General features: G+C 34.9%; 3 protein-coding genes across 3 annotated transcripts; 2 read left to right on the plus strand and 1 right to left on the minus strand.

The window, feature by feature from the left end:
- Window positions 1-21,683: 21,683 nt before the first annotated feature.
- Window positions 21,684-40,206, plus strand: LOC133329818 (E3 ubiquitin-protein ligase TRIP12). Its single transcript, XM_061538282.1, has 11 exons — window positions 21,684-22,373; window positions 23,442-25,133; window positions 28,795-31,050; window positions 32,042-32,179; window positions 33,045-36,931; window positions 37,003-37,342; window positions 37,417-38,216; window positions 38,296-38,952; window positions 39,017-39,205; window positions 39,278-39,479; window positions 39,749-40,206. The coding sequence occupies exons 1-11, from the start codon at window positions 21,746-21,748 to the stop codon at window positions 40,204-40,206; spliced, it is 11,247 nt and encodes a 3,748-aa protein (XP_061394266.1). The 5' UTR covers window positions 21,684-21,745.
- Window positions 40,207-49,701: 9,495 nt separating this feature from the next.
- Window positions 49,702-53,156, plus strand: LOC133329819 (coiled-coil domain-containing protein 39; the record flags this gene model as incomplete). The annotated part of the gene is made up of 9 exons (XM_061538283.1): window positions 49,702-49,938; window positions 50,013-50,160; window positions 50,222-50,793; window positions 50,857-51,186; window positions 51,247-51,348; window positions 51,526-52,324; window positions 52,384-52,549; window positions 52,610-52,974; window positions 53,044-53,156. Coding segments are annotated over 9 exons (2,832 nt in total), but the record flags the coding sequence as incomplete, so codon positions are not given.
- Window positions 53,157-53,265: 109 nt separating this feature from the next.
- On the minus strand, window positions 53,266-55,137 carry LOC133329807 (RNA polymerase II-associated factor 1 homolog). The gene is made up of 2 exons (XM_061538269.1): window positions 55,049-55,137; window positions 53,266-54,976 (listed from the first exon to the last, which is right to left on the minus strand). Exons 1-2 carry the CDS (start codon window positions 55,114-55,116, stop codon window positions 53,266-53,268), a joined length of 1,779 nt encoding a protein of 592 aa, XP_061394253.1. The 5' UTR covers window positions 55,117-55,137.
- Window positions 55,138-72,089: the final 16,952 nt, after the last annotated feature.

Below are 72,089 nucleotides of genomic sequence, written 5' to 3' on the forward strand. Positions count from 1 at the left end.
CATTTTGTTGGTTGGCTGGCTGTGGCACATGGATGGATTGGTGGGTTTGATACCTAACCACAGATGTAGTGGCGGCTTTGAGTCACCTTGTATAAAAATACACTCATTTTTCATTATATGGCTCAATCGAAAAATTGTATGAGTTTTATTATTGGAGAAATCTAGAGAAGAGAGAGAGAGATAGTAGTGTTCATTGTCCTCCAATATCAGTCGGCCAGTGAGAGTAAGAGGGTGCAGTTGCCTGCCATCCAGCCTGTTGTGTCTGTAACAAGTTTATTGTCGTTACGCCAGTCACCTTTATGTTGCAGTTTCGGTTTCTCTTTTTTTGTGTTCGGTGTTACTTTTGTTTTGGATTTTCTAAATGATTTATTTTGGTTTAATATGTGTTTTATGGTATTTCATTGCTAAGAAGAGGGCATTTAAATATGCTAAATAGATACAATGGATTTAATGTTTTTTATTTGTATGATTTAAACATTTCGATAAATTCTAGTAAAACATTCTATCCGGTTTAGGGTCAAAGCTCGTCATAATCATATACATATGTCTTCAATTCATTCTTGCTCATCGGCTAAAATGTCATTTATTATTTGAAGCATTTTGAATACAAAATTCTTGAGACTTTTTTTGCTTACATTTATCGTACATGTGTTTTCAACAACCTAACCCCCGACCCGGTATAATAAAATGAATGCTATTTTGCATATCATTTTTTATTTTTTTCATTTTTATTATGTTTTCATTTGTTTGGGGTTTTCTGTTTCATAATTTCTATGGCCTTTTGCCTCATCTTTTCAAGCAAAAGTGCAAATGTCTGATATTAACAATATTTTTGGCATTTCATTTAGATGCCAGCTAGCTGCACAAGATATAGATCGGAGGTATGAGTGTAGAAATGTAGTCGTGTTTTAACAGACATTGAATATGCTGGCTGACTGACTGGATGTTTGCCTTTGGCCATCTTTATACCAGTTCACTCCTAGAATATTTATGTGTATTCATATAAGTTTTTGTTCGTGTTGTTGTTGGATGGTTGTTGTTTCAATTTGGAATATATTTTTTAACTTTCCCTGTTTTTTCTTCTTTTTTGAATCTTTTTGTATTTTGTTGATATGTGTAACCAAATTGTGTGGGGATTTCAATTGAAAGATGACATTGTCTTATGTTTTAAATTAACTTCGCCTTAGGATTCGAAATTATAATTAAGATAGCGCAAATGAATTGATTAGTGTGGAGTGAATCCATATCCTTCAATGTATTTTCGTATGAGCTGAGTGAATTAAAGACTTTTTAACATATACAGCCTTTTTGAGTAAATTTTCTTATGATTTAAATTCTACTGAAGTTACAATTGAGCAGACAAATTAGATAGACGAGGATCTCAATCTACAGATCTAGCAATTGATGGCTCAATCAAACCACCCATATTTCATCTTTATCGGAACTTTGAGGCGTTCTTCGCCGAAAGAGTCTATGAACTTTGGCACAATGAACATAGGTGCAATGGCCGACTCTGTCTAACAAAATGATACACTCACTGTTGAACATGAGCAAAGATGAATAAGAGTAATGACTGGTCATTGCAATATCAGGTCCTTTAACAGTAAATGGGACCATGATGCTAATGATTACTGTAGACTCTGCGTTGACGAGGAGGATGGCTTCTTCAAGAACAATATCAAAACAAAAGGCTCAACCTTGTATCAGAAGATATATAAAGAGATAACTACTTATTATGTAAACCCTAGATCAAAAATCTTATCAAGTAATTTGGAAAATTAGATCAACACATCCATCCATTCATATATTATCAATATTCCTGTAGGAACAAACGATGCTAATAATGTAATTTTTTTTTAACATGATAGAATGTATTTTTTTTAAACATGATAGAATATATAACGTAATATTTTTTTATAAACATAAAATGGACTCATTTATTTATACCCCCAGATGGCCTATATACATATATATATATAGTGGAAGTGATGCAAATGTGGTATAGGTTGGTAATGTGGTATAGTCACTTTTTTTGTAAACTGAAAATTTTAGAATAACTGAAACATGTTCTATAGTTTGCTGTTCTCAAAAAAATAAGATAGCAATGACCTGTTTAATTTATTTAAATCACATTGAGAATCAGTACCAAAAATAAAATTTTTCATGAAATTGATTTTTTTTGGTTGAAGTTTAAAAATAATTTTTTGTTTTACGGATGTACTTTAATCGTTATTACTCAAGCATTAAAATAATCAGTATGAACTAAAAATCAAATAATATGCGCGATTGCACCACATAATCACCAATTTGGAAAAAAACTAGACATATAAACACAATAGGTAATATATGATTCTGCATGAAAAAAGGCCAGCACTAGACAAAATCTCATTACTATGTGAAACATTTGTACTCTACGAGAGTCTACCATGAATCACAAGGATGAAAAACAAAGGCTATGAGTTTTAACAACTTCTCCATACAAAAATTAAATATTGCCATGTGTAGACATTATTAAATAATAAAAATTAAAGTTGCACTCAACGTATCCGTTAAAAATCTTAACAGACATAAATCTCGAGCTAATTCGCATTCATTAAAAACAATAAATTATATAAGATATCAATTGGAAGTGAAAATTATACTATACCACATTAACATCATGTGGTATACCACATTACCTGCACTTTTTTTAAAATCAATTTTTATGGGATTTCAAATATTTTCTCAAATATCTCTTAAATTGTTAGAATAATATTATTTTCAAATTGATACATGGAAAGACAACACATGTAGCATGTTAAGTGTAAATTTTCAATTTAATCGGATAAAAAATAAAAATTTGGCAATCTAAAAACAAATGGGTATACCACATTTGCATCACCTCCTATATATATATATATAACACCGTCCTTACAGACAAAATTCAAATAAAGGTGTTTTCATGTTAAGAAACTGCTATCGAAGTTTTTGCCATGCCATTTTGCTTTGCAGATAAACCAAAAATGACAGACAATAGCCATAACCATAATTATGACTCCTGCTGATGTTTATCAATTCGACGCGACAACATTTAAATCTCAGTTCTGTTCCACTGTTCTGTTGTTTTCTCGCTGCAGTTTTGAACATTTTTGTTGTTTCATTTACTTTTATATTTTTCTTTAATTGGGTGTTGTTTGTTATTATCAACATGTTTCTTTGGGTATGCCATTTTAAAGACGAGGTGTAGGGAATTCAGCAAACAATTAAGAAGAAAAAGGACAAAAAAAAACTGTATGGCTCACCGAAATACACAAACATACAATGTGTGCGATGACTCCTCACTTGGAGGATGGTATCAATAATATGTTTTTTTTATTTTTCTTTGTTTTTTTTTTTATTTATTTTTTTGGTGTACGACCATTCAATGGCCCTTATGTTTGCGTTTTTTTTTCGATTTTTTGAGGTCTCGCTAGTTGTGTTGCATGTTTTACCGACAACTGACTGGTTTTTCAGTTTGTATTTTTTTGTTTATTTTCTGATTTGTTATGTTTATGTTTTTTGTTTCTTGTTGGTTTCATTTTTTCTTTGCTTACTTCTCTCTGCTTTGGCATGGTCTTTTATTATTTTCTTCATATTAACACAAGAGATTTTGGCCACACGATGACTACGATGACGACGATGACAACCAACAACCAGTTGTTGGAGTATTGACTTCGCCGAAAGGCTGGCAATGAGTTCGTTCATTCGTTACTGCCCGACTGTCCTTTGACTCTTCTCTCGGGGGTTTTTCTTGTTGTTGTTCGATTCCCATAAAACAACATATGGAGCGTTTCTTCAATATTGCCTCTGGTTTGTTTTTTTCCCAACCTCGGAACTAGTTTCACTTGTTATTCGTCTGCTGACTTCGTTCGTTCGTCTGTGCTATGACCATAGGAAAAAAAAATAACAAAAAGAAGAACCCTCAAAATTTGAGTTAATCTTCTTATGAGTTCATCCAGCAATATGTTTAAAGCTGTAAAAATATGAACAAAAAAGTTTTAGTTTAATTTATAATTTATAAATAACGAATCTATTCCCCTTGTTACACAATACATAAATTAAATTATGTATACAGTAAAATCTTGAATTAGCAATTTTTCCGGACTATCAAGAATTGTAGGAGAAATGACCGAGTTTATTTGTTTCAAAAATATTGTTAAGTGGTATTAAATTTGTTTGTGACTGTGGGCTTAAACCACTTTCAGAATAAACGACTCCTTTATACCTAGCTACCTTGGCGCAATACTGGACTGTCAACTACGATAGAACTGGAATGCTGAGGAACTGACGAAGAGTGGACAGATTGCACTCAATGCATGCAATAATTCCATTGGGAAAAGTGGGGGACTAAAACCATCGACTATAACACCGTGGTAAGCATTTCCACGACACAGGGGTCTACGGTCCGAAACGATCCGAGTCTTTCTGGGCCAACGTCTGTCACCTCAGCCCATTGTGTAAAAGCAATAGGGTTGCTACAACAACAACACCACCGTGGTAAGGCCCATCCTTTCCTACGGATCTCTTGTTTGGTGGCACTGCCTGTGTCATAAGTCGAAACTAGACAAGATACAAAGAGCCGCCTTGATTTTTATAACTGGAACCGCGAGGAGCACCCCACAAGCAGCTCTGAATGAAATTCTGAAGGCTTTTGGTTCTCAGCCCTAGTGCCCTACGACTGCATGAACAAAATCTTTGGCGAAATTGTGCTTATGTATCTTGAACGAACAGGGTATCGCAGCGGAATTGACAAAAAGTCTGGATGCAGAGTTTGTTGAACCAATGACTACCTTTGTGGATAGTCAGAGTTTGATAAAGCCATCAAACTCTGTAACATCAAGTCCGTCGTCGTCCTCGAGTGTAGATCAGTTTTGGAAACACTGACACTAACAGCTATCGGCTGTGTTGGGTACAAGGACACTGTGACATCAAGCAATGAAAAAGCAGACGAACTAGCTAGACGAAAATCTCAATCCATAGATCTAGCAATCGATGACTCAAGCAAACCATCCATATGTCACCTTCTCCGGAATTTTGAGACGTTCTTCGAATAAACTTTGGCACAACGAACATATGTGCAATGTGTCAAGATATATCTGCCGACTCTGTCAGCCAAGAGAACAAACTCACGGTTGAACCTGAGAAAAGCTGAAAATAGAGTAATGGCAGGAGTCATTACTGGTCATTGCAATATCAGCGCCTTTACCAGTAAATGGGACCATGATGTTTAATGATTACTGCAGACTCTCTGATGACGAGGAGGAGACGGAGACAAATGAGCATCACAGATTAGTGGGTGCTCACTTTCGACAGTGTCTAAACTTCTTTTCAACTATGGAACCGGCTTCAAGTGAAACATTAGCACTTAATATGTTTTCTGTCCAAAATGTTTACAGCCATCGACAATAATTGCTACCTACTTCCCTATTAGCTTCGTGTCTTCTCTATTCCCTTTCTCCCCTACAGATCTCTCCATATCTTTCATGGATGGACTGGACGGTCTCCGAGTGCTGCAGTAACAGTTAGTGACTGCACATCCCCAAACTTAATCAAACCTATCCCTAACTGACAACTAACCACTATAATTTTTGAATATTTACATAAAAGTGTGTACATATGCGTTTCTATGTATGTAAATAAGTTCCATTTGCAATACCAGCATAGCATATAGATAAATATATATGAATGTATATAACATTAATAACCCACATGAAATTTTAAAGATATGACAATCACAGAGTATCAAAAAATTAACTCAAAAAATAAATAAAATAATAACAATTAGAATTATTGTTGTTCGAAAGAGAGCGTTTTGGCATTCGCTTATTTCTTGGTTTCCCCTTACAGGGCGGTCAAACGTTGTAACAGTCATTGTAGTCATAGTTTTATCATTTCCATATCCCAGTCAGACGTCGTCATATGGCAATTTGATTATAACAATATCTTATGTGCGGGGTCGGTATATCTACCGCTGGTTGTCTGCTTGACTGCCTGGCCTGGCCCAGCTAATGCGTTCTACTCATATTCCGATGTACTACGTACACACGAACATATAAATAGTTTGTAAAACAGGAAAATAAATCCCCCCTCAACTGCATCTATGGGTACATACATACTTAGATATTGAAGCGTGTCTGTCGCTCTGTTAGTATGTACATTTATGGGAGAGTGTCTTTTTTGTTATTGTAATTGTTGTTGTTATTTTCAAAGCAAAATGAACAGCAAAACAGCTGAAAATGTAAATAGCAATTCATTTATAAACAACAAAACCAGTCCTCCACCACTAAATCAGCCATGTACGATCAGCTGATCGCCCCGGCCCCAAAAGCAACGAAAACCAAAACAACAACAGCAATAATAATAGTTGTGTTTTTCCGTTCCGCTGTTAATATTACCTATTTTTTGTAGTTACGTTTGTATGTATTTATGTCTAATTTTCTCTTTATCTCTTCTTTTTTATTTGCAGGTAAGCTACGACATGAAAGCACTCTTTGTTTTTTTGTAAATGTTTTTAAAAAGAAGCCACTCACAAAATAAAAGCGATAAAAGTGAAAAATTCACTTTGGCGTGTGTGGTATACGTTTGTTCGGATATCACGTTGTTGTTCATCATTGTGGTGGGCAAGTTTCTAGGCGAAGCGACGGAATATACAGTAAGTCCCAATAAATTTTTTTATTTGTTTAATAGTTTACAACAAACCCAATGAGGCAGGCTTCATCAGTATAAAGTCTAAAATGTTGGCTAGTTGTTCGTGGTGGCTAAAAACATTTTATATGTTAAGCCTGAAAGCGTTATTGGATTTGTTAGAAAGATCGACCTGCATGATCTCAGACGGCTTTGATTTTATTTCATCTGCGACTGAGCATGAACGTAAAACATTTTATTTTTTGATCCGCTTTTACCCACCAATAGAAATCCATTGTTCAAATTTGTCCTCCACCTGCAGATCGAAGTTCATTTGTTTATAGCTATGGTCGTTTCCTCAAGGCCACTAATCATTTATGATATTGAAATATAAACAATTGGTGTTTTATTTCTTTAGCACGAAGAGAGATTTTCGTGCGCATCATAAAATATAATTTTTGTTTACGGGTCCCTATTTTTCTAAGACTGACGGATGAGATTCGGCAGAATATTGATGTTCGTGAGCTTAGTAAGTAAAGGGTGAAACATATAAGAGGACTTCAGGCTTGGAATGTTAAGTTGGCATCTTTTATTGTAAAATAATAAAGGAGAACAGCGTTCAAAATAAAGTTTGTCTCTGATATTCCTTTATAATGTCAAAGCCAACTTAACAGGCTTGGCATATATGTGTTTCCTCCTTTATTTTAATATAATCGGCCACGGCAACTTCAAAAAATTGATTGTATGTACTTTATGTATAATCTCACTGTATTTTCATAGGGAAATAATACCTAGATTTTGTTGTTTAAAAAATAGCCACATTATACACACATTTAGAAGGGTTGACAGTCAGAACACGGGGGACATTAGCATGTTCTGTGTTGGAAGATATTAGTAGTCGTATTTACTATGTCTGTTTGGTGGTGTGCCCAAATAATAAGAACAACAACAAACCAAAATAAAAATGAGCGTAACACAGACGTTGACGCTCTGCAGGTTTTCACTCAAAAAGTTCATGTAATTGAGTGTTAATAGGCACACATTTAACTCACATGCTAAGAGGTATTTAAGGCTACATTGTCGTGTATATAAAAATAAAATCAAATACGTAATTACAAATATTTAATAGTTCTTTAGGCATTCCATAAATTCCTATGACGAACTATTAAGAAATAAATCTATTAGTTTTCGAATTTGTTTAGCTACTTATTTATTATTGTTCTTGAAATTCAAATTGGAATATGGTATAACATCGCAAATTCCTAGCCAGTTGGAACAACGTAGTAGCTATTCAAGAACATGAATAGTTGATTGCAAAGTAAGCCAATAGGGAAGTAAATACTGTGTTGCCAGTTTAGGGGATTTATACCCAAAATTATGGATTTTTGTTTGAAAATGGAGATTAGTTTTTATTATTGAAGATTTAAAAGAGAAGAAAAATAATTTGGAAAATTTAATTGTTGTTTTTGGTGATTAAAGAAAAGTCCTTATTTTTGATGGCGGGCATGACAACTCCTCTTTGGAACATCGGAATCCGGAAATTCCAAGGGCGTTAGAAAGAGTACATGTTTGGCTCTCGTATGAACTAGGATTATTGACTTCGCTCAAAAATTAACAAAATGGCGGACTTTTGAAAACATTTTTTTTGTTTTTAGAAATTTGCCTAATTTTGACCACAAACTAAGTTGAAAATAATGAAGTTCTTCACCGATTGGCTTTATCCACTCACCGATAGCTATACACTGTAGAGAAACGTGGCAAAATTTGGAACCGATTGGATTATTAACATCTATAGTTATATCTTAAGAGCATTTATAAATAAGGGAGATGTTTATATACAGAAAGTATATTTTTTTAAAAAATATGCCATTCGACATGCATAAAATTTTATGGAATTTATTTTTCAAACAATTTGAAATTGATTATTAATTTCTCAAAGGAGACTACCTTCTGTAACTATGCCATGATCGAAAGTAATTTAGATTAGGTTCTGGAACAGAGCTTTTTTTATATACATATGATTTTTTAAGGGTTTTGTGGATAACATTTCTTCATTTGGGGATTTTAGTTAAAAAAATATCTGGCAAGGCTGAGAAAATATAGTGTATATATTTTGAGTGAGTAAGATATTAGGTTGGGACGTGGCAAAAATATATGTTTTTTGAAAAGATCTATTCATTTTAAAAAGTGTGGCGTTTAAAGCGAAGGACCTGAATATGACGAAATGTTTAACGAGCAAGGGGATTTGACCAACAAATAAGCATGACATTTAGCGTGTCAAATATACGTATATTTTCTAAAAAAATTGCAAAATTTTAACTGTAAAGAAATTTTGGAAATTCATAGCTAGGCTAGTTTATGCGATAACTCTGTATGCATAGAATGGCATCTTCAAATTTAGAATCGATTGCAATTATTGTTCATACCTTAGCTCGATTCTGATTAATTGAAAAAAATTGTCGAAAGAAATAGGAATTCTAATATCCTTCCCCTTTCGTCATTGTTGGGAGAAAATATGTTGTTTGGTATTCCGACTTAAAAATATTCTGTAAGTTGAACTATATTTTAGAACAATGTTTTATTATTTTATCAAATAAATGGAAATACATTTTTCGTAAGCCCAAAGTTATTCCGCCCCTATTGGAAAAAACATTTATTTAATGTTTTCCACCCTCATGATGTTTTGTTTTTACAATTTAGGTTTTACTAAATATTTTCTTTAGTTCCAACATTATTATACAAGACGAAAACGAATTGAGTGAATCTAATTAAAAAAAAATCAAATTGGATTCAAAACCCATTAATTGTGTATAACGACGACCCACCCTAATTTAACATTTACCATGTTCCCTTTGCTCACAATGACCCTGATTGATTAAACATTGCGACATTGTATTGTTGTTTTTTAATACATATCTTAACAATTGGAAAATGTGTTATATCTTCTTAGCGATTTGAATTAAATTTAATAAATGTTAGTGTTCAATTTGACATTTTATTGTGGTTAGTAGTTATTTCCCTTCGTTTTATCACCTACACACTACACTCAATTCTATATAAATGATTACGCATACGCAACGAGCGTATTTTCGCCCCACAGGCATTTACACTCAATTTCTCACATGCCTCTTTGAGTTGTAAACAAAGCCAAAGCACGAGTTTTGTGCTCATCGGACAGTCGGATGGATTCGCGTTGGCAGTCTTGATTTGGCATTGCGTGTGGAAACGTCGAAAAGTGTTCGAGTGAACGGATAAACATTTAACTGAAGTAAAAAAACTTTATAAAGAGAATAAAATCATACAAAAATACTCAGTGAAAGAGCAAAAATAATACATAAAACAAAAGAGAGAAGAGCGTAGCAAACATGTGAAAATGAAAAAGGAAAAATGAGAACAACAAAATCAACCATACAATTAATAAAATAGTGTATTAAATACCAAATGTCGCCATAGAAATTAATCTAAAAAATATATATATAAATTAAATCAGAAAAAATATTTATAAATTGATTGTGAAAGAAGCAACAAAGTGAATTAACAAAATCAGATGATAAAACAAATGATCCCACAAAGCGAGAAAGGTGAAAATACAATCCAAGGTATATACACACAAAACTTTCACAAGGATATCTACTAATTTCCACAGAGTTATGTAAAAAAATCTAAGAGTAGGCAGGAATTGATATTTTGTTCGTTGTCTACTCTGCATTAAGGCGTTGACTTTTCCCCAAAACCTTTTTCTTTTTTTATAAATTCCTTCTAATTTTTATTTTGTTTATATAAAAAAAGTAAATTTTGTTGTGTCTTTAATTTGTTTCATATTTTAAGATTCTACTTAAATTTTTGTCATCGGTCTGTAGCCATTTTAAGCTTTCGACGGCTGTTGTTGACCCACACACACACTCATAAGAAGAACCTACGATTTTTTTTTATTTTAAGTACATACTGACTTCGAATGTGCCTGCCAGCCTGCTTGGTTGAGACTCGGGTATATATTCATGCGTATATATGTATATGTAATTTTTGTACTATTTTTTATACAATCTTTTGTAAATCATGATGATATAATCAAAAATATCGAGGTGTTGGCATATTTCGGGAAAATATTTAGCATTTTATTCAAAACAAGAAAAAAATAACAAATCACAACACAACAGAAGAAAAATAAATGGGTGAAAAAAAAATCATTAGTTTAAAAATATTCATTCTTCTGCTGCTGCTGGTGATGTTGGTTGGTCGCTGTTTTTTTTTCTTCCTCTTCTTCGTTTTCATGAGTTCGTCGTTCAGTCGGTTGTTTCTCCCCATTATTTGATTGGGGTTTTTGTGGATTCATTTCTTATTGTCGTTTTCCTCTGAGGTAGAGAAAATGTTGTTGGTTGATTTTTTTGTTTTGTTGCTGTTTCAAAGTTGGATGGCTGCTGCTTGCTTTTGCCTGTCTCATTTTGATGTAACGACGACGAGCAATTGCGGAGATGTGTGTGTATGGTTGGCGAGCTGCGTATATACAATAACAGAGATGAAAGAAAAGGAAAACAAGACCAACTACAACAAAACTTTTTTTCCGAAAAGGGTCAACGCAGCACAGTGAATATAAACAGAACTGTAGCCACCTCACACAGTGCTTATTTAAAGAAATAATTTAAATTGATGAACTCCATCTATTGCTGCATATCAGTTATCTGAAAATAGAAATTCACTCGAGAGGGAACAAGTTGTGTTTAGGTGCTAAGCTTGGATTTATCTGAAATTTATACCACATTTGTCTTTTTATAAATCGACGCCTCCGAACCATAGTACGCTAAGTCGACTTAGCATGTTTTAAAGTTTTTACGTTTTTAGATTCTACGGTTCTTAATTTAAATTCACTGAAATTTTGGTTATCATCGGCCAATCCAAACCAAAGTTATAAGTAAAAATGTACTTAGCATGGCACGTACGATTAAAGAAACTTCCATATTTTGAAAGCTTCTACTGAAAAACTCACTTTTCACACTTAGCATACTATGGTTCGGAGGCGTCGATATAAACAAATTGTTTAATAAACCTCAGATATATTTCATATGTTGAGCGTATCTTAAAATCGAGGGCTTAATTTGAGTTTAGGGGCTCATCTCCAATTTTTCTGAAATTTTTACCACAGGTTGGTCTTGTCTCCCTGACCTGGACCTCTGAAATTCCGAAATTTCTATGCTCATAACTCCATATCTCGGAAGGAACGGGAACCTTGAATGTCATATATTTTCGTTAGTCGAGCTCTACCTGTGGAAACACCTTATCCCAAACCGTTTTGAAGATACAGTCAAAAAACTGGGTTTTGGACCCCGATTTTTTTGAAAAATTCCCTAGAAGTCGAACTTTGGTCAATTAGTCCTTTGGTCCAATCTAGACTCAAATGATAGACTACACTTTGTCCATTCCAAAATGGTGCGATATGTGGCTATATCTGTGGTGGATCAAAAGATATGGCCCTTAGAACCCTATACAAATATAGAAATTCTGTCGCGAAGCCGGTAATGGTATCTGTATCTGGAAAGGTATTTTTATACGCTTTTAAATTATACCCATTTTACATTAACCGGATCCGGAAAGGTATTTTAAAACGCTTTAAAATTATGTCCATTTTATATTAAACGGATCCATAGAACCGGGTTCCGGTACCCGAACTTCTGGGTTAAATAACCGGGTACGTCCCCCAAGAAAAAAATATCACCATAATTAGGGTTAAAATGCCTACCTCTGGAAAAAATATCAGAAAAATCTGATCGTTTTTACTAAATTAGAGTTAAGTCCAATTTTTTTATAAACACAATCTATCTAATTTCAAACAAATATCGAAAATGTTTTAGAAAACGTGGGAGTAATAGAATTTAGTTAAATATAAATACATATTATTTACATATTTACCATCACCTACACCGACCGAGTAGTGTATAGAAAAAGCAATCACATTGACAAAATAGTACAACTACAGAGGCAAGGAATAAACTTATGCACTTAATAGAAATTCTCAATATCATTTATAGCCAATGTGGCAAATATGAAGAAGGAGACGAAATAGAGGAACACAGTATACCCCTCGATAGTGTACTACAGGCCCTGAACACCCATCTTTGCTGCGTTCAAGAATACTGCCTGGCTGACTGACTGTTTGCCCAGATACTTGACTTGCATAAAAGGTCGTCGTGCAAGTATATGACATATACGTTCCTTATTGTGTGTTTGTCGTTTGGTTCGACAGTCTGTTGATAGATTTGGAAATGGTTGATTTTGTATTACATATAAAAGTATTTTTTTTCTGGTGTGTGATTTAGTTGTTGATTTTTTTTTTTTTTTGGTATGCAGATCCTTTTAGTTTAGTCGTTAATTGCGCTACGATCGACCCTTCTCTCTTAAATATATCTCTTTATAAGTATAGCTTATGCTAAATTATTATCCATACATTTATTTTGCCTGCCTTAGCAGTATCAAATATTCACTTGCAAAAGCTGCTTTCACAACAACAAAACCTCCCCAAAAAATTTCACCACATTCTATTCTTTATAAAGAGCTTCCTGCTTTCATGTTTCTTTTCTCTGCCATTTCGAAGGCAAAGAACCATCATAGAAAGATATGCAAGTCGACAAATGGCGTAGGTAGGGGTCGTTCCTTATGTCTTTCATTCGCGCTGTGTTGACTAGCATGGATAGCTTTAATGTTGCTTCTCTACGTGTATTATGGAAATGGATAAGATGATGGTGGTGTCTGTATTGTAGTGTGAGGAGTATGTACCACACCACTACAACATCACCGAGGAGGAGGGTTCATAATTTATGTTTATATTTTGATGTTGTGCTGCACAACCCATTGGGTTTTTTGTTGGTCTGTGATTTCTTTAATTCAGTATTTCGTCGCGTAACTATGTTTTATTTTTTGTTTTTTGCAATGGTCTGAACTGAGTTGAGAATAGTTTTCGGTGGATATTTTTCCATTTCGTTCTTTTTCTTATTGTTTGAGGTAGTGATTTTATGTTGTCATTACTGCTGCGTGTGTTTTGTTGCTGTTGCTGCTGCCGTTGTTGTTTTTGTTGTTATGGTGGTGTGCCACATAAACGGCCTTGAACTCATTTTTTTATTATGGTTGCCAAGACAGTCAGCAGTTGTTAAAGCACAGCTAGCTGGTTAAAGTGGCCTGGCTGACTGACAGACTAACAAATCAACACCAGCGAACGTTTGTTCAGGTTTTCTCGGTTACTCAGTGAAATCGTATTCGCGTATAGCTGGAACTACTTATGTGTAAACGTGATTCGCAAAACTTGTCAAAACAATTACCACAGCTCCAGCATTCGCATATGTTGTATCTCTATATCTGTCTGTATCTCCATTGTGCACTGACATGTCTTTCTACTTATGTTTTAAACTGGCTTGGATAGTTTTGCTTATGGAAATACCACTGGCCGGCCTGCAAGTGGTGTTTGAAGCGGCAAACAGAAAATGCATTATGTATGTGGTGGGTAGAAGTCGTCACACCCTATTATTTCTTAATACTAGTTCTGTATGTCTATACCTATGGAATTGAAACATTTATACACTACAAATGTTTGTAGGAGAGATACTACTCTAGGAAAAACCACCACCTTTATTGAGCCATTGCAACCAATCCACCATGTAAAAAAATTAGAATTAGAAAATTTAAAAGTTTTCAGATCAATAAAGCTACAAGGAATAATGAAATAAAGGAGTTCATGCTGAATGAATGCTTATTCCGAAATATGTTTATTCCTTTAATGCGCTTTAGACTACACCTTACACAAAAGGCAAAGCAAGATGTTGAATAAATTAAAATAGGACTCCGACATTCCTTTGTAATTTGATATAATTAAATGTCAACTTAAAGAAGCTTGCCTAAAATTCTTTTATTTATGTATGTGCGCCTCCCCTATAATTTATTGAAATACATACAAATACCATATTAATATAGCATTGGAGTCATTTTTTTATTTTTCTCCTCTTCTCTTGAAATGAATTTTATTTCAACAAATTATCTGGCATAACCTAGTCTAGTAGATGTACAATCTACAAAATTGTGATAGCTTGGCAATTGCCATATCATACGTCCAACATTAAGTTGTAATTATTAGGACTGTCAAAGTTAAAGAAACATCAACAGCTGATTGACGCCAATAGGAAATTACGACGCTAATTGTTTGCCTAAATAATTGAGTAAGCAAAAAACTAGTGATTTGTTATTTTATTTTCTTTTTAACGGAAGAAACCTCAATTGTTCACTTTGATGTGTAAAAATAACCAAAACAACAACAACAAATGCATTTGTTCCTGACATAAATACCCATATTTTGTGTGCATGTGTTGTTCATTGTGTATGTGCGTGTGTGAGTGAATTATGAGAAAATATGCAATTGTTGTTATTGGACGCCACGTTTATTAATATTTTTCAAGGTGGTCACACAAATGAAATGAGAAACTAGGTATTATTATGGATATATTATGGATATTGTTGTTATAGTTGTTGTTGTTATTATTATTTACTCTGTTCCTAAGCACACACAACACCTACCAAGGTGCCAGCTAGAGTTAGCATTGTTCTGACTTGCGTTTTCATGATTTCACTCAACTGACATAATAATGCTGCTGCGACAGCACTTCAAACAATACAACAAAAACAACGAAAATATATATGGAAGCGCGGTCAAATAAAACAGCCAAGCTTTTTGTCAACTTTTTTCTGAATTTGTTGCTAACTCAGTTGCAGTTTTGTTTAAATATGTAGAGAACTGAGGAGGGTGTGTGTTGTATGCATGCAAATGTAAGGCTTAGCGTGATGTATGTATGTGTGTGTACGCCTGCAACAAATATTTCATTTCATGTATTTCATCCAATGCAATTCCTTACAGGGATGTACGAAGAAAAGTAGAAGTTTTTTATAACTAACAATGACATAATAAAACTTTTACTGTTTATTGTATATTTTGGAACTTTATATCATTTGCAATTTGTTGTTGTAGACTTTTAATGCGTTGTTATTGTTGATTTCTACCTTAAATAAATAACCAGAGTGTTCGATTTTTTCTTAATTCTTGAAATCCATCCACATCATGTTCATTCGAAAATCAAAAGCCCATGTTTATGTACATTTGTAGTTGGTATATAAATACATATCGTGTCTATATATATATACATATCTCCTACAATATGTGGCGAACGACAAACATTCGGTGCTACGTATCATCATACCAGCAATCATCTAAACAAGCAAGCAAGCAAACACCACATGCATACATACGTACATACATACGACAAACGACGACGACCACGACGAGTTGATATATACCTCTTACGAAGACTGTTGTTGTTGATTTGGTTTCATGTGCTGCTGCATATATCATTTATATTTCTCTATATAAATACATATATACACACATCAGCTGCGAATAAAGAAATCAAAGTAAAACATCATCAAAAAATACGAAAATAAACACAACACAACAAGGGGAAGTAAAATATAAACAAACAATTGGATATCAAACAGGCCAGGCAAACGACTAAAGAAGAAAACAGCTGATTTCAACTTGTTTTTATCTCTCTGTTGTGTTTTTGTTCTGTTTATATGCAGATATGAGTGAGTGTGTGTGTGTGTTTCAGAGAGGTGTAAACATGCTCACATATACTGGTTATTATTTTCAACGTATGATTTACTTTATTTTCCTCTCTTCTCCCACCATGCATTGTTTTGAGTGCAGTTACGTACGTTCTCACCCTTTAATATTACACATGTTTTGAGAGCTAAATACATACAAATATTTGAGTTTTGTTTGTTTCCACTCTTTTGGCTAATTTTTACTCAATGTGGGGTTCATGTGGAAATTCTGAGAGCGTTATTTTGGAGCTCTCTGATTGTATGGTTTTTGAGATCAGGGTTGGATTCGTTATAAGTATTATGCGCCTGTAGTAAGATTGGAAGTGGAAACACGATAAATACATATAAAAATACAAATTTTAATATTAAAATAAATGTTCAAAGTTTTCATATAAATAAGGTGCAGTTTAAATGTTTAACTTTGCCTTGAAACACAATTCTAAAATTTAATTTAATTTTTTAATATTCAAATCCTACTCATAATATACAATATACTCATAAATTTCACTTTCCATCCCTGGAACGGTTTGAGTAGAGTTTAAATGGTTTGAGTACATCTCACATATACCTACTCGTTAATATTATCTCACTCCTTCCTACAATCATCCTTTGAGAGTGGTTTAACATGAGTTACTTTATTATATATTACATTTTTTTATTTTCGTCATTTCCATTTCAAGTGTTAACGAAACAACATTTCAAAATTGCCTTTTATCCTTTAACAACAATTAAAGTAATACCTACCATAATACCAATAATAAATTGTGATAAAATTTGCGGGTTATTGTTTTTAATATAAAATTAAATGTGTGAATTTTATTATTCTTGGATTTTTATTACTCATCAAATTGATTTTTTTTGCATTTTTCACATTTGTCTGCAATTGCCTGTTAGTAGTGAACGTAATGTAACAACGCATCAAATCAGCTGTTTCAGTAAATAATCAGACATTGTGAGAAGAGCGAAAGAGAGTGTGAAAAGGGTATTATTGATAGTTAAATGGAGAGAATTGCAGTGATTGTTTACATTACACGCTGCTGGTATTTGACAAATAAAAGAAATTAATAAAAATTAAAGGATGTGACATTTATTAAAAAAAAAATAGTGTAATGATGCAGGAACTTATAAGCATATTAAATATGATTATTAAATATAATAATAAATGTAAAAAATACAGTTTTTGTGAGAAAAAAAAACGAAACAATTCATACCTTAGCCTTATTTCAATTTTTATTTTTGTTTTTGTGTACAACAATTGATTGGAAACAAACTCCTTTGATAACCCCAATTGATTCTAATGGTAAATTAATTTATAAATTGGTGTGCTCATTTTTCCATAATTGTACCCAAGTGGGGGTAATTTTTATTATCACTGCTGGAGTTGATTTTTTTTCGTATTCGTGTAAAAGTTTAAAAACGAGTTCAACAACATACGATGACTGCGATCTACTTTGCCCCTTGCCTCTTTCATTTACCACAATTCCAAAACATGGCGATGGTGGAGTATATAGTGACGTTGTTGTTGTTGTACATATAAAAACAACCACACAAACGGATATTGTTCCTGCATACATATCATATACATGTGCCACATACCTAAAGTCTGGTATATAATGTAAAACTGGCTGGCTGGCATACCATACAAAATGTCGATTATTTTATGTACTGATATAAACTTAATTTTACTGATATAATTTAATTTTCAAAAGATGATGGGTGGCAAATATCCCTGGTCTGTATGCAAACAAAGCCTAACAACGCTCGAGGGGGAAGGCAAATGAAAATTCAAATAATTTAGAAACTCAATAACGGAAGTGCGTATTTCTTTTTGCACGAAAAAGGAAATCATAAAAAAGATAGATATGTAGATACAAGGCAAATAAAAGAAAAGAGAAATAGGAATTTAAATAATACTACACAATTAGAAAAGTGTGAGTCCGGAGAATACAAACTATTTTTTTCCTTTCTATAGTTCCTCTCACATGTACACACACGCACCAAAGTAATCTACCCAAAACATAGAACATCAGGTACTTTCTTCATTTTGTACTTGCCCTTCCTTAGCCCACGAGGAATAGAACATCGCCGATTACAGACATGTATCATTTGCTATTGTCGGTTCTTTGCCATTCATTCTTTACGTGCTATTTAACTATTCATCTGTTTCCTTTTTTCCAATTTGCACGAAACAAAGGAATTTAAGTCATCAGGGATGAATGAACAATGACCGAACTGCACGACAGACGACGGCATATCATTGTACATACATACAAATAAGAATAAGGGCACCCTGCACAAAATGTATCTAAAAAGTACTTTAAACCTAGTCTGGCATATCTTCCAAAAAAAAAAAAAACAAAAAAACAAAAGGATCCGACCCGCACCCTGATGATTATTTGTAGACACACATACACACACAGAGACATGTTACAATAATTACCATACATTTAAAGTGCATTTGTTTTTGAAGTACTTATTGGGAAAATTCTTGAGTTCTATTCTTTAACATGTGAATCATGTGTTCTCTTGCAAGAACTACATATTAATGTCAATAACCGAACAAATGTCAATTTGAAATTGTCACATATACACTGCGTATCATAACTATAGACGCACCCTTAATTCAATTGGTATGTTAGTTGACAAATAAAATGGACCCATTAAGTTATTGTTCACAATAAAACGATCAAAAACACATATTATTCAACAAAAATAATTAATTTATTCTTTATGGTTTCGCCGAATTCTGCACTTTCAAAATTGGTGTTGCATAACTATAGACGCACTTTTACAAAATTAGAAAAAATTATTTTTTAAAACTTAAATAAAATAAAATAACTTTTATAAATAATGGGTAGGGCCTCCCTTATTTTGAATAAGTTCAAAAATTTTATCCATCACACTGTTGATCAAAATTATTCGCAAGTCTTCATCGATTGTCCGCCATTCATCGATAATCACTTCTTGGAGGTAAAATACACTTTGGTATTGGCGGTTTCCTGCATAGACACGACGAGGCAAGATTCCACACATGTTCTCGATCGGATTCTGGTCGGAAATTTTAATATTTTTCGATTTTAACCATACTTGAGTATGGCCACTTTTATGAACTGGTGCATTGTCCTGCTAAAAAACGAGTGCTTGATTGTTGCTGCTTTCCCAAAATGGCAATAATTTGTCTTCCAAGACTTGAACGTACCCCATTGAATTCATCCGACAACATGGAAATGTCAAATAATGGCTATAAAATGCTCCCAAGGCCATTAAGGAACCGCCACCGAAATATTGTATTAAGAAATAACGATATTTCGGTAACCGCCACCTTGGGAGCATTTTATAGCCACGGAATGCTTTATTTGACATTTCCATGTTGTCGGATGAATTCAATGGATGTCTTGGAAGACCAATTATTGCCATTTTGGGAAAGCAGCAACAATCAAGGACTCGTTTTTTAGCAGGACAACGCACCAGTTCATAAAAGTGACCATACTCAAGTATGGTTAAAATCGAAAAATATTAAAATTTCCGACCAGTATCCGATCGAGAACATGTGTGGAATCTTGCCTCGTCGTGTCTATGCAAAAAACCGCCAATACCAAACATTATTTTATTTCCAAGAAGTGATTATCGATGAATGGCGGTCAATCGATGAAGACTTGCGAATAATTTTGATCAACAGTGTGATGGATAAAATTTTTGAACTTATTCAAAATAAGGGAGGCCCTACCCATTATTTATAAAAGTTATTTTATTTTATTAAAGTTTTAAAAAATATTTTTTTCTAATTTTGTAAAAGTGCGTCTATAGTTATGCAACACCAGCAATTTTGAAAGTGCAGAATTCGGCGAAACCATAAAGAATAAATTAATTATTTTTGTTGAATAATATGTGTTTTTGATCGTTTTATTGTGAACAATAACTTAATGGGTCCATTTTATTTGTCAACTAACATACCAATTGAATTAAGGGTGCGTCTATAGTTATGATACGCAGTGTAGCATTATCACGTTTCAATTAAAAAATAAATGTCTCGATGTATATAACTTTAGAGGAAGAGGGATCCTCTATGTAGGGAAGGGGCCTTTTTTATAGATTCGTGTGGGATAGATTCGGGAAGGAATCTTCTAAATTTATACGATTATTTTTAAAATCCATATCTCGAATTTTCACATTTTATCCAATACTATTATATGTTTGAGAAATTGTCACAAAAAGCCGGAGTTATAGAGGAGACACACACGATGATTCAGGCCTGCCCTGTTAAGTTGGGTTCGTATGAGTTGTCAATTTATAAAGGAATATAAGAGTCAAACTTGAATTCGGACGCCGTTCTCCTTTATTCTCTTACAATTAAAAAATCAACTGAAGATGACAAGCCTGAAAGACCTCTTATGTGTTCCCCCTTTAAAGGCTAGGAAGTTAGAAAAAAATAACTAAATGAGATATTTGGTCTGTTCCTGCACTGCAACAATCTACTACTACTTTTTACTACGATAACGAATTTTCATTTATGATATCGAAGAAAATAGTAAAATCTAGTTGATTCTTGAAGTACGGGAACAGACCAATTGTGGAAGAAGTGAAAAACTGATAAAAATAATTTTCTTTCTGTTACCTTCGTGGGCTATAATCTTTGTGTTTCTTTCTCGCAATTGTCTGTGCCTGATATCAAGTTTTGTCATATATTATTATTATTATATATCAAGGCATTCTCTGATATATAATTCAACAAACATAAATGCCTGCTGAAGTTTAATTTGTACATTTTTGTTTAAATCGATATAAAATCGCAGTTTGTATCTATGTCCTGATTTATATTAGGCGAGTTTCCTTGCGGCAATTTTTATCGTTCTCTTTTGAACTTGATACACAAGGCAATTCGGTTTCCAAAATATTTTTTTATTTGTTGTTTTTTCACATTTAAATATATATAAAATGTTACGAAATACACAAAACGAATTAAATCGATATACAAACAAAGATCGCAATTTGCCTAATCTAAATATTTTATTTTTCGATAACTAATAATCATTTGTTTTTATACCATTTTCAGGATATCGTGTAATATATAGGAGCAACTCCCACCAATATATAAACAGTGTTAAAGCAAATTCATAAAATCGAAAAACTAACATTAAAAAAGTTTTCAATATTAAAAAAATAAATAAATGAAGTTCTAATATTCGCCATTTATCTCGTAGATTATCGTATCTGAATTATAAAAAAAAAAAACAATCTTAAAATAAAATTCAAAGTGAAAAAAGAAAACAAACGCGAAAATAAATTTCAATAAGTGAAAATTAAACATTTATCAAAATATATCAGTACTGAAACAAAAAAAAAAGTGAATTTAATTTTAATTTAGCAACAACATTTTTGCGTGTTCTAAAAAAAATTTAACTCAACAATTTACAACAAACTGGGACGAGGGCATGTTTAGTGGGATTGAATGTGCGTGTAAGTGTCGTCTATGGCCGAGTCCGTTAGTACTCAATCGCTCTCTGCAGTGACGGAGGGGCACGACGACAGCATAACGCATGCATCATCAAATAGAAAACCAGCACCAACAGCAGGAACACTAACACCAACGACGACTCCAATCAATAAGGTCAAATCCAAACGTGGTAGTCGTCAACAAGAAAAGAAGTCACACAAACATCAAAAACACCAATCCTTAGGCGGCATCGACAACCTTAAAAATTCAAGTATTCCACCAGCAGCAGCCACCTCATCTCCCTCTTGTTCCATCGATAATAATACTATAGCTGTCGATAAACGTTCTCGCAGCAATTCACGCAGCAAGTCACGCTTCTCAACAACACATCAAGACTCACATAACAATAGCGGCAGTAGTAGTACCAGTAGAGGCCATACCAAGCCACAAGAAGAACAATCACCATTGTTGTTAAAAACAAAGACTAACAACAACAGCGGCAATTGTAGCAACAAAACTAACGCCAATAAACGTGCCTCATCACGTAACTCCACATTAAACGCCTCAACATCATCGGCAGTGTACTCGCCAACTTCACCCATAACACCGCCACCCACAACTCGTGTAGACCGTAAACGCCACCACGTTGAAAAGGCCACAACTTGTAAGTATTAGCGTGTTCGCTATAAGTTTTGTATGTATGTATGTGAATTTGACTGCAGTTTTTTTCCTTTGTTCGCCGTTGTGTTCTTCTTGCTGTTGCTGTTATAATTAAAAAAATCATATTTGAATTTGTAATTTCATTTCGGGTTTTAATATAAAGGCAAGAAAGAAGCAACACGGTGAAAAAATAAAGTATACATTTTTAATATTAGTAAGGATATAGAAAAAGCTAAACCTAGAATCTTGTCCCAAATGGCACCAATTCTCTACACTGTAAGCATAATATTATAGTTAATAAATTTGCCATAAGACATAAGAGGGATGAGGGCTATATACAATCGAAACCGTTTTAGCGAAATGTCTCAATAATTATTTTATTTGATATCGCGTATACATACCAATGTTGATGGTCCTTTGATCGTCGTTCTAAGCGACAATATATGCCTATATTGATTATATATTAATGGTTTTCATACATTTTTCATTGAAAATCTTAAAACATTTGTCGACTTTAGGAATCAATTACACAAATTTAATTCTGACCACCCACTACGTTCTGTTCAGCTTGATTACGCGTCATATTTGAAACTAAACTCGTAATACCAATGTCGTGTCACCATTTTTCCATTTCAAAATCTGTAATACGTTTTTCTTTTATTTGAAATATTTTTCAATAAAAATCAAACATTGGCAAAGGGGGAACGAGCATTCCTAGGGGCATTTCACCATTAACTGATACTTCTGTGTCTTTCATTATCTTGTTAAACATTTCACACTCCTATAGACACAAATACTCTAGCACTCATACACTTACAAATTGAAGTTTTATAGTTAATTGCAAATTTCAATGGGTAGTGGTGGTGGTTATACAATTTTATGTGACCTTGGAATTGTTGTTAATATCGATTACATCTCAATTAAATGAATTATTTAGCAGTAGAAGAATTCGTAAACAGAACAATTTGAAATATAAATTTGAAATTTACAAAATAATTATTCAATATCAACTGTCTGTTTGTTTGTTGTTGTTATTGATATTCATATATGTTTTCTTTTGTCTTCTTTACAGCAGCCTCTACTTCAACCGGCAGTGAATACCCCACGGATTTGTCGTCCCCTTTAAAGAAACGTCGCTACAACAGTAATCAGCACAACCACAGTTCACAGGACATTGAATCGACGCCACTTTCGACAACAAGTGGAAATAGCAGTGCTGTCAGTGACAGCAAATTTTCAACACCAAAGAAGAGGGAACAACAACAACAGCGCGGTGGTGATTGTGTAGCACAAAGAACTCGTTCGAAAACTGTCTCACCCGAAGAGCCATCGACCAGCAGTGGTGGTGGGATTAGTATTAACCACAGCAACAGCAGCAACAATCATCGTCGCTATACAAAGGCAATCGCCTCGTGTGTAGATACCTCGGCAGTAACACAACGTAGTGGTACAACAAAGGCAAAATCGAATAGCGGCAGCAGCAGCGCCAGCAACACTGCCAGTGCCAGTAAGAGCAATTTATTGAATTATTATCGTAAAACTCGCAAAGTCAGTCATAGTCGTTCGACAACCACAACAAAGAAGAGAAGCAATAGCGCACAACGGCAAAGTGCAGCCGGTGCGGGAGCAATTTCTGCTACTACTGGTCACATAAGTAGTATTGCAATTGCGAGAGACAACGGCGAAGATATTGACGAGCAGGAATACGCTGAGGAGGAGGTGGACGAGGACGCGCTCGAGCAGAGCACCGACAACAGTGAAAGCGGCGAAACTGCGGAGCAGCAACACCACCACCGTCGACGACAAACAAAAACAAAAGTCGCAGAAAAATACAAATTCAAGTCATCCCTTGGATCGTCAAGACACAGACAGCGGAATTATCGAAATCAAAATAAAAGTTCCACCACCAGTGGCAATACATCATCGTCGTTGTCGAAACGTAATAATAAGAAGCAGCAGCAACAACAACAACGCTTAAGTGAATGTGGCGGTAGTGTTGTTGGCGGCGATAAGAGGCAACAGCAAACACAGAGCAATAACAAGAACTTGTTATCAGTTGTGGGAAACAAAGCTAAATTAAATACAAAATCATCATCTACGTCGTCCACAATAACAGCAGGAGGTTCAATACAACCACCATCTACGTCGTCAACAGTTGCCACAACATCCACAAGCAGCATCTCGGCTACATCGCCGACATCATTGCATCTGGATAAAATCTCCAAATATCGTAAAAATCTACGAAATTATCAAACATTTTTGAATAATTTAAGCAACGAATTAAACGATTCACAAGAAGATCTCGGCGAATCGGTAGGTGATAACCCCTCCGCCTCGAATACAACAGCAGCTGAACGATCAAACAATTCCAATTCGGTGTACTTCGATAAAGAATTGCTAGCAGTTTTAACAGCTGATATTGATTCTATCGAGGACAACGGTACTGAAGGATTAATTGAAGAGGAAGAGGAAGGAGAAGAAGAGGAGGAGGGCGAGGAGGAAGAAGAAGAAGTAGAAGAGGAGACGGATAATAATATTGTTGGCATCGTCGGCGGCGAATCAGACAACAACGAAGACGACGACATTGTTGAGGAGGAAGAAGAAGAGGACGTCGACGACGAGGAAATTGAACTTTTCGGTGACGAAGAGGACGACGACGAAGATATTGAAGAAGAAGAGGATATTGACGACGACGACGAAGAAATCGAGGAAGAGGAAGAAGATATTGCCGACGAAATAGAAGATTCTGTTGCTGCTTTTGGAGGTAAGTCAACAGATACTATTTTATATACATATACACAGACAGATATGTTTTTAGCATTTCCCAAAATGGGATGCTGTTGTGATTATTTTGTTTTAACAAAAAAGTGTGCCTGTGATCAGAAAAACAAAAGTTCTATTTTTTTCCTCTTCGACGACACAGTTCTTTGTTCTCTGTGTTATTGTCGGTCGGTCGGCCGAACGATCAATTGTTTTTTAGCAATTCTGTTGTATTTTAGTTTGTAAAATCTCTCTCCATCATACTCTCTTGTATTATTTTTTATTTTGTGTATTTAATTATTTATCAAATACTTGTTTATTGCTATAAAATTAATATGCATTCCAGTATTGAATTGTGTTTTTGTTTCTTTCTGTTTTTTTTTGCATTCAATTCTATATTCATTTAATCGACTGACAAGAGAACAAAGTATTCCGTATATCTGCTCCAACTGTGATGTGAATTATGCCTTTTTTGTTTATATTATTTATTTATTTTTTGTTGTTGTTATTCTTCTTCTTATTCTCTACTCTGGTCCATCTATCTATCTTGCCCCACTACAAGTACACATACATGTATTTACATACATATATATCTGTTCTCTCCTACTACATATGTTTATAGATATATAACCATTTTTTTAATTGAAATATTCATTGATTTTCTTTATGTCTAGTCCATGTTGTTGTTGCTGCTACTGCTATCATTGCAATCGTTTTAATTGATTTTCAGTTTGAAAAAATAATAAATTTATTGACATTTGTGGTTTTTATAAATGCCAATAGTGTGTCTGTCTGTCTGTCTGTATTTCAATCAGTCAAGGGCTATTGTACGACATCTAAGCAGTCAAGAGACATTTGTCGTCATTGACTGACTGTAAATCATCATCATTGGCCATATTGATGACGAAAAAATCTAAAATAAAATGCAAATTAGCACTGTGTAACAACATTGACATGTCATCCATTCGTCGAAGTAATCGTCATCATATTATTTGCTTTGTTTTAATTACATCTATAATTTATTGAGATATGTATGTTTTCCTTTTATTGAAGACGGTCTCTGGGCCATTGCTCTTGGGTCATTGTTCTCATTTTCAAAGAACAACAATAACAGTTTGTTGTGAAGTTTAAAATAAATAATATTTTCGTAAAAAATACAAATAATATCCAATTATTTGTGCGCAAAAAAAGTAAAAAAATCTTGCCTATATATATATATATTTAAAATAAGGCATGTCCCGCAAACAAGATTAACTTGTTTGTTGCTATAAAACTTACTTCTGAATCTAGGGATTTTTCCATGTGGAGTTATAAAAGGTTATCAGGGCTTTGTGTAACATTGGAGAATACAATACAAGTTGAAGCAATTGTAATAAACTAAATAAAAATATTTTGTAAATTCGTTTTGCTGCAACGCACTACAAAGCATTTGGTGCTAGACTCGCCATCAATCGAACCCGTACCGGCTATGGATACGCCGTCTCCCACAAGTTTTGGGCTTGGTCCGTAAATCGGGTTTTATTCTACCCATAGTTATTGTAAATAAGTTTTGATTTTCTAAAAGTTCTGTGTGAAATACAGAAAACTTAAACTCTTACTCCTCCTGTAAGAAAATGTCTGCCAATCCAATTCCAGAGTACCACATATTCCAATATGTTTTATTTGAAACCTCCCTCATATATAGAAAATAAATGAATATTTCAATTATGTTAAATTTATTTCTTAATGTAAATAAGTATTTTAAGTATTTAAAAGTAAGTTTAATACCTGTATGTAGTTAAGGTTATTTAATTCCCTGTACATTAAAAAGAAAACATGCTTTAGATTTCCCCGGTAAAACAGTGCTGTCACCTTTAAAAAACATCTAAATTTTCTTTAGGACGTAGAATAATGTGTCATAGTTTATAAAACAGGTCTTTACAGATTACCACCCCCTTGATAATAGCCTCTCGGAATAATTGGATGACTTACTAATCTTTAATATTGTAAATGAAAAATAAAATTACATGCCCCCGGTATTCTCTTAATATCTGTATATGTATATCATTACAGGGGTTTGTTTATATTTTATTACATTCATATTCACTACACAGATACCGACCCACCCACCCTCACACACAGCCACCCCACAAACACATTACATGATTTACCCAACCAATATCATTGCAGAAAATAAACATCCTTATCATACCTTATTTTAAAAGCTATTTATTTAGAAAAACAATTCAGACCAGACTCTCGCTCACCATGCCCCTACCATGACCATTCATTTTTTTATATAAACTCGGCTACAATCATAACCATCTTCCTATTCTACCATCACTCACTCACTCTCCTCTTAGTCATTATCCAAACGTGAATTCAACTTTAAATTATTTTATTGCATTTTAATAATATGACAGCAAAATTCAACAACAGCAACAACAACAACATTCATGATTTGTTGAAATTAATTTTTGTGATAATTGTTTGCTGTTAATTTAATTTATTTGTAACAACTGCTGCCTGGTTTGTATTGCATAAATTTTTGTTGTACTTTGCATTGTGTTTTGTCAATAATTATTTTAATAACAAATTTAGTTTGTTACTACAATAATAACAATAAAAAAACAGCTCACCACAAAACCAAAAACAACAACGACTCATTGTTTTTCTTTTGTCTTAAAGTGAAATGAAATTCTAGGATATAAAAAGAACATTTTAGTGTTATTTCTCTATATAGGAATTTAATCTGCAACAATTTGTTATGCATTAATATGTATATACTTTAATTCAACGGAGGTGGCAGCTCTGGCAGACGATGTAATAACGTGTGTTGTGTAAACCCAAACATCATGAAGGATAAAACTATTTTAAGTGATTTGATTTTTCAATTTTCTTTTTCTTCAAACCAAACACCACCCATAGGACTACTTACATAAACTACTTTCGTGTTTATACATACATATATAGTTATTATCCATGATTGTTTTTTTTTTTTTCATTTTAATCAATTTTCTTGGAGTCTATAATATCTACAAATATTTATTATAAACAATACATACATGCATATAAAGTCACCTAGTTGTTTATTATTTTTAAATAACAATATACTATCTCTGGAGGAGGAGGAGGACGACATGACATGGTTGATGGAAGATGGTCTTCTGTGATTCCCATTTTAAAGTTGTTGTTTTTTTGTTGTTTTTCAACCACTTGGAGAGTCATATATTATGATTTGCTCTTCAAAAAATATAAATACTTCTTTTTCACAATATTTAATGGAGATTATTTTCGTCAAAATGCAATTTGATTTCATAAAAATTAAATAAATCTAGCTGGAATTTCTTGACGGATATAGTCAGACCTGTTGATTTGTTTTGAAATATGATTTTTCTTCTCAAAATTTTATAAAAATCCAATTTTCTAGTTATGATTGAAATGATTTTGTTTCTTGGTTTCTTCTGAATGCTGATATGTTCTCAAAAAGAACCCCCGTTTCACAGAGACTATCGAAACAAAAATTATGTTCATGTCTTCCACACTCTTCCACCCCAAAAATGAACCAAGAAAATATAATCTAAACGTTTTTAAAAATTAAAAAACAAAAACTATATATTTCTGACACTGTGTGTTTTAAATAATAATGACACCCTAAATTCCCCAAAAAACAATTCTAAATCAAGGTAAAAGGCAAGAACAACAACAACATCCGCAGCAGCAAGAAAAAGAAGAAGGTGTCGAACAGCAACAACCCCAACACCACAAAAATCGAAAACTAGCACGACAAGAACAACCCAAACAAAGACGCAAGCGTTTATTGAAACGACGACGTCGTAACACTTTAAAGCAAGCCAACCAAGAAAATTTCAAATTACAACTGCAACAACAGCAACAAATCCACAAACAAAGACATCGTTTCAAGCGTAGCGGTGGTCTCAAAGTGAGGAGCAACAGTAGCAGCAGTTCGAGCAAATACATCACCAACAACACCACCACCAGCACTCAGGTGGTTGTAGGAGTAGAAAACCGTGAAGAAATTACTACTTCTACGTCGTCACAACAAACAGCTACAACGACGGGCTACAATAGAGCCCCGAATCTGGGGGCACGACAAACACGCAGCAGTGGTGGCAGTGCAAGCACTAATACCAATACAGCTAGCAACAATACAGATTACAATATTGGTGTACATATAGGCGGCGGAGGAGGCGGTGGCGGCGGTGGAGGTGTCATTGGCAACGGCTGGAGTCAAAACGGTTCGACAATTGCCGTCGGAACAACACATTCAACAGTTACTGGTGGCGGTACAACGACTGGTGTAGCGCCCCAACTCATTGGTGGTGGAACCGCTGGGTTCAATCATAACCTATTAAATCGTAGTGGTGGTGTTGTGATAGGACCACCACCACAACTAACTACAACTGGAGTACTTTCGAACGGCGGTGCACCAAACCAACCGCATCATCCCTCTTTAATTGCTGCCACAACATCGACACACTACCCTCAACAGCAGCAGGGACAATCACATCACACGGCACACTTGCTACAATCTCACCAAGGACAAGGATCTCACACACAGACTCATTATTTAAGTCAACAAGCTAGCGGACCAACGTTTTACACAAATCACCATCAACCGGCAGCCGGTCATTTGCAACCACAACCGCCGCCACAACAGGTTCACTTTTTCCAGACGTATCAGACCGCTGGTACCACGGCTTCATCAGCTGCCATACTAAATTTAAATTTGAACTCGTATCAAGCTGCTGCGGCTGCTGCATTAAATAATTCAAGTGGTGCTGCCGTAGTTAATGGTGCGCCTTTAATATATCAGGTACAACAACCACCACCACCAGGAGCTGGACAAGCACAAGCCACGCTACTGAGCCAAAGCGGAGCAGCACGTTATCAGCAGCACCATCATCATCAGCAACAGGTGCCTACAGCAACACCGCCGGTAAATCTACATCTTACACATCATCATCAGGCACAAAGTGGTGGCCACTTGCAGCAGCAACAAACACATAACGCGCCGCCGCCACCACCACCCACAGCAATCGAATTGACATTGGGTGCCGGTTCTCACGACTCAACTGCAACTCCCAGTGGTCTTGTATATCACGCAACAAATTACGGTTCCAGCAGCACTGTTCATCATCAACACCAGCAACAACAACAGAATTCCCATACCTTAAGACGCAGTTCCAGAAGCAAAACGGGTTCTTGTGTCAGTTCGGTACAGGGCCAGCAACATCACGGCAGTGCGAGCAGCAGCTGCATCGGTGGCAACAGTAGTGGCGGCGTCGTTGGTTCAACAAACCGCACTGCTGCCGCAAATAACGCAGCCAGCTTACCCGTAGTTGTGGGCCATCAGTTGTTAACAGCAGCAGCATCGGCAGCAGCTCAACAGCCGTCGGTCAACGCTGGCCATCATCTTACTCACCCGCCGCACACACATCAGCAGCAATTAGCAACACAACAACAACAGACACATCACTCTTTAGGATCGCACCTTGCACACCCACCACCTCCTGTTACTCATCATCCAGCACCACCGTCTTTGCATCACCACCAGCAGCCGCCGCCACCGCCATCACAACACCACCACCCTCATCATCATCAGAATCTGGCAACATCCGGCGGTGCTGTTGTCGTTGCTATAGCACAACAACAGCAACAACCACAAAGTCACCTGTTGCATACAGCAGTAGCAACACACCCTCACGCATTGTTGCAACAACGGACAACGGTTGTTCAGCCGGGCTTCTTGTACAGCTATCGTTCAGCAAATAGTTCGACAAATAATAGTGGTTTGGGTACAACATCATCAACGTCGTCGTCAAGTGCTGCCACCAACGTCGTCGTGCCCCCATCTACAAATCCCCCCACCACCTCATTCCACTTGGCCACTCATCAAAATTCCAATAAAACAAATTCTGGTAAGTGTTGACGTTTCTTTTCCGCAGTGCGCGAATCTATCAGTTGTAGTGCAAGAAAGCAAAAAAGAGAAAAGCAACCAACAGCATCAACAGAATCAAATCGCCAACACTTAACAACCGACCACCATAATGTGGGGGGGCAAGACGGTGAAAAGGGTGAATGAATGAGGGGATATTTAGTGAGGGTGGGGGAAATGTATACAAAATTGCTGCGTTTTTCGAAGAAAGGATTTGAAATTTGGTTTTCATTGTTTTCTTTGCTTTGACAAGAACAAAAACAAAGTCTTATTAAATAGGAATAAATTTTCTAAATTTTAGCAAAAATTAGGGAGAATGGTATGATAAAGTATTTCAAAATTACTTGTTTTTAAACAAGTAAGGCAGTCAGACGTTTGTCTAAACAGCCGCCAGCGACATGGCTGGAAGTTTGTTTAAAATCCTACAAACATTCTTGTACATTTTGTATTTGAAAATATGCTGAAAATGCGGGTGATGGTTTCAGGTTCGTTCGTTTTTTGTATATACAATCCCCATATCCTAATACAAAACAGTATGTTCTCAAGATATACATTCATTAAATCCCTCAAACAACCACCTCACCCACCACACCAACCCAAATCAGCCACAATAAAATCCCTATCCCCAGAACAAATAAAATTCCAATGCGAAATATGTATTACATTAGAGTTAAGAATTATATTTAATTTGTTTATTATTTATGTTATGTATGCATGTGTTATTGTTTTATTTCTTTGATTTCTTATTTTGAAATTTATTATACGTAACCAACCGACATTAATTCTTTTGAGATATGAAAAACTTATAAAAACATTTATGTTTTTTCATGAAAATTGCTCGCTCGCTCGCTCTTCTTGTTATCCTTGACATATAATCTGCTCTCATTGTTGATTTGTCGTGTACGTCCACTCTCTTTGCCAATATTAATATCTTAAAATCCATCCAAAATCCATAATGTATATAAACAAATCAGCTTCTACGGATGCGTTAAGTCATTCATTAATGGCACAGCAACAACAACAAGCATCTAATAGTGGAACAGCATCACAACAAGTGCCACCACCGACAACAACCAACTCGACATCGTCCCATACCGGTGGACACACATCAGGTAATTCTTCAGGTAAACAAAGTCAAGAAAATATGTTATGCCATGTAAAACTCCTCGCCCCCCATGCCACCCACCACCCACTTTCCAAACATTTCATGCAATAAAGTCATCCCATCCATGTGTGAGGGTTCCTTAATTCATTTTGATTCATCCCATTTACTCTTACTCATTATTTTTTTAATTTTCACTTCCACTTTATTTTAAACTCAAGTCGAAATTTACATTTATTTTGTTGTAGAAAAGATGAAAAAAGGTGACAGCACACTTTTTTATTTTGAATACAAAACTGTTTGATTTTTTATTGTTTAACATTTTGTTGTAGTGTGTATTTTCTCTATTTTCGTATTGTTTTTATTTTTTATTTCTAGTTGTTTCGTTTTTACTTTAATTAGCAAATTGTATTTAGTCTTCCACTCTGAAAAATTATATATACTACCTACCACCACCACTACTACTCTACCCCAAACTGTATATACTAAAATGCCTAAAACGAACCCGAAAAGTAGGCTACACAAATTGGTAAACATTAGTGTCGTTGGTTTAAGATAACGAAACGCTCCAGTCGTCGAACTGCAACTAAATCCATCCATCCTGGGAACATATTTAAAAATGAATATGAAATCGAGTATCCACAAATACTAATTCAAGAAATGTCTATGTCTGGTGAAGGTGTTGTTAACCAATTATGAGCCCAAGATATCATTTGAAGTTTAACATTTTCTAAATTCCACTTCTAAACTGAAGTCTTTGTTTTTTGTGGTTTAATTGATCGACCCGACCACTCAAACACTCACTCGCTCGCGCACCACTTTAACAAAGCAAATATTAATTCATCATTTGTTGTTTTTTTCTTCTCTTATTATAGCATCGTTAAGCGTCACCAACGCCTTGGGCGGCACAACGTCTTCAGCTACCAACAACTCCGCTACAGCAACCGGTGCCAACACCAGCAACATCAACGCAACGGCTGCCAATAGCGGAGGTGGTATCAACAGTACAACAGCAACGGGAGCAGGAGGAGGCACCACAACGTCGTCATCAAATAATGCCGCCAACAGTGCCAATTCACATGGCGATTCCGAGAGCGATGACAGTGAGGTGGGGCGACTGCAGGCTTTGTTGGAAGCCCGCGGTCTGCCGCCACACCTCTTTGGTGCACTGGGTCCGCGTATGACACACATTTTACATCGCACCATTGGTAATAACAGTACCTCCAAGGCCCAACAACTGCTGCAGGGACTGCAATCACACGACGAAAGTCAACAATTGCAGGCCGCCATTGAAATGTGTCAAATGCTGGTAATGGGCAATGAGGATACCTTGGCCGGCTTCCCCATCAAACAAGTTGTCCCAGCACTGATAACCCTCTTGCGTATGGAACATAATTTCGATATTATGAACAATGCCTGTCGAGCCTTGGCCTACATGCTCGAAGCATTGCCACGGTCGTCGGGCACTGTAGTCGACGCTGTCCCTGTATTCCTCGAAAAGTTACAGGTGATCCAGTGCATGGATGTTGCCGAGCAAAGTTTAACAGCATTGGAAATACTGTCAAGGCGTCACAACAAAGCCATTCTTCAGGCCAATGGTGTCTCAGCTTGCCTCACCTATTTGGATTTCTTTTCGATTAACGCCCAGAGAGCTGCTTTAGCCATTACCGCTAACTGCTGTCTGAATCTGCACAATGAGGAATTCCACTTTGTATCGGAAAGTCTGCCCCTGCTGGCGAGACTTTTGGCCCAACAGGACAAGAAGTGCGTGGAAAGTGTTTGCTCAGCTTTCTGTCGCCTGGTGGAGAGTTTCCAACATGATCCCAAACGTCTGCAGGAAATTGCCAGCAAAGAGCTACTTAAGAATTGCCAACAACTACTGGTGGTTACACCGGCTCTGCTTAATTCTGGTACATTTACCGCCGTCGTACGAATGCTCAGTTTGATGTGTGCCAATTGTCCTGATTTGGCCATTTCCTTGCTAAAGAGTGACATCGCATCTACACTACTTTATCTCTTAACGGGAAATGCAGATCCTCTACCTAAATCGGCCTCCACCCACGTTGATCTGATATCGCGTTCGCCATCGGAACTCTATGAAATCACATGTTTAATTGGCGAGCTAATGCCTCGACTCCCCACCGATGGTATTTTTGTTGTAGATGCCCTGTTGGATCGTCCCACCATCAATACCCACGACCAAGTGCAGTGGCAGTGGCGTGACGATCGCGGTACCTGGCACAATTATTCCGCCATAGATTCACGCATGATTGAGGCAGCCCATTTGAATTCGGAGGATGAGTTCAGTTTGAGTACACTGGGACGTACTTACACCGTGGATTTCCATTCGATGCAGCAAATCAATGAAGATACAGGCACCACTAGGCCGGTACAGAGAAAAATAAATCCTAATTACAGACCACCTCCCAGTACTAGTAGCACTTCAACATCTGCCGGACAAGATTTATCAGCGTCTGCTGTGGCCTCTGCTATCTCGGCTCTCAGCAATACTGTAACGGCAACAGCCACAGGAGGAACGACACCAATTGCCACATCGTCGTCATCATCATCACAAAAGCGACGAGCTTCGGTAGATGCTCGCATTGCTTGTCTAAAGGAGGAACGTGGTTTGGCTGCTGAATTTATAAAGAATTTGTTCAATGTCCTCTACGAAGTGTACAGTTCATCGGCTGGCCCTAATGTCCGCTACAAATGTCTGAGAGCTCTTCTACGCATGGTCTACTATGCCTCATCCGAATTGTTGAGTGAAGTTCTAAAATACCAACTGGTGTCCAGCCACATAGCTGGTATGCTTGGCAGCAATGACTTACGCATCGTGGTGGGTGCTCTACAAATGGCCGAGATACTTATGCAAAAATTACCCGATATATTCGGCACACATTTCCGCCGCGAGGGTGTCATCTATCAAATTACCCAACTAACAGATCCCAACCATCCAATATGCTCCAATCCGTCGCCTAAGCCCCTGGCCACAAATATGTCCGCCAGTGGTTCACAGAGTGCACCGGCATCTGCATCAAGCCTGCAAGTGAACCCCTTCTTTATGGACAATGTACCTTCCACTCAGGGAAGTGCATCTGCTTCGGGCACACCGAATACATCGAAGCCACATCACCAACAGCATCCGTACACAATGAAAACATTTTCGCATGCAATGAATGCGCTGACAGCGGCTGCAGCCCAACAAAGTACTTCGTCTTCAAGTGGTGGTTCTTCGGGTCAGAAGATGCAGTCATCCATGGCGATGAACATAAACACAAGTGGTGGAACACCGGCACACCAGAATTCGGCTGAGGTCCAATACCATTACAGCTCTTCGGCGCCGGCTCCTCATACCCATTTGGTGGCCCACCACCAACAGCCGCAACAGAATTATTTTGTCTACACCACGGCACAACAGCAGGCTCCACAGCCACCACTACCACCACCGGGAACCGAATATGTGGCCTACAATCAATTACCTCCCCCGCCACCGCCCACAACAACGGGGCATTATGGCCAACCGCCACCACCGCCTCCTACCACTCAGCAGCAACAGGCACAATATCACATGGCGACCACTCCACATGGAACAGTAGCTTCGACATCAACACCACCCTCCTCGTCATCATCTTCGTCATCCGTTTTGCCGCATAAAATGAGTGATATGTTGAAACGTAAAGTCCCACCGAAAAGAAAATCGCAATCGACCAGCCGGTCGAAGTCTCGTCAAGAAGATCAGTCCTCACACGCAACCACCACCACCAGCAGCACATCGTCTACCGTGCACGAGTTGCTGACTAGAGCCACCAGTTTGGGTGGAACCTCAGCTGGCAGTTCGTCGTCCAATGCTGGGCGCAGTACGCCCAGCACATCGAGCAAAGTTCGGTTTAGTGGTGGCAGCAGTCACCATGGTTCGTCGAACTCCAGCTCACAGTCATCCTCGAAGACATCGTCGTTTTTGGCATCGCTCAACCCAGCTCGTTGGGGACGCCAGGGATCTCACCACGCCAGCAGCAGTTCTTCGTCAGCCGCTAACTCAGGTTTTACCAAAGATTCATCAGCCAGCAGCAGTAGTACAAGTTCTCATCATAGCCATAGCAATAATGCCGCCGGTTCAAGTGCTGGTCACTCAATGGCCGGTGGTGGTTGTTCGACATCGTTGGCTGCCCAAAACATTAGCAAGAGCATATCACAGGCCAATCTGATAGCAGCTGGAAACCGTGAAAAAGCCCGCCAATGGATACGCGAACAAGCAATATCCTTTATCAAGCGCTATGCATCGCAGGAGTCGAAGACCTCCGCCATGGGCACAGAGGGCGCTGGCACCACAAATGTTTTACAACGCCTGACAGCAGTAATTGCCAAATTGAGTGGCAGCTTCCCAGATGTTCTGGAGTCCCTGTTCGAATTGAAGAGCATTTTGTTGGAGAGTGACATCTCACCGTTCGAGGTAAATCATTCGGGGCTGATTAAGGCAATGCTGAACTTTATGAGCTCCGAAGAGGGTCTGGTTGATCGTGATGCTCGCTTGCGTGCATTTATGCATGTGTTTGCTGGTCTGCCACTGGAACCACTGGTCAAGGTGGGCAACTTGCCAGCTATCGATGCGACAGCATTTGCCGCTTTTGTGGCCAAGTTAAATGCTTGTGTCACACAACTTGAACAATTCCCCGTTAAGGTGCATGACTTCCCGGCTGGGCCCGGTGGAGGTCGTTCGAATACAAGTGCTTTGAAGTTCTTCAATACACATCAACTGAAGGTAAGTTCTTAGATTGATTGACGGTAATATGAAGTTATTAATATATGCTTGTTGTCTTTATTTCCGCCCAGTGTAATTTACAACGCCATCCCGATTGCAATAATCTGCGTCAGTGGAAGGGTGGCACTGTTAAAATCGATCCCCTTGCCATGGTACAGGCCATTGAACGTTATCTGGTGGTACGGGGATATGGCGGTATTCGCGGTGACTTAGACGAAGACTCGGAGGAGGATATGGATGATAATGTGGCGGCCGTGGTTATGTCACAAAGTGGTTTCAAGCACAAACTGCAATTCCTAATTGGAGATCATCCGTTACCCTACAATATGACCGTTTACCAGGCAGTAAAACAATTTTCACCACTGGTGAATGATCAGTCTGAAACCGATACAGATACGGAAACACCGTTGGGTAAGTTTTATGCTCGATGGATTCGCCCACGAAAACCAATGTCAACGTTGTCTGTTTATTTGTTTTTCTTTTAGGTAACGCAAGTATTTGGGTACAACAACACACAATTTACTACAGACCTGTCGAGGAAGAACCTACCGCGTCTGGAGCATCCAGTAGCAGCAGTAAATCCATTATAACTGGTGCTGGTACTTCCTCTTCAGCGCATAGCGGCGGAGTACTAGCCTCCTCTTCAGGTACTGGTCAGGGTGCCTCGGGAAGTAAAAAGAGTAGTAAATCTTCATCGAAGCTGTTGCGCAAGAAAACTGAACTGTGGCACGAAGGCATTGCGCCCAGTGTCGTGTCCGCTCTTAAGCCATTCCTTAGCAATACACTGCCCGCCGATGTGGTTACTAGCGTGCAGGACGCCTCGCTTGATGCCCTTTGTATGCTGCGTATTATAAACGCCTTGAATCGCCACTGGGAACATTTGTATGGCTGTGTAGTCCGCCAATTGATAATACCACAGTCCGATTTCATACATCCTAAAATAACGGCCAAGGCCAATCGCCAGCTGCAGGATCCATTGGTGATAATGACGGGCAATTTGCCCCAGTGGCTGCCACAAATCGGTATGGCCTGCCCCTTCTTGTTCCCCTTCGAGACGAGGCATTTGCTATTCTACGCGACCAGTTTCGATCGGGATCGTGCTCTGCAACGTCTATTGGATACTACTCCAGATTTGAATTCAGCCGAGTCATCGGAACGCGTTGCACCCAGATTGGATCGTCGTAAGCGAGCTATATCCCGGCAGGATGTCTTGAAGCAAGCTGAACATTTAATACAAGATTTTGGACATTCGAAGGCTTTGTTAGAGATTCAATACGAGAATGAGGTATGTCTGGTGGATCGGCGGAACACCGCCTCAAACACACAATGCCTAACTACAAATTGTTTTTAATTTTTATTTCCAGGTTGGAACTGGCTTAGGTCCCACATTGGAATTCTATGCCTTGGTATCGGCGGAATTGCAGCGCACCGATTTGGGTTTGTGGAATGGTAGCGATAGTTATAAACAAAACTCTGCCAGCATTGTCGATGTTGTCAAATCCACAAGTGCCACATTACACATTGAGGAATCGCAGGACACAAACACTCAGACCAGCGACACAGCAACAAATCAAACAACACCTAGCCCAACTGCAGCGCCAACACGCAGTTCAAGTCGCAATAATCGTGACAGTTTTGGCGTGGCCACACGCAGCAGTTTGGTGGCCACAAACAATTCCATAAATAATCAACAGCAGTCACCTCAGGCTGGAGATGATGCCTTAGACATGCTTATCGAACAACAAGCAGATGTAGTCGTCGATCAACAACATCAAAATCAGCAGCAACATGACCTCTCAATGCCGCTGCTAGATAATCCCATAGCGGTAAACACCATCGTAAGCACCCCAACTATACAAGTGAGCCCCACACCACCACCAGTCACCTACGTAAATACATCGCATGGCCTATTTCCCTTGCCCATGGGAAAATCGTCGAAATTACCCCACGTTTCAAAAGTCAAGTCGAAATTCAAATTTTTGGGTAAATTTATGGCCAAGGCAGTTATGGACAGTCGAATGGTATGTTGATTCAATCCAGTGTATAACACAGTTTTTATTAAAATGTATTTCTTTCGCCATACAGCTGGATTTACCCTTCTCAATACCATTCTATCGTTGGCTTTTGAATGAGGAACATTCAATTGGTTTGGCCGATTTGTCACGTGTTGCCCCAGAGGTACAACAAACATTGGTACGCCTCCAAGACGTCGTGCATCAACGAGAAATGATTTTAGCCGACACTAGCTTAGATGCTATGGAAAAGACTGAAAAGGTATGACCAACGCCCTTTTGAGTATTTGGGTTATGTTTTGGTGCTAATTGTCCTTCGTGTTTGGCTTTTCAGATTGAATCACTTGATTTGGATGGTTGCCCCATAGCCGATTTAGGCTTGGATTTCGTTTTGCCTGGCCATGCCAATATTGAATTGTGTCGTGGCGGCCGAGATACTCCCGTAACTGTACATAATTTGCATCAATATATTAGTTTGGTGACATATTGGTTCCTCGTTGAAGGTGTGCAGAAACAATTTGAAGCCCTCAAAGAAGGTATGTTTATGAGGAGAAGAGTATTTTCTTTTCATTTTCCAAATATTGTTGGATTTTTGTTCCGGGATGAAATAACCTCTATATTTAAATTTACAACAAATCTATCTGCATTATTTGAACAATACAATTAGTTATAGACGTATATTAAGTAATAAAGTTTCTGAAAAATAATGAGAGTAAACAGTTCGCTTCGCATAGTTCGTCGTTATAACCAGTGTTCGATTGATTTACAATTGTATTTTATTGATTTAAATTTTGAATACTTTCAGGTTTTGATAGCGTATTTCCAACACATCGTCTGCGCATGTTCTATCCCGAAGAACTCGAGAATGTCTTTTGCGGCAGCAATAATGCCACTTATCAAAAATGGGATATTAAAATGCTGCAGGATAGCTGTCGCACCGATCATGGTTTCAATCAAGAGTCACAAGCCATACAATTCCTGTACGAGATACTATCGTCGTACACTAGCGACGAGCAACGTGCATTTCTGCAATTCGTCACTGGTTCACCTCGTCTACCAACGGGTGGCTTTAAGGCTCTAACACCGCCCCTAACTATAGTTCGTAAGACCTTGGATGCAAATCAAAATCCCAACGATTATTTGCCCTCTGTTATGACATGTGTAAATTATCTGAAATTGCCCGACTATTCGAGTCGTGAAGTCATGCGCCAAAAACTAAAAGTGGCTGCTAACGAGGGTAGCATGTCGTTCCATTTGTCTTAAGCAAGTTCCGAGGAAGAAGCTGGCCTAAGAAACGCACACACACACATATATACATATATTAAGAACCTACACAAAATCACACAATGCTGTTGCTGAGCGTGGTCGTTTTTTCGCGTGGCAAATAAATACAAATGCAGAAGAAGAGATCTTATTTCTCCACACACTATTGTGTGTTGTAAAAGTAGATGAAAAAAGAAACAAAACAAGAGAAAAGAAAAACTAACAACAAGAAATGGTGATAATTTTTTAATTTAATTTTTTAATTGCATATTGTTTTTAAAAAACGGTGATGTTGCTGTTAGAGCAAATTTATAATTGCTATATACATATTAAACAAAAACAAAAAAACATATTAATAACACAAATACAAAATTAAAATAAATATATAACTATTTAAAAACTATCAGCCACCACCAATCAATTCCCTCAAACTAAATGAAAAAAATACAAAAATTATTCAAATGAAATTTAAATATTTAACCTTATATACTTATATTAAAATAGTAATACAACACATATATAAGTAAATAAAAAACATTAATGAAGAAAATAAATGATATAAAAAACAATACTTTTTGTCTCCTCCCGAAGAAAAGAAAAAAATAAGAAAAAAAATATCTCCCACTCCACCATTTTCCCGTTACGAGCAAAATAAAAATATGTAAAATAAATTATTCTAGTAAAAAAAAATAAATAAATAAATGCGAGCGAAGTAAGAAACAACCACACTTATTATTGTTTCCAACATCCCACAAAATACTTTTTGTTGTAATAAATATGCGATTTTTCCTTTCTTTAATTAAATTATTAATTCGTAAATAACAAATAGTGGAATTTATTTTTGTTACGTTTGTTTTTCTCTCTCCCCCATCAATTTAAATTTATGTATTTTTTATTTTCGTTTATAGCTCTTGTATTTTTTATATAAAAATAAAACTGGCAAAAAATATATTATATAACTCTGGATTATTATTTGAATTACAAACTTCCTAATTTTCCTTTCATTTACATTTAAAAACATACATTTATTTTAAGTTTTACTTATTTCTATTATCATTATTATTATTACTTTTATATTTAGCGTTTTGTTTGTTACGTGGCTTTATAAATTAATCAATTCTTTTGTAACACAACATACATATAAATATATAATATATACTTCAAATTTAAATTATATAATATATACTTCAAATTTAAATTAATGTATTTAGTTGTAAATGGAATTAATCAATTTATGCAAAATAATATAAGAATTTCAATATGTTTTAAAACAAAAAAAAATCAGTAATTGTGATTTTTTATTTTCAATGCGTAGGTTATTTTGCTGGAGGTGGGTTTATTGAAATCAATAGATTTCTCTTATAAAATGCCTTGTAAAGGTTTTGTCTATGTCTATGGACGAATTTCTACAATACCGTCTCAAAATGATGGTATTCTAATGGTGACTCACAAAATCGACTAATCTTTTTTTAACGTTATAAATAATACATTAACACTTTTGTTTGTTGTTTTGTATTTTCTTTCTATTTCGAAAGTTTTCGAATGTTACATTTCTAAAAAAGTGAAAAGCTTTAAATTTGGAACACCTTTAGTTGTTGATGATTATTATGTTCCAAAATCTTTGAATCGAATTTTCTTCGTTCCTCTGCAATTATTACAACAGTTTTATTCTGTCAGGTATATTAACTCAAATAGAGAATACTTCATTTTTCAAGGCTTTATATATTTTTCCCGAAATAACGGTTGCTTTTAAATGCTTTTAAGCAGATCTATCGATCTAACTAAAAATCCTATAACTAAATATTGCAACCTATGTCTTTATAAAATTTAATCGAGCTAAGTACATTTATTCCGTCAAAATTTGACATTTGGTCAATGAGGTTTGTCAACACTAGCGATTATTCATGTTTCTTAAGAAAAAATAATGGGCATGTCGATTTCAAAAGACTTGTAACTATATTAAAATTATATATTTTTTAAAATGATCTTCTTCGTAATTAACTATCAATTTAATCTACTTTAATACTATTTAATTAAACCATTTTTTATTGCATCGGGAAGTACAAACAAAATTTGGAAACATGATCCTAAAAACAATATAGTGAAAAAATTCTCTCGGGATGGTGAAACGTTTAAAATGCGAAAATCCTTAAAGTGCCGACTATTGGTGCACTAACCCTATACGCTCGGATATGAACGAAAATTTAAAATTCGGTTGCAATCTAATTTCAAAATTACAGCATTCATCAACGACTAGCAGCAAATGGACGCGCATTACATTGAAGACTTGCATGCATTTTTTAAACGATATACCGATAAGGGATATATTTATACGCTCGGATATGAAAGAAATTTTAAAATTCTAAATTTCGTTGTCGTTGTGGTTCCAAATAAATCAAAATAAAATGAATGCTGATTATTCCGCTTATTACGGTAGGCGTAGTCGTTGTACGCAGCTCTCGTAGGAGTAGTCGAATGCAAAAATAGATTGTTCTTTTACTCTGTTACAGAACCAAAGCAAAAATTGTACTTTTAGAACCTTTTATATATAGTATTGGAGAAACTATGTCATTTTGTTTGTTTTCTAATTAATTTTCTGGCAAGTGCAATTCTTATGAATATTGAGAAATGGAATAAAAAATTCTAATGTAAAAGTTAATCAGTAAATATTGTTAAAATGTAATTTTAACACATTTTTATATTTTTTTGTATGCTGTCGACAACAGAATCTTTCACGACAAAATTGGCGTATTGTAACGAATTTTTCATAATACCGATTTGTCGTATAAATACGACAGAGTCAAATTTTCGACTACGACTACGCCAACCATAATAAGGGTGATTATACGAGACGTCCATGACAAACGCAATAGGCTAGATTAACAAACTCATCCTTTTTAAAGAACACCAAAATTACAATGACATAACCTCTCCTAGCTTTACGATAAAAATCTAATTCTACAAAAAAAAAAAAAAAAAATATATATATATATATATATATAATTTCTGAATAATATTTTAAGTTGTAAAATTAAATTTATAATTTTGAAGAAGAAGAAGGGTTAAGTAACCATACTACAGAGTTTACTTTTTCTTATTTCCTTCAAACCAATTCTATATTTTTATTGTGCCATGATTTACGGATATTCCGGTAAAAGTCGGGATAAACAAATCCAAGTGAGATGTAACCAACCCCAATCATGAATTGGAATTTTCCCTTTTCATGTTCCTTCTATCTTGAAAAAAAATCCGCAAAGAAAATCAATCCTCGTTATAGATCCTGTCGTCATCAGCAAAAAAAAAACTATAAAATAATTTTATTTATTTTAGTAATTAATAGTTACATTAGAATTTTTCTTTATTACTTTACATTTCTCAATATTCGTAAAAATTCAATTTGATAGGAAATTAACTAGAAAACAAACAACGATTACGTCTACGAGTGCTGGCATACTACGACAACGCCTACCATAAATGGCGTGATTATTCATTATTTAAAGTGTGTTGAGTTTACTTTTATTATTAAATTAAAAAAATACAAATATAAAATTTTTTGAAAACAAATTATAATTACATATATTTTTAATTTAATTTTCATGCAGATAATATAAATAAATACAAACAATAAATTATTTATAACGTACTATATCGATATATAATGAATATAATAAGTATAAAGAGAAAATAAAATAATAATAATAAAATAAAAATAAAATATTAATTTGAAAAACTAGAATTAAATGTGATTTTTTAATTATAAAGTATTTAGGGACCATCGAGGATCTTTAATAATACATTAACAATCACATTTAACGTTACCAGTTCGCTGCATCTCTAAGAATGTTTGAGAAGAACTTTTACGATTGCTATCTTAAACAAAAGCAATCAAACTGATTTGTGTTCGGACAACGGAGACTTACAACTCATGGATATTTGTGAGACCTTGTTAAATATTTGAACACATCGCGATGTGAATACAATATCTTATTGTTTTTAGTGAAAAGATATAACATATGTTCCCGTTCAACGGTTTAATAAATAGGAAATGCCCAATGGGAATGTTTTAGAATATTATTTACTAAAAAATTACTATTTAACAATTAATGGTATTATTTTTATGATACCACTTTTTAAAAAAGATTTTTATTTAATTTCATATTATTTGATTACATTATTATTATTGCAATGTTTATATTAAAAGTGAGAGAAGACAACATAAAATCATTTACACTTCTTTTCTTACATGAGAACCATTTGTTGGTGAGAGTAGATCTTTCTAAAAGCATGTGTTTTTGAGAAACAGAAATTCTCTCATTACGAAAAATAGCATTTTTTCGTGATTCCTTTCCTATTTTTTGAAAATAAGAAAACACTGCACTTTTTTGTTTACCACAAAAATGAAGAAGGAAAAGCGTATATAAACATACGCATAGAAAAACAACGACAATTTAACACACAACAGGAAAAGAAACTAAACCACAATGATGATAGTGTAGAGAGAAGAAAATTCAATGAATGAAATAAAGGTGAGGATGACTATTCACCATAAATTCTCATTGCCAAAGAGTCAAAGAAAATGGATCGACATTTGCTCCCAACTGCAAAAGACGAAGAAGACCATCTAAAGTCGTGAGAGAAAGATTTTTCATTTATTTTTCCGTTAACGGCGGTCTGGTTGGTTGGTTCGTTGATACAATTCGGATCTTCGCCTGTATTCGAAAAAAAAAATCAAATAAAGTGAACAAGTGGAAGAAGAAGAAAATGTGTACTTAAGTTTTGTATTATTTTTAGAATATTGAAAAATATATTCATTGTACTAAACAACAAAAATTGAATGTTGTTGATTTTTCATGAATTTTAAGATGAAATGAAGATGAAAATTATGCTTGGCATTTCATTTAAAAACGATAAATTGTTGAGAAAACACACCGTAATTTATATTCGATACAAAAATAATGCACAAATTTTGCAATGAAAACGCAAAAAGAGCAGTTTCAAATATCTTGCTAAACTTTAATTAACTTTTGTGGGAGGCGAAAATGCCCAAAAAACCCCCAAACTGAAAGAACACTTTTGTGGAAATATTGAAAATTATATAATTTATAAAGTGCATATTTAAAAAAAAATAAAATAAATAATTAACGAAAAAAGCAAAATTATAACTCAGCCAAAAATGTGTTCAATGTCAGTGCTTTGTCCATTGTGCCATCGTACCAGTTTCTCGAGTATTGATGCCTTACGCTGTAGCCTGATAAAGGCTGCCAATGGTCCATTAGCGTGCCCCATATGCCATGAACTATTTTTGGGTTTGGATAAATTGACCATACATTTGTTTAGTCACACAAATATTATGAATGCCAATGACAGCCCCAACAACACCAACGACAAAGCGACAACAACAGCAAACGATGGCATCGCTGCCGCCGCTACTACCAGAATAGCTGACAATAACAAAAAGAATAACGACAATGAAATATCAAAAATCAAACAAGAAATTACCCCACCACCACCCCCAACAGCGACAACGGCAGCAGATGGTGGATGCTCAAAAACACAACAAAATATCACAACCGACCCGCCCTTGAGGGCAAATATGAAAAAATCAAAGGTGGCAAAATCGGAAACAAAGAAAATGAATAAAAAATTACAGGTGGCATTGCTAAATGAAACCGAACTAAAAGAGGCAGCCAATACATTAATGGGCGCCAACAATATCATCTCCAACGGAGGAGTGTTAGGTGATGCCTCCGCATCATTAGCGGCAACCTGTGACATTTGTGAATTTACCTTTCGTAATGAAGAGCTGAGGGATATGCACGTGCGCTTGGTCCACCAGAATTTCATTTATAATACACCATCCGAAAATGCCAATTGCGGTGCAGCTCCCCAGCAAACTGAACCGGATTTCAAGTGTCATTTATGTGCAAAAGTATTCAAAATGAAAGGTTCTCTTAGGGTGCATTTGAAAGTTGTTCACCTAATGGGTTTGCCCTATGTAAATAATACACCGAAATTGGATATATGTGAACGAATACGACATAAAGAGAGTAAACAATTAAAAACGTCAAACTGCAATGCTGGGGCAGCAACTGATATTCCGACTGCATGTAATAACCACATGAATCAAAATGAGAAGCATATTTATAATTTGCCACAAGCAATTCTGCCTGCATCAGCGGTATTTACCTCAGCCATACCAAGCATGGCCGCTTCCATAGATAGCTCAGGATCATTGGGTAATTTAAGTTTAATAAATATTTCACCCACGGCTGAATTTGTCCCAACAGCTGGTGCTGCTGGCCTTGGTAATACAACTGCTCTCTCAACCTCCAATGTTCTTTTGGTTTTTAACAACAACAGCAATCCTACGTTACCGTCAACAGTAGCAAATAACACTAATAATGTGGATAAAGAAACAACCTTGACCAACAATACCAACATTGTCTCCAACACAGCTCCATCAAATAGCAGCATAGCATCGACGACCTCCACAATAACGGCAAATACAACCACAACAGATAATCCCAAGATTTGGGAGTGCGATGTCTGTGCCAAAGCATTTACAACAAAATATTTTTTGAAAAAACACAAGCGTCTGCATACAGGTGAAATACTTTGTCTATTTACATATCTGGTTGATATTTATAGTTTTTTTATTTTCCTTAGGTGAAATGCCCTACACCTGCGAAACATGTGGTCGCAGCTTTACCTTTCAACAATCCTATCACAAGCATTTACTTTATCACAGCGATGAAAAGAAGCATGTCTGCGGTACCTGTGGTCGGGCTTTTAAAGAGCTCTCAACATTGCACAATCACGAAAGGATCCATAGTGGTGAAAAACCATTTAAATGTGATGTTTGTGGTAAGAAATAAACGACGAAATGAACAAATAAAGCCGTTCAAAGCCACATCCTTATTTTCCTAAGTTTGCACTATATGCAGTTGTATACTATTGAAGATAAAATATTGTAGTCTGTATGGAAAAATGTCCGTCACAAGAAAAATCTGCTCTGAAAAGGAATGTTCTGGTGTGATGCCAAATGTCCGAATCTTGACACCGTTGAATTTAATTCGTAGATGCAATTTCGCAACAATATTCGACATAAATGCAACATATCAAGTAACGATATTTGTATTCGCTTAACCAACGGCGAAACGCTTCGCATAATGGTGGGAATGTAGTATCTGGCTGGCTTTACTTTTCATTGCAACTTCGATCATGTAGCTTATCTCGAAATAGAAATTAATAAAACATTTACATGAATGATCCTTCGCCATAAAAAGGCATAAAACTTAAAAAACTCAAAACGGTGTTATGTTCGACCTTGCCAAACAAAGAATTATTAACCCTATTACAATTTGGGAACGAGGATCATAACTCTTGTTCTTATACTATATACCAACTCGGTTTGCAAATTTAGCAACGATTTTTGAAAAGCACATAACCGTTAGTTTGCTTTGATATTTAGAGGAAATAATATTGGCCTTCGTACTGGCCTAAACCACATTAGAGAAGACAATGCAACAAATTTAACCCCACTCTATGTGGGGTCAGGTTTAACACATACTTTGTTGATAACAAATATTTATGGCAACGCTGAGATCTGTCAGGTGCTTTACAACATATTGATATCCTTGGCAGTTTTAATGGTTACATTTTGCGGCATTGTAGTTATTAAGTTATTCAGGAATGGTTACTACGGCAAAATGATCGAATATACATAGTTTATATACCCAGGGGAATGACGTAATAAAAACCCTTGTGCAATGTATATATTCTATGACCATATTGTTAGTCCTCAGAAAATATCTGATTCGGGGGGATTGTTCTTAATTTTATAAAAAATTTGAATTTTTAATTTTGTATTGTAATCACTTAATATTTACTTTAATTTTTTTTGTATGTTAATCCCAAGTAGTTCCAATCCAAATGTTTTTTATTCGTATTTTTTTTTTCTTTTAGAATTATGATCTTGAATTATGTTTAAGTTTTTTTGTTGTATACTGGCCACATAAAGCCTTTTGGCTTGGCTTTGAAATGAATAATTATTATTAATAATAATACAATTAAATACCAATCCAGAGACTTTCTAGCTCGTATTAATATATTTCCAAATGTATTCCTGATATATTTTTTCTTTTTCTCCCTATATCTCGTCTTTCAGGTAAAAGTTTTCGTCAACGTGTATCGTTTCTCGTTCACACTCGTATTCATACCGGTGTTATGCCATATAAATGTGAATTGTGTCAAAAGAGTTTTCGCTATAAAGTCTCGCAGCGTACCCATAAATGTCAGCCCATGTCCAATGAAGAATCCACTATCACAAACACCAACGATGCATTGGATCATATATCAGAGAATTTTATAAAGGCCTTCTTGGAAACATCAACAAATAATTTACAAATGCAACAACAACAAACACATGAACATTGTGGACAACAAAATTCTCCAGCCAGCATTGAAATTGCCACAATCAATGATAGACTTACTTCACCCACGTCATCTCTGCCACCACAATCCCAATCACCGGGTTCAACGTTAAATGAACATCAAGCTTTATTGACCAAAGCTATCGATGATATCGTTGTGGAATCATGTAATAAGCTGGGCATTGGTAATAGTAATAACATAGCGGATCAGCAACATTACCCATCACCGGTACGAAATGTTGCACACGATGATGGTTCCATGTCGCCATCTCAGAAATTACAAAATATGCGTTTATATTCACCACAATTGGTGGTGAATAGTCCGCCGGATTTGAATGGTATTGGTGTGGAGGGAGATTTAACAAGATTTTTCTTAGACAATGCAACTGTGGAACAGAATATATTGTGAATTAGTTGTAAATGTTTTGTCTACTAGTCAATATGGCAACAGTTAAAGTGATATTAAATGTTTTTGTATTTTTAAAAGGTATATTATTATTACGTATTAAAAATATATGTTGATATTATTAAAAAATAAAATTAATATTTAGTTTTTTTACTATATATGCAGAGTTGGCTTACTTGAATCCCAATGAGGATTCACATTAGACAAAAATGATTTTTTGTTCCCCCTTATGGGAGGAATGGAAGTCTCTTATTATTAAATATTAATTATTTATTAAAATAGTAATGAACTCAATGTTGCTTATATTTTATTGCTTGAGTTATTTGATCTTCGATTATATTGATTTGGAAATTTATCGCATACAGGTTCCATTTGCAATTAAGTAAATACCAAATTATTTTTCCTAATTAAAAATCTTCAATCATCGTACTTCAAATTTTTTTTTTGAAGAAGAGCACATGCGCATTGTTGACCAACATTTACGTTTTGAGCCGTCGTTATGCAGAAACCGTTATTATACACAGCAAACCGTTTCTATAGTTCATTCGATTTGTTTATGGATTCAGTAACGAAGGAATTTGTCAACAGCAAAACAAATAAAAAGGAAACCAATTCTGACAAATTTAAACAAATCATTATAATTGATTCCTAAATATCCCTCCCACTGCAAAAATGGACGATGAAGTGATTCGCAAAGCCATGCAGGCAATGAATTGGAATTCACTGTCTGAAATACCCATGGCCAACGATGAAAATCGTTTACTTTTGAATGAAATCCGATTGCTGCAGGAAAAGAAAGAGGAAACTTTGGAATATCAACAGCAAACAGAGGAACGTCTGAAGAAATTACATGAACATTCGAAAAATGCCGAAATTACAATCAATCATAATTTGGTAAGTTGCAGTGGAAAGGCCAATTTAATGGTCATTGTGGTATTGCTGTAATGTTTGACAATGGTGAATTTTAGAAACTACTAAATGCCTACCAATCCGATGTTCGAACCGAGGCTCATCTTTACAAGATCGCTATGAGGGAATATTCGAAGTTAAAGGACGATATAAAAAATTCCGACAAAGAATGGAATAATTTCAAGAAATATATGGAAAATACGGAAAGTAAGGTCTTTTATCAAAACGCATTTTATGTTTATTGAAACCTTAACGGTTACCTTTCCAGAGCAAATGTCCAACTGTAAACAAAACATTGATAACCTTACAAATCGCATAAAATGGGCCAAGACAGCCCTGATCGAATGGCGTAAGGCGATGGAGGATGGCAGTAAAGGTTATCAACTTATCGAAATGTACTACAAGGATGATCAAATGCGTGCCAAGCAACAGAATCAGAAACGTGAAAAACTAAATGCCGAAATTGATAAATGCCGCCAGAAACTCATACACATGTATGACGAACAGAAGACATTGGAATGCAATTTAGAGTGTACGGCCAATTTATATCGTACAGCCCATGCTGAACGCCGAGCCATGGTCGATACATGGAAATTGGCTGCAAGTCAAATGTCACAACGTGAAAAGGACATACGCAATAGTGAAATGGCTTTAATCGATTTGCGTAATAAGTCGCAGAAGACAGCACGAGATCTAAAACATATGGACAATAAGTTAAATGAAATCATTGCAAATAATCGCGAAGTAGAAGCAGGTATTGAGCAATTGAATTCCGAAACATCTGATATGAAAGATCAAATGCAAAGACTCATTGATGCAGTGGCGTTGAAAACGAATGAGGTAGGCATCAACATTTTCGTTTCATATGGTCAAAATGTTTAAAAATGTGCATTCTTTTTACAGGTGGATCTTATACAAAAAGAATTACAAAATCTTGCGAATCGGGTCCAACAACAACGTACCGAAAATCGTCGAATTATGAAAACAAAAGAAGATCTTATCATAGAAATGGATAATGCAGAAAAAATTGTTGCAAAACTAGAAGATCGTTTACGTTCTATGTCCGATAAAAATATGAGTGCACAACAACGTTTACAGACCCTGGAGGATTTAATGGACGTTGAGGACAGAGCTCAGAAAGCTGTTAATAAAGAAACAGATCGTATAAATGGTTTAATCTATCGTTCACAATTACAATTGGTTAAGTTTCGGGAAGAGGGTTTAGCATTATCGGTAAGGAAATTTAAATGTCATAAAATCTTAGATGACATTATGATGATGTGTGTCTTTTAGGTGGATAATCGTGGTATAATGTCAACAACAGCGGCAATTCTAAAAAGCATAGATGCAACTGAGAAGGATTTAAGAAAACAAACGGAATGTAACTATGAATTGGTAAGTATGGGAAATTATTTATTTTATGAAACAATCGTCTTAAAACAGATGCTACGTTATGTGGGACCTATGGAATTTTTTCGAGAATGAGATTAACTTAAAATCTTACGTAGTCATAAATTGATTATGTTTTAGTCAAACTTACTATCGCAAAAATGTTCTCCCCTATTCTTCCAGTCCTTTAAAATCCTTCAGTTGGAACGACGCATATTACATTTACAAGGCAGCTGTATTGATCCAGAAATTGAACAACGGAACCAATTTTATTTAGCCGAGCTGGAGGAACGCCACACGAAATTACAGAAAGGTGTGCAGGCCACTCAACAACAGAATAAAAAACTAGAAGATGATATGCGGAAACTCACTATAACCTATAATAAAGACATGGCTCAATTGGATGCAGTTAATTTTAAAATCAAAGAAGCCCAAGTCTATTGCGAAGGTGGGCTAAAACGAATCAAAGAAGAAAACAAACGTAATCAGGAGCTGATTGTTGAATTAAGTATTTTAAAAATGCGTGCAAATGAATTTGAAGAAGAAATTAACAAATGCGAAGATAGTGCCTATAATCTGGCTAAACATCGAATGCATTTGAATCGCACCATAAATGATCGTATGATCGAAATAAAAAGTCAATTGGATGTCTTGAATTTAAAACGTAAACATCAAATGGAAGAGTTGAGTACACTGAAAGCAGATATAGCTGAGAGAAAGAAACATATTGATGCAGTCAAGGCAAGGTTTGAATTGACAACCAAATTGTTGGGTGTCAATGAAGATGGGTCAATAGTAACGGCAACCCAATTGCGTGTGGAAACAGCACAAGAAAAACAAATGCTTTTAGATGAGGGCAATGAACTAAACGAAAGGGTTCTTAAGGCGGAAAAGGAAATCGAGGCATTACAAAACACTTTGGCATTGTTAAACAACAGTAATGACGTCTATAGGAAACAAATGCAAAAAATACAAGACGGAGGTATGTTATAGTGTAATATAGTAACTAGCGCACATATAATTAATCACATTTATTTTTAGAGGAAGCCAGTGCAGAGCTAAAGCTGTTACAAGTCAATTATTGTTCATGTCTTAACACACTTAGAAATCTGCGACAGGAATATCACGAATTGGAACAAAAAACTCAGGAGGCATATAAAGAACGAGATGAACTCGATAGACTTCTAACAAAAGAAAATAACAAGAAGTATGTTTAATTTCATTGATTTTTCTCATTTGTACTAATATTTCTTTCTTTCTATGCCAGATCTGAAAATGCAGATTTCCTAGTAAAATTGCAAAAAGAATTACAAGACCAAGCAAATAAGCTAACACGGGCTGAACGTGAATTGAAAACTGCATTAAAGGCCATAAAACAGAGGGCCATTAGTGAAGAATTTTTACGGTTGTTTGACCAAGATTTGGATTTAAGAGAGTTGGAGAAACGCAATTTAAATGTTCTTAATCAATTGGGTGAAATAGCTTATTCAGATTTTGAGCTGGGACCAAAAGTAGCTCGACAAATATTAGATCGTGGCCTGAAAATGCCTCACATGCTACAAAAAGCACGCAGCTCTGTGTCCTGGCGCAGTGATACATCTTTTGATATGATGTCCTATGCTTCTTCTAAAGGTAACCTCTTTGCATTCTAAACATTTTATATAATTTATTGAGAACAAAAATTGACTTTTTATTTTGTAGAAATGTTCACATCACGATCATCCCAATCGGAAATGTCCGAGTTAAAACAAACATCATCAGCCCGATTGAGTGTCGTTTCATTAGAATTGCCCGATAAAAATAAGTCAAAATAATTACTTTTAAATTGAGTGTTTGTTTCTGTATTGAAATTTCAAAATCATAAAATAATAAAACTCTAGATTATAATTACCATTATCTTATATTGACTTCTGGTCTTGTTATTTAATCTTCTGCTTCGGAGCCACTTCCGCTTCCTGATGCTGTTCCAGAACCTGAGGGAGTGTTACTGCGTGAACGTGATGGTGATCTTGAACCTGAAGCACTGCGTGAACGAGAACGCGAACCACTCTTTGAACGGGATCTCGATCTTGTGTTAGAACGTGATCTAGATCCCGATTTATTGGAGCCAGCTTTACTATTGGGTGTACCAGAGCGAGAACGGGAAGGTGATTTAGAAGCAGATTTGGAGCGTGATCGTGAGCGGCTGGCTGAACGTGAACGAGAGCCTGAATGTGAACGGGACCGTGAACGAGAACGCGATCTCGATGCTGAACGTGATCTGGATTTCGATTTGGATCTGGATTTTGATCGGCTGCGTGATCTAGATTTGGAGCGAGACGAAGCACGTGATCCCTCCGAACCAGAGCCGGATCTTGATCCAGATTTCGACCTCGATCGTGACCTATCTGAAGAGCCAGAACCGGAACGTGACCTTGATCTTGAACGTGATTGCGATTTTGCTGATTTGGATCGTGAGCGAGATTTCCTTTCACGCTGCACTTGTTCCTCTTCCTTATCCTTACCATCATCTGGTGCTGGCGTTTGTTGAACTTCCTCCTCCTCTTCTTCTTCTTCCTCCTCCTCCAATTCTTCTTCATCATCATCATCACCTGGTGGTTCCAATTGACGTTCACGATAACGTTGCATGCGATGTTCGTTCGCCTCCAATGGACGATGCTTCACAACTAATTTAGTATTGCTTGGTTGTTGACCAACCTTCATACGACGTTTGTTCAATCGTACACGGGTCTCCAGTTCATTGTAGTAGACACCATCTTGACGCATAACAAAGAAATAGTTCTCCTCGTATCCCTTTGACGCCTTACTCTTGACATTCCAATTGTATTCACGGGCAATTTTGTATTCATATTCTTCATCGTCCTTGTACAAGACTTGGTCGGCAAAATCAACACGTCTCTTCTCCAATGTTGATTCAGTTGGTAAGAAATAGGCCACGAATTGTTCACCACTTTCGTCCATGACACCACGAATCATAGCCTGAGACATTTCCTCCAATTGGGCTGGAACATTTTTGCCAGCTGGCGCAGGATCGCTGTCGAAAATAACCTGGGCACATGGGTACTTCCAATTCTTGAAATCTGGATACAAAGGAATAATTTCCACTGGTACCACATTGGGTTTGGAGTAATGTTTAGTGATTTCGTTCTTGGTATCGCTGAATGTCTTCTGGATGGCATTGATTTGGGCATCACGATCCAAATACAATGTCTCCTCACGCAGCGATTTCTTAACGTTGTAACCCACTTTAGCTTCAATATTCTCCAAATTCTGAGGTTGGAAACGAGTTTGTTCCGTGGAAATATATTCGGATTTACGCAACCACGAAACACTACGCGAATGCTGTTTGGAACGCACCGAATCATGGGGCGTGTGAACATCTTCTTCAAGTAGTTTTTCATCAGCCGGATCTAGTTGGGCATATGGATCGGCTTGATACAAATCGCGATTGATGAGATCGATGGTAACACCTAAGTCATGTTCAGTTAGCACATCATATTTGTAGTTTCTTTCCAGAGAAGTTGGATTGTACTGCACGAACCGATTACTATCGAAAGGATATTGCAGGAATTTCAAATCGAATGGTATATCGGGTAAATTATTACCATATTTGACGCGGCATATTATTTCCGATCTAGAAAATGGAAGAAAAGAAAAAAATGCGGCATTGTGAGAAGGGCACCATTGAAGTCTTCAACAAACTTACTTTCTGTCTGTGGGCCTTTGAGGTCTTTTATCGCTTGGCGGTGGTGCTCCATTGATGGTCGGTGGCATTTTTGCTTATATTTATAATTTATGCATTGAAATGTTACCAAAAATTACGTTTTATTAATGTTTTAATGCTAATATTCAATGATTTGTTAGAATCACACTCTTCCGACTAGGGATAAGTAAATCGACTTTCGACTAATCGATTAATCGAATTTTTGTATTGACACCACGCACAAAAACACAAGCCGATAAATTGTTGAGTGCAACGGCGTTGGCTAAATTGTTTAAGGGGTCTATAGGTTTGGAACGCACTTACAGGGATCTCTGGAGTGTAATCAAATACATAATTGAATAATCGATAAATGAACATTTGTTAAAATGGTAGTAAACCAAGACTATTTGAAATAAAAAGGAAAAATCGCATTTAGTCTGCTTTTCCACAGGCAGATTTTTATTTGGCAAATTTTTTGTTTTCTCTTTTGAAATTTTCGCTTGCTTTTCGATTACCAAATTTTTCTTTGCCAAATTTGCGAATCAAAGTACAAAAGAAAGAAAAAAACGTCAAAAGTGTTTGCATTTTAAAGATTTTTTAATATTTTATTTATTTTTTATATATTTCATTATATAAATTGCAAATATTAAAAATTAAATTTCACTTGCACAAATTAAAACAACAGGTTTGTAAACAAAAGCCGGCTGTGTGTCAGTAAAGCGAATAGGTTCAAAAGGAAATGTCAACAAAATTGTTTTAAACAGAATTTGCGTGTACGCCAAATTCTGAACAGGCAAATTTTGGTTTTTCTTCCTCGCACCTCTCTCGCCTACAAACTCAGTATTTGCCAAATAAAAATCTGCCTGTGGAAAAGCAGACTTAGATAAAAAAAATTGAAAATCAGGATTAAGGTCTATCGAGTCATATATTTTCTACAACCGCCAGGGTATTCCGTCATTTACCACACTAAAATAAATGACAATTCAAATTTCAACAGCACACAAAAGAATGTACAATTTTTTAGTTCGATAACAATATATTCTTTTAGATATCCAACAAAAAAATTGCAAAAATTAGTAAATTCTTGCAGTAAGGGTACTGATCATATTATACGCAAGCATCGAAATTGAATAAAATGGCACACATTTATGTAGTGAAATTATAAAATGCGAATTAATTAATTTCTGTTACAAATTTTTCCCATTATTCGCTGTGTTTTCGTTTCCTTGTGGTTGTTGTATTTTCGATAACATATAACGCGACGGATGGCTCAACGCGAGCATTCTACTCAGCCCTTAAGGGTTAACATTTTATTTTTTAAATTAATATTAAGCGAAAGGAATGCCTGATTTAAACCAAACCTTGCACAACCAATTATCTTTACCAATCCTAGATTAAGTCCGATGATGCGACACGTCGGTTTCGATCAACATTAAATTCGAAACCATGTTAATAAAAACTTATAACTTGTGCAAATAAAACCTGTGTGTAATTTCGAAGAACTCCACAAACCATTGGTAAAACCGGTGTAATTTGTTTTCAGGATTTCATAAATCCACATAATATAAAACGCACATAAGGGGATTTGTTAAATTGATTGGATAGAGGTTTTAATATTAGGATCAGGGGCTAAATGTTTTATAACCTGCATCAGTCATTTTTAAACAGCTGGCCTTCAAAATATGATCATGTATTATCTTTAACTTATGAAATGTCAACTTTTTAATGTATTACCATTTTGTTTTGAATGTAGTTCTTGTTATTTAATAATTGGATGTTCTGAAAATCCGCTTTAGAAATTTCATTACCTATTAACTTCAGTTTCACTAGAAACTATTTATGACTAAGTAATATAATAACCAAGATAACAAAAATCTCCAACTGTGCCAAATAGAGCCATTTCCATCTACCGATTTGTTATGATTTATTCGGCACAAGTTTTAATTTTTGTTTAAACAATTTTAAGTGGTTTGGCTGGCGAATATTTGTGGGTTTATCTTTGTTTATTTTTTTGTTCCCTCTAAACAAAAACGTATCGTAAAAAATGGCGAAAGTGGTCATTTATTGATGACGTATTGGCTAACAAATATTATATATTCAATTTGTTTTTAATACTGATCGATTTGTGGCGATTTTGAAATGAAATGAATTGAAAATTGTATAGATATGTATGTTTGTATATTTCATTTTGCAAGAGCAGAAAAACATGAAAAATTGCTTCAACATTCAGTTATGAATTTTACGTGAAACGCGAAAGTGGATTTAAAAAAACGTATAGTCTGGAATGGGTTGAGAAATTTTCGAATCGAAATGACAATCTTACAATGTGTGAAAACTATTAAAGCTTGTAGCGAAATATAAATAAAAATAATATAAAATGTGCGATAATTAAAAAGAAAGAGACAGAAAACATGAACAATTACTTCAAATGTAAATTTTACCTGGATATGGTAGTCCCGAATGGGTTGAGATGTCGAATCAAAATATTGATCTTGCAATGATAATCTTACAAGTGTGAAAAAATATAAAAGCTTGTAGTATAAAGAAATATATAAATAAAAATAATGTTATAAAATGTATCATGAAATAATAGAAATATTAATAAGTTATTTTATTTGGTAAAAATATTGATATTAACACAATAGGCTGCAAAATTACTGGATTTATGTCAACTGATTTATTAAATATGGAAACGTCATTAAATGATTACATCAGCATACCTGAGGTAAATATTATTTGATCTCAGAAATATGAAAATTACCTGATTGCGATCATATAACATCCGGTCATTTTTAAATAAATTAAGAATATCATCCTGAAAGTGGCAGACAAAAACTACTAGAAAATTTACAAAATAGGGGATTTAAAACTTGTTGTTCTTTTCTCTCTCTTTATGTCGCTAGTTGAGATAAATTTGCAAAATATTGTAAAAAATTGGGTAACTTTAATTCCTAGTGTGCTCCATATCCAACAACATTATATCTACATATATGCTAATTATAATTATTAGTTTTGCTTCTTCTGTTAAAAATATGGAATTTTCTTAAAACATCTGTTGATTTTCATAATTATAAATTAATTTATCTAATAAATTTTCGCCAATTCATTGAATTTGACATGTGAAGCGAAATGTCAATAAAATGATGGAAAGTATTTTTTTTTATTTTCTTGAAAACTACCCTAAACAATGTTTTTTTCGTTTCATGAATTCTTTTGTTATCACCAAAAATACGTTAATTTAAAAAATCAATATTTTTGTGATCAATCACATTGAATTTTGTTGTTGTGTTGATAACTTAATTGGAGATTTTGATATTATTGGTGTTGCTGTTGTTGTTATTATTGAAATGTGATTTAAATGTGTTAATAAATTTAAATCGTGTTGTTATGTGGGAAGTTTCTTTTGCAAAGAATATTGTGGAAGGTAATAGAAAATTGGGAGCAATTTGCCGAACATGAGATGACATTTTTGCGTATAAAAAAATGTTTTCTTAAATAAATAAAGCCAATGTTTGTTTTTCAAATATTTGAAGGTTTAATTGAAGGTCGAACCTGCATATATAAAATATATCTGCACCACAGATGAAAATATCATCATGGACATTATTGCAAATATCGTTGAAGAGTTCATTGGCCTTTGCTTACATTTTGATTTAGATTCCGACCTCCAGACAAGATAACTTCTATATAAATAATAGATATTTAATTTTCTCATTACGTTATCCGTTTATGATAGAAAACTCTTTAAGAAGTTGTCGAATTATATACACACATATATTTATGTTTGTGCGTATTTACCAAATAACCCATTCTTCCTATCGATCACAAATATCTAATCAAGATGCCAAAAGTCATAATCGAATATTTGTTGTTATTTCTAAACATGTCAATGATCTACATGTGTACATACATATATTATTAACATCTTGCTAATTAAATTGTTATTATTTGGTGGGCGGGGGAATATATTTATGTGACTAACATAATTAATAAACAATAAATGTTATAAGCGTGTGAATGACCACGGAAGTACACATATTGTCATTGTGTAGTTGTTTTGTGTGAAATCTATTTTTGTTAATGTAACAAACAATTAAATCCATGGTACAATAAACAAGGTATAATGGGATATTTTATTAAACTATGGAAAAAACATTGCCTATTAGTTTGGATAATACACATCCAATTAATATTTTTTAATACAAATGTTCCAATTTTATTAAAAAATAATAAAAATGCACTTATTAATGGATAATTCATAATATGCAAATGAAAATTTATATGTTTTAAAAATTTTGTTATACAAACCCTACACTACTATTTTGTCAGGGTATTATAGGTTTGTACATCCCTAAGGGTTTGTAACGCCGCTAAATATTGGTATTGATCAGTTAATATTTAGGGGATAAAATGAACCAAAAACTTTATTTTTGTCTGATTTTTTACTCACTCCAGAGGCCGTAATTATGGCACAAACATCGCGAATATTTAAATGGAGAAGGTGATTAGGCCAAAGAATGAGCATACCAATTTTGATAAAGATCGGCCAATATTTAGCGGGTGTAAAAGGACCCTGACATTTGTGTGAAATATGACAAAATTTGAATTCTATAGCGAATATATTTTTCCCTGAAGGACATAGACCCGAGAAGTCGATAGTATATCCAAGAGGAGTGGTTGGCCTTTAAATTGATACCGTGTATATTGTCGTATGTACTCAGATGTGGGAGTTACTCGTAAATATTTACAGGTGCTTACGTCTTTTAAACATTACCACAATAGAGGCGGGAAATATAGCGCTGATCGCTTTTATATTTTCCATGAGGATCTAGGTATGGTCAAAGACAACGCCTATAATTTTCGGTAATGATCAGATAACAATATTGGGATGAAGTGGACCGAAAACTTAATTGTTTGTGTTTTATTGAGTAGATCTATAGGCCACAATTGAAAGCCGAACATCAGAACACAACCCACGGTGAAGGGAATCTTTACAAGTAATTAGAAGAGCAGCACTTAATATTGGTATTATTTGTTGACCTCTAGTCGGTCAAGTGGGCGCAAACATCTCGAAATATTGCCCAAGCTCAGAATATAGGACCACAGAAAGTAAATTTTTGTAGAAGTTGTGTAGGGTATCATATGGTCGGCCCCGTCCGCCAATATATGGCTCGGCTCACTGCTTTTATATTTTTAGTTGTTTGTCGTAATTTGTCGTTGAAATTGAATTTATATCAAGACAAATATTTGCGATTGAACAAACCTTGAAATAGTTCGGATAGCTGATAAATAACAAATTAACTACTAGTTCGTTCGCGAACTATGCATCTTTACAGTCCTGGTATTTTATTTTTTTGATCCAGCTGTAAAAATTATATTAATTCATTTTGTAGGGGAGCCTACATATAACTCTACATCCCAAATTTCCGTATTTTGGGGAGTTTGGGCTTGTGTTTCATATTTTGGATTCTTTTTTAAATATGTACCCAAATCTCTGCTGATTTGGCGGCGATAAATGAGTAATTATCTCCAATTAATCTAGATATGTTGTGAATTTTTGCTAAAACTAAGCCTATATCTGTGAGAATCAGTGCACAAATATGGCTTGAATTGTATCATGTTTAATGTCCCATATAACAATACCCCCGATTTTCAGTATTTTGAGGATTTTTGGCACATGTTTCAACCTAATTGGTTAAAATTTTATATTTGTTTTCTGATAAAATAGCAAATATTCCCACTAAAAATTTTCAATATCGGTCCAGTTTTCAGTGTAGCCCCTATTTAACGGTACCTCCCACATTTCGTTATATTGAGATTTTTCGAGAAGTTTATCGATCGAATCGGCTGTATGTTAATATGTTAGGTTATAATTGGGTTCTAAATCTTCCTGCTAAAATTATGAATATTGGTACAAGTTTTTGAGGAGTTCCCATACTACGACAACTCTCAAATATCTATATTTTCAGGATTTTGGACACATTTTATAATCCAGAGTGACATGTTTGGTATTTGAAATTTCTTGCCACAGTATCCAACATTTATCTGTTTATAGCTAATATAATTATTTTTATATTAAAATTATAGTGTTTTTTTTCTCAGAAATGAAAAAATTAGATTTCAATGAAAGCTCAAAGCTTCAAGCAAATCACAACTTATTTATTCCTTGCAACATCGTTCAGATCTTCATTAAATATGATTTAATAATCCAAATGTTTTAAACTCGGTATGAAGATAATACTGTTCTCGAAATTGAATTTATTAATTGATTATTCTATAGTGATTTTCGCAAATAGCAATGTCAAAACCATATGAAAAAAATTGAGCCTGCTAATACCAACTTGGCCTCTTGACAATCATCCGGAGGTAGATTTGGCAAATGTGTAACATTTCCTCGGCTTGATTCTTTGTCCCGGCTGATTAACACCTTTTGTTGTTTGTTTTCGGAGTATTTTGTTGTTGCTGTTGTTATTGTTGATCTGTTGATCGATCAATTTGTTTGACTTCTCAATTTAAACTAAATTAAAATTGGCAGCAACTGTAGCAACAACAAAACGTCAACTTTAATTCACACTTTTCACAAATGACTGCCGAAACCAGCGACAGTGCTGTTAAGGTGAAAACCTGCTGTAATTATTCCTAACAGTATCGAATTCACAGTCAAACCGGCGTGAGATGTTTTAGATTGATTGCAAAAAACAAAAAAGCTATACGATATTTGTTTTAAAATATCCTTACGATCCTTAGCAAGGGGAATATATTTAAATATATATTTAGTGATATAAAAAAACGTCCAAGGAATTAATTAATCTAAAAAACAAGTTGGTCAGACATTGTGAAGTTATTAGTTGTGTCTGTTGTTGCAAATAAAAAGGATTTGTGTTTCCGAATAATAAAAAAACTTCAACTAAGTGAAAAAGGCAATTTTGAAAAATTTATAAGAGTAACTTCTTTGCTCTATGGATTTATATAAAACAAATTTATTTTATATTAAAATAAATTTTATCGAAAACTAATTATTAATTATCACATTTAAAGGTAAGTAAGAGAATAATTGAATATTTTATATAACTTAAATTGACAATTGAAAAATTAAATTGAAATCCAATCATTCGTTCTATAATGAATCTTATAGTAGGTTTCCATTGTACCGGATTTATTAAATCCAATTAATCTACAAGTACGTGTGAACGCGATACATTAAAAAGGTTTAGGCTAATCCCTATAGGAAATGTCAATAGTGAATCTCTATTGACATTGTCACCAGTACTACCGTCCGACTGTTGATACCTCCATGTATTTTCCTATAGACATTTTATATAAAAGTGTCATGCTGAGTCCTGTTGGAAAATCCAAGGTCTGATGCCACGGTCGATTAATACAAGCGGCGAGCGACCATCGGCTATTATGGCGGCCCACACCATCACCATTTGCAGGCGCTTGAGTTCTGGTGTCCAACCGAAGGTGAACATTTTCAGCTGACCTCTTTGGCAAGTAAACACCATCATTTTGTTTGTTTACAAACTGCTGGACAACGAATGTTTTCTCATCGGAGAAAACTAAATTGGGCAGTTCACCACTTTCGGCCAAGACAAGGAAACTCTTTAGCTCCTGTGGGTCTTTTTTCTTTTCGGCCACTGCGACGCGGGTTTCAATCAGTTCGCTTCTTTACTTTTCGAACCATTTCTGCTGATGTTGCTGTATACTTCCGTCAACTTCCTTGACGTCGGGCTACTCTACCAGTATCACGGTCACGAGTGCTCTAACGATAGTCACTTGCGGTTTTCCAGCCAAATGTAAAGAAATCACACTATCACGCTTGAATTACATCACGAATATTTTTTTTCTAGAAAATTCTCACAAAAACGCTTTTGTAAACTTGTAAACAATTGGTATGTTCCCTTACTGCAAGAATCTACTACTTTTTACTATGGTAACGAATTTTCCTTTATGATATCGAAAACAAACAGTAAGATGTATTATATTCTTGCAGTTCGGGAACAGAACAAATATAATGAGCTGTCACTGGAATTATTTTAACAGCTGTCGGACGAGTGGTTTAGAAATGACAGCAGTCTGAAGTTGGTTGCAGTTTTTTCATCTCACCCTGTAGCTCCATATTTTCACATTGCCTTCTCATAAATATTCCGCTCCTTTTAGATATTTTGATCAGCTTTTACGTTGAATGTTTTCAATATAGACACATGTTTGACATAGTCCCCCAATTGAAGATTGAAGATTTTAACTAAAGTGGATTCAAATTGGCATTCCGGCTGAGTAAAAGTTCTTTGTAGTTCTTTGCAGAAAATGTTCAATATTGGTCCACGTTTTGACATGGGTCATTCGTGAATAAATTACTTCCTATAAACATTTTGAAAATTACAATTTAAATGTGTAATCAAACTTTTGCCAATCTGTATCCTATCAAAAGAATTTGTTCTCTAGCTTTGAAAAAAAGTTTGTTGTTTATGTAACTAAAATGTGCCTATTTGTCTAGCACATTTCGCTAGTAAATACTACAAAATTTTTGTCAACATTTTTCTGCAGAACTTTGACATCCATTTTCCTCATTTTCATTTGCCCACCATTTGGGTAAACGCGAACGGTTCAGCGAATGCTGAAACAGGTGTCCTCAGGCATGTTGGCCAAAATAATTATGAACAAATGTTTTATTTGCTGTCCACATTGGTCATGTGGTCGTGTCGTTTGGCCATAAAGGAATCAAGGTGGTGGTGGCTTTGACAAACAAAAGAAAATGCATTAACAAAATTCGATGAAAAAAAAAAACAATGTGCAAATTTGTTGATCTTGAACTACTCGTGTTATTATGAGAGTGTGACATTGAAAATCGTTGGATCTTAATTGTATTGGTAAATATTTGTGTAAGAGTATCATCATGCAAATATGTTAATTTTTTAATTGTAAATTTTGCGAAATGTTATTGGGGAAATTATAGAAGAACATCTGGTATATGACGAAATATGCAGAAAGAAATAGTGACTCTAAAATTAAGAAAACATTTGAGGAATATTTAACAAAACTTTATAAATATTCACTTAGAACATTAATAATATTCTTCACTTAGAACAGAAATAAAGAAAAAACTGAATCAAAAAATAATTCAAATGATCATCTTCCCTACAGGTAAAACTGAAATAAATAAAAATTATTCTAGCTGATTCAAACCTAGGTTCTAAAAGCAGCACAAATGTTGCCAGACCACTTAATGACTAAGCAGAATGCTTGCATTGAAGGATGTTCCAGAGGATGTCTGGCGTTAACGCTTTAAAAGTTAAACAATAACGCGCACTGATTCCCGTTATAACTTTCGGCGTCTTGGCGCGCGTTTAATTTTTGGCATTTGTATGTTGACATTTTGGTGTACAAAAAAAGGTGATAATTGCTCTCTGTAATTATTCGGGCAATATTAAAAAAACTCAGGCAAAAACTCAAATATTTTTTTTAAAAGAGAAATGTCTTTTGATTTTCGAAGGACAATTAATAAATTTGAGTAGATCAACATCCTTGTGTTTACGATAAAAAATAAAGGAAAAGGTGCGGGATAATGTTGCGAAGTCGGTGGGTAATCCAAACATTTGACAATCATAAGTTTGGTGAATAAAGCGCTTTAGCAAAATCTAACGCGCGTTACATTACGATGCGTAACATACCACAATGAGTTCTGAACCATTAAGGGGACCCCCCCCATTCTCGGGGTCAAAATTTTTTTTGATTTAATTCGAATCTACACTAATTCAAGAATGTCCTTACAAAATTTCAAGTGAAAATCTCTTGAAAATATAGCCGATTTATTGTGTCAGCATCAAGTGACGGCTAAAGGGCTTCTCAAACTTTAAACGCGTTTTTCTCTTTTGCGAATGGCGGGCACGATAACTCAAAAACTAATAACCCAATCGATTCCAAATTTTTACACGTTTCTCTGTGAGTGTATAGCTATCGTATGAACTAGGATAAAGCCAATCGGTAAAGATCTTCCTAATTTTTTAACTTGGTTTTTGGTCAAGAATCGGCGATTTTTTAAAAATATTTTTTCAAAGGTCCGCCATTTTGTTAATTTTAGAGCGAAGTCAATAATCCTAGTTCATACGAGAGCCAGACATGTACTCTTTCTATCGCCGTTGGAATTTTCGGATTCCGAAGTTTCAAGTGAGGAGTTATCATGCCCGCCATCAAAAATAAGGAATTTTCTTTAATTACAAAAAACAACAACAAAGCAATAACAAACATTTTTTGTAAATTATTTTTCTTCTCTTTTTAATCTTCAATTATATACGTGCAAAGTTACAAACCTTAACAAGCATTGGTATTGATTTACCAGCCCATTGAAAATCTTGAAAAATTAAAATCGAGAATGGGTGGGGTTCCCTTAAGACACTTCCGAAGGTTGCACAAGAAACATGTGTATACAGTATGTGTGTAGATTGAATTTTATTCGCAGATGCAATTTGAATTTTATTCGCAGATGCAACCTCACATTAACTGCGAGTACATGTTATCAACTTGCGACCTTTGTAAAGACACATAGCCCAATATACCTGATTAACCGCCTAATCAACTACGAAACGCGTCGCACAATGGTGGGTGCGTAATCTCATCCCCTGGTTTTCATTCTAATTGCAAAATTTCGATCATTAGGCTCGACCGGAAAGATTAAAAACAGATTTAAGTAACCAAATATGCATGTAATTAATTGGGCTTGTAGGTATGAAGAAATAATGTATGATACTTGTATATTTGATCTATTCCAGAACCTACAACAATAATCATTCGGTCAAAAATTGTCTAGCTTTTTTCCTTTATAAATTGAAAAGTTTTACTAGTTTTGTGTACATGAACAGGCCAATAATCTTGTCTAACTGCCTGAGACACAGTTATCTATAATATTTTTTCCAAATGACCAGAATGGATTTTGGACCCAAATAAATTAAAATACATTGAACAGAAATTAAATTTGTCAGCTCTTCTTGCCAGTCGTCAGCATATTCAAAATACTTTGAGCAGAATTTATTACAGAAAATTTAAGCGTTGGAGTGTTTTAAGATTAGAGTCTAAAATCCCACATGAAACGCTGATAAGTCTGATGTTGTTGGTGTTGAGATTTTATGACGCACACGATGGGAAAGTTCTTCACAGATCAAATTATATTATTAGAACAACTAGGCTAAGAAAGAGTAGTTTAAGGATAAATATTTTACAATAAACATTCAACAAAAACGGTCGGGAGCAGTGAACACAGGATTTCATTTCGGGGTGACCAGGTCTAGGTATGGCCTTATATTACCGTATTTGCCGAAAATTTCAATAGAGGTCCATGTTTTGACACATTTGTCATATAACGACCCATTTTACGAATTTTTAATAGGTGTAGAAGCATTTCCAGACAAATGTGACTATAATCTGGAATCCCGAATTCTTAGTGGTTAAAAAGCTTTACTTAGGTCCAACTTCATTTTCAGTACATTGAAGGCCCTAGCCGATTTCCCTATCTATGTGTCAGTAATTTAGAATTGCAATGTATATCGCTGTTTTGACATAGCCCTCATATAAAGGTCACGACGATCTTAGCTGTTCGCGCATGCTGAATTTCTGACGGTTGTGCTTGTTTGGAACGGTTATGGGAGAAATTTCATATACCACATTCTCCAATATAACTTCATGTATGATGAAAAAGGATATTTGCTGAAAATGTTTTTCACTTTCACTTTTCCAAATATGTGGCTGAAATGTTGGGTGGCTGAAATGAATTAAAGCCCAAAGATCATAAACATCCTACTAGCCGACAATTTAACAATCGGTATAAGGGATTGTGAAGGAACTCCAGTTGGTCTTTTATAGTTATTTTAATAAAAATAACCCAATTTTAAGAAAATGTTTACATTTTGTGCTTGTACAACAATCCTACAAATTAGCTATGTTAAATTTTATTATGACACTGTCAGTCCGAACAGGTTTAAAATGATTGAATTCAATTGTAATTTCGTTATTTTTACATTTGAAATGATTCATTAAATTAGTGAAGAAAAAATTATGACTAGGGAAGCTTTATTTGAGTGTTCATGATTTTAATAATAGCAGTGATTTTTTTAAGGAATTTAGAATTTCGAACTTTATCTGTATAAATAAATAAATGTTTCGTTATTAAGCTTAAATTTAAGAATAAAATTATTTAAATTAAAAAAATAAATTAATTGTCCATATCTTTAGTAGGACATTTTTCATTTTTAACCATATATGGTGTGGGTGATTTATTCGGTAAACTTCGATTCTACGTCTATACCACCTCTATTGACCTAAATATTGAACTTTAATATAATAATTGTCTGGATTCCTCGAAAAAAAACTCACCTAATATTTTTCAATTTATAAAATACAATTCTGAAAATCCCATACATTTGTCGTTGTCACCTTAACAAGTTCCACTAATGAGATTTATGTTTGTGTTGATGTCGAGGAACATGGCACACACAGATATACACTCTCAAAATAGGAATAGAAAGAAAGAGCAATGTTCTTAAGAAGCAAATAAACAATTTTCATATTTAATAAATATTTCATTTTTGGGCACAAAAATCTGTATTTTTATCGACATCAGTCATAATGGTCTCAACACCTTCCCTCATTACATTGCAAATATTTGTTGCTGTCCGCTGTTTATTGGCCCATTCGTGACACGTCATAAATTTGTTTGGTTTTTTATATTTATTTGAAGATGCTGATTCTCTGCGGTTATACTGACTGGGTATTAGAATTAAATATTAATGAATGTCACATTTAAAATTCAATAAATATTGAAATAGGTTAGAAGAGGGACGTTCTAGGGAAAGCTGCAACAGTCAGCAATGTTTAAAAGAAACTAAAACATTTACGAATAATGTCGACAAGTTTAATATATTTATATTTAAATATTTTTTATTTGTACAAAAAAAATGTAAATAATGTTTATTTTAAGGTTACCCTGTATGGCCACCCACGAATTACAACAATACTAACACTTGACTTGGCCTTCGAAAGAACCTTATATGAACCTTATATACCTTTTACTGTTTTTAGAAAGAATATAAATTATAAAGTTTATAATAAATTATACTTTTATAAAAACAACAAACAAAATTAATTTTCTTGCAACATGTTCGTTATATTCATGTACGACTGTATTTTCGTTTTCCACATGCGATTGATATCTATTTGAGAATAAATTTGTTTGACGTTTCCAAATATGGTTTATTAATCGGGAATCACGTGCTAAAAACCGGTAAACAATTTTATTGTTTAATTGTTTTTGTTTTATCGCTATCTGATATTTAGCATTAATTAAAGTAGACTAGAATTTTTATTTATATTTAATTAAATAGAAGTTAAGTTTAATGAGCTGGCTGTACTCTATTGGCTTTTGCATGAAATTAGATGCACACGCATAAAGAAATTGTGGACCCTGTACCATAAGTTGGAGTCTATATTAAATTTGTCATTTCTAAAAATTATACGGAATTTCCGCTCAGAATAAGATAGCGATTTTTGGCATTCCATGAATTTCTGTAATAGTTTTTTTACAATTAGATGATAACTTCGATGGTGATTAATATCTGTCTTTCTACGTTTGGACTTTGTTATATGCCACGTTAAGTTATTATTGAACCGGCGTGGTCCAAAAATTACCAATTAAATTAAATTATAAAATAGAAATACATATGTTCTGTTCCTGTACTGCAAGAATCTACTATTTTTTACTACGATAACACTTTTTTCCTTTATGATATAGGAAAAAATAGTAAAAACTCGTAGATTCTTGCAGTACGGGAACAGACCAATAATTGGCATTCAATCAATCAGAATTCCGAACGATCAATAACATGCGTAAGTTACACGTATTTTTTTTTTCATTTTTGGATAACATACTCATGTACATACTTAGGTATATACATAAAGGTATTTAAACCATCAATTGAAAATATTTCAATTGGGCGCCAGAAATCTCCAAAGCAAATATATGTATGTACATATGTATATTTTTCATTAAAAAACAAAAATTCCTCAAATATTTCACAATTATAATTTTGTTGATAATTGTTATTTTGTTGTTGTTCTTGTTTTGCCATTATTTGTTTATATTATTCATAAAACGGCATGCTTTATTGTGTGTTGTTTTGTTTTCCTTTTGTGTGTTTTCTTCCCAAATGAATACTTCATGTTAATATTATTATTATTATTATTTATAAACAATATAAATATGAGCTTATGTTGTTGCTATTGTTGTTGCATGAATAAATAAATCAGATCAAAAGAAAACCTCAAAATGGAGGAACTCAAATATGAACATACATATTTCATAAAAAACATTAAAAGGAATTTTCTCTTAGCAGACAAATTATTGAAAAAAAAAAAAATAATACAATACACGTTTGCAGCACTCTGTTGTAGTAGGTATGCAAGCAACAACTAGGATATTTCACTAAACAATTTAACTTGATTTATAACCCCTTTTTCTGATTTTTCTAAAACAATTTTTTTAAAAAAATAAAATTTATTACATTAAATTTTTATACAAAATATTAGTGCTGTGTTTTTTATGAATGAAATAAATTATTGGAATTTTTATTTTATTTTTGTGTTTATATAAAAAATATATAATTTTATTTTAAACAATAGAATAACACATTGCAACATTTTTTTAGGATTGAATCGAATGCAAGGAAATTCTGTTCATAGTCCATCTATGAAGAAAAACTCAAAAATACAAACAGAATTTCCTTGCATTCGATTCAATTCTAAAAAATGTTGCACTGTGTTATTCTATTGTTTAAAATAAAATCTCCGACATTCAACTTGAACTTGATTTTTTTTTTTTTGATGTAAGAAAACGAAATTATAATTTTTTGGCATTAGAAGATACATGTTAACAACAAGAACAATAGCCACTTGGCAGTTGATCTCTTACATGATACACTCGAAGAAAAATATTCGACGAAAATCTGGTGTGCCTTCAAAATTCTGTAAATCGATGGGGACCTTAATATTTAGAAGGTTGTTCTCAAAAATTTTTAATATAGATTCAGTTATTTGTATATCCCCCATATAACGGAATCCGACTATTTTAGGAATTTTATGTGTTTTTTTCAAATCGGCTGTGAGTTGTCATTTCATGTTCTGTACCACAGTGTGGTTAAGCGATCTATAAATATAGACACTTTTTTGGAGAGATTTTTTCACCAGGAATCCAGAATATAAAATTACGCCCACTTCGATTGAGAATGTTTAGCTAAACCTTTAAAAATATTGAAAATGGGGCACAACCTTTTAATAGGGACTCGCTCAAACATATTCCAATATTCAAAATTTTCTGCTATTATGCTTTTCATTCTCCAAGAACACGGTTTGCCTGACAGACACTTCGTTGGGAAAATGTGACAAAAACCTATATATGGGGGCTATTTCATGAACGTGTACAAAAAATTATCTTTAAAAATGATTTTCATCCTCAAAAAATCGGAATTCTTTCATTTCATCAGTTTAGAATAGATCCATAAAGGTATCGAACAATTTTGGCTATTTGAAGTGCGCTACCATGAGTTGTACAAGTTCTCTCCGGTCGAATACCAAAATTGGTGGGGAATATTTGTATGGGGCTTATGTCATAACATGGACGTATATCAACCCTCCAGAACCCGGAGTGCAAAATTAAAATCCCTTATTTTGTAAGATGTGGTTACAAATGCAAACTTCCTGAAATGGGTCGGTGGCGGTTTATTATGAATATAAATATATAATGGGTCTCCGACGAATATTTCGAGGTGTTGCAATTTTCATATAGACTCCACCTTATGGACTATCGTATGAAAAATATGCGTTTGAGCGGTACGCTCATCGCTTAATACTATTAAGCATTTCTGAAGGTTATAGTATGTTATATACTTATATTCCGTCTCAAAAGATCTTTTGTCAACGGTCATGAGAAAATGTATTATTTTTATTTTATATATCTGTAACTTCCCCACCCTCCTTCTTTAAAGTTCTGTTAACCTGTGTAATTGTAAAAAAAATATTAATTAGTCTGTTTTGTCTACCAACAGCGTTGATGACAATGAAAAATGAAATTTTGATTTATGCCTTGATAGGCCAACAAATTCTTTGGATATTTTTCGGCTGTACGGCACGGAGAGGCAGCAAAAACACAATGGGGTTTTCCACCAAATATTGTGGCTGAGATTGTTTTTGTTTTTGTTTGTGTTTGTTTTTTTTTTTTGTTTTCTTTCTTGGCCACATTTAAATTCATTCACTAACAAGCGAAAATAAAAAAATGGGGTAGGGGATGGGGGGTAATGGTACCGGTGACATGAGGATTGTTTTTTGGATATAAGAACAAGAACAACAACGACGAATGCATGATTATGTTCAAGCAGCGGAAAACAGAAGAAGAGAAACAAAACAATTGTTTGCTTTTTTTGTTCCCTGTGATGATGACGCCCATAATGATTATGGCAGTGGTGGCGGTGATGACGCCGAACTTACCTTTTGAGATGAATGATGGCTGTGTTTTTTCTACTTCTCTGTTTTGGCGAGAAGGATGTTGGCCATACTGGTGGTTGGTTGTTGGTGTTGCTGGGCCTTCAGCTGCTGTTGCTGCTGATGTTCATTGGCTTTATATTTTCTCATTTTTTTGAATGCTTTGCCACTTCTTGTTGTCTTGTCTGCTAAGAATGCCAAAATTTTCATACATCTTTACCTCCACGCCCTCTACCGCCTTCTGCTGCCCAAAATGATGCCGAAAAGCGTAACCACAATAAAAGGAATGCCAATCACAAAACGGAGGTTTTATTTTTATTTGCTAGCAATTTCATGTAGTTGCTGTTGCTGCTGCTGATCCCACAGTTGTTGCGATTGCTTCTGCTGCCGCTAATCTATTTGTTGTGGTCTTTGTTGTTGTTGTTGTCTGTTTTTGATATTCTTATGTGATCAGCAAAATGGCTGTTCAGTTAGGGGTAACAATTGCGAGTACATCAAGTATTTTTTGATGTTTCTGTTAGTG

This window comes from Musca vetustissima, unplaced genomic scaffold, assembly GCF_032173495.1.
Source record: "Musca vetustissima isolate MV318-11 ecotype Yass unplaced genomic scaffold, APGP_CSIRO_Mvet_v1 utg8130, whole genome shotgun sequence".
Taxonomy (NCBI): Eukaryota; Metazoa; Arthropoda; class Insecta; order Diptera; family Muscidae; genus Musca; species Musca vetustissima.

Coding starts and splice junctions, on each gene's coding strand:
- LOC133329818 (XM_061538282.1), top strand. CDS start 21,746: ATGGCCGAGTCCGTTAGTACTCAATCGCTCTCTGCAGTGACGGAGGGG. Junction 31,051..32,041: donor TTCCAATAAAACAAATTCTG/GTAAGTGTTGAC, acceptor TAAACAAATCAG/CTTCTACGGATGCGTTAAGT. Junction 39,206..39,277: donor CTATGGAAAAGACTGAAAAG/GTATGACCAACG, acceptor TTGGCTTTTCAG/ATTGAATCACTTGATTTGGA.
- LOC133329807 (XM_061538269.1), bottom strand. CDS start 55,116: ATGCCACCGACCATCAATGGAGCACCACCGCCAAGCGATAAAAGACCT. Junction 54,977..55,048: donor CAAAGGCCCACAGACAGAAA/GTAAGTTTGTTG, acceptor TCCATTTTCTAG/ATCGGAAATAATATGCCGCG.